The sequence below is a fragment of the Salvelinus fontinalis genome, chromosome 23 (genome assembly GCF_029448725.1).
Source record: "Salvelinus fontinalis isolate EN_2023a chromosome 23, ASM2944872v1, whole genome shotgun sequence".
NCBI lineage: Eukaryota > Metazoa > Chordata > Actinopteri > Salmoniformes > Salmonidae > Salvelinus > Salvelinus fontinalis.
Genome location: NC_074687.1, coordinates 32,870,938 through 32,941,665, shown reverse-complemented (window position 1 = coordinate 32,941,665; position 70,728 = coordinate 32,870,938). Strand labels below are relative to the sequence as shown.

At 43.8% G+C, this 70,728-nt stretch overlaps 5 protein-coding genes and 1 pseudogene across 5 annotated transcripts; 1 reads left to right on the top strand and 5 right to left on the bottom strand.

Moving 5' to 3' along the window:
• Nucleotides 1–11,158: 11,158 nt before the first annotated feature.
• LOC129821162 (putative methyltransferase DDB_G0268948) lies at nucleotides 11,159–21,505 on the bottom strand. Its single transcript, XM_055878507.1, has 7 exons — nucleotides 19,388–21,505; nucleotides 16,769–16,972; nucleotides 15,685–15,845; nucleotides 15,053–15,266; nucleotides 14,650–14,750; nucleotides 14,144–14,281; nucleotides 11,159–12,708 (listed from the first exon to the last, which is right to left on the bottom strand). The coding sequence occupies exons 2-7, from the start codon at nucleotides 16,877–16,879 to the stop codon at nucleotides 12,618–12,620; spliced, it is 816 nt and encodes a 271-aa protein (XP_055734482.1). The 5' UTR covers nucleotides 16,880–16,972; nucleotides 19,388–21,505; the 3' UTR covers nucleotides 11,159–12,617.
• A 5,048-nt stretch (nucleotides 21,506–26,553) lies between these two features.
• On the bottom strand, nucleotides 26,554–32,541 carry LOC129821161 (putative methyltransferase DDB_G0268948). The gene is made up of 6 exons (XM_055878506.1): nucleotides 30,858–32,541; nucleotides 28,605–28,765; nucleotides 27,952–28,165; nucleotides 27,593–27,693; nucleotides 27,135–27,272; nucleotides 26,554–26,915 (listed from the first exon to the last, which is right to left on the bottom strand). The coding sequence occupies exons 1-6, from the start codon at nucleotides 30,966–30,968 to the stop codon at nucleotides 26,825–26,827; spliced, it is 816 nt and encodes a 271-aa protein (XP_055734481.1). The 5' UTR covers nucleotides 30,969–32,541; the 3' UTR covers nucleotides 26,554–26,824.
• A 101-nt stretch (nucleotides 32,542–32,642) lies between these two features.
• Nucleotides 32,643–41,852, bottom strand: LOC129821159 (putative methyltransferase DDB_G0268948). The gene is made up of 7 exons (XM_055878504.1): nucleotides 39,861–41,852; nucleotides 37,242–37,445; nucleotides 36,158–36,318; nucleotides 35,526–35,739; nucleotides 35,124–35,224; nucleotides 34,671–34,808; nucleotides 32,643–32,992 (listed from the first exon to the last, which is right to left on the bottom strand). The coding sequence occupies exons 2-7, from the start codon at nucleotides 37,350–37,352 to the stop codon at nucleotides 32,902–32,904; spliced, it is 816 nt and encodes a 271-aa protein (XP_055734479.1). The 5' UTR covers nucleotides 37,353–37,445; nucleotides 39,861–41,852; the 3' UTR covers nucleotides 32,643–32,901.
• Nucleotides 41,853–45,233: 3,381 nt separating this feature from the next.
• Nucleotides 45,234–49,150, bottom strand: LOC129821483 (ubiquinone/menaquinone biosynthesis C-methyltransferase UbiE-like; annotated as a pseudogene).
• An 88-nt stretch (nucleotides 49,151–49,238) lies between these two features.
• Nucleotides 49,239–55,398, bottom strand: LOC129821160 (putative methyltransferase DDB_G0268948). The gene is made up of 7 exons (XM_055878505.1): nucleotides 55,291–55,398; nucleotides 54,594–54,797; nucleotides 52,367–52,527; nucleotides 51,717–51,930; nucleotides 51,358–51,458; nucleotides 50,900–51,037; nucleotides 49,239–49,588 (listed from the first exon to the last, which is right to left on the bottom strand). Exons 2-7 carry the CDS (start codon nucleotides 54,702–54,704, stop codon nucleotides 49,498–49,500), a joined length of 816 nt encoding a protein of 271 aa, XP_055734480.1. The 5' UTR covers nucleotides 54,705–54,797; nucleotides 55,291–55,398; the 3' UTR covers nucleotides 49,239–49,497.
• A 9,480-nt stretch (nucleotides 55,399–64,878) lies between these two features.
• Nucleotides 64,879–70,561, top strand: LOC129821158 (uncharacterized). The gene is made up of 7 exons (XM_055878503.1): nucleotides 64,879–64,977; nucleotides 65,345–65,677; nucleotides 65,879–66,139; nucleotides 66,378–66,695; nucleotides 66,808–67,113; nucleotides 67,306–67,401; nucleotides 69,916–70,561. Exons 1-7 carry the CDS (start codon nucleotides 64,899–64,901, stop codon nucleotides 69,972–69,974), a joined length of 1,452 nt encoding a protein of 483 aa, XP_055734478.1. The 5' UTR covers nucleotides 64,879–64,898; the 3' UTR covers nucleotides 69,975–70,561.
• Nucleotides 70,562–70,728: the final 167 nt, after the last annotated feature.

Sequence of the window (70,728 nt, the reverse complement as noted above, 5' to 3'; positions counted from 1 at the left end):
GGCTCTGATCTGTAGAATATGTTAGGGGGGTGGCTCTGACCTGTAGAATATGTTAGGGGGGTGGCTCTGACCTGTAGAATATGTTAGGGGTGTGGCTCTGACCTGTAGAATATGTTAGGGGGGTGGCTCTGACCTGTAGGAGATGTTAGGGGGTGGCTCTGACCTGTAGAATATGTTAGGGGGGTGGCTCTGACCTGTAGAATATGTTAGGGGTGTGGCTCTGACCTGTAGAATTTGTTAGGGGGGTGACTCTGACCTGTAGAATATGTTAGGGGGGTGGCTCTGACCTGTAGAATATGTTAGGGGGGTGACTCTGACCTGTAGAATATGTTAAGGGGGCGGGGGCTCTGACCTGTAGAATATGTTAGGGGGGGTGACTCTGACCTGTAGAATATGTTAGGGGGGTGGCTCTGACCTGTAGAATATGTTAGGGGGGTGGCTCTGACCTGTAGAATATGTTAGGGGGGTGACTCTGACCTGTAGAATATGTTAGGGGGGGTGGCTCTGATCTGTAGAATATGTTAGGGGGGTGGCTCTGACCTGTAGAATATGTTAGGGGGGTGGCTCTGACCTGTAGAATATGTTAGGGGGGTGGCTCTGACCTGTAGAATATGTTAGGGGGGTGGCTCTGACGTGTAGAATATGTTAGGGGGGTGGCTCTGACCTGTAGAATATGTTAGGGGGGTGGGTCTGACCTGTAGAATATGTTAGGGGGGTGGCTCTGACCTGTAGAATATGTTAGGGGGTGGCTCTGACCTGTAGAATTAGTTAGGGGGGTGGCTCTGACCTGTAGAATATGTTAGGGGGGGTGGCTCTGACCTGTAGAATATGTTAGGGGGTGGCTCTGACCTGTAGAACATGTTAGGGGGGGTGGCGCTGACCTGTAGAATATGTTAGGGGGGTGGCTCTGACCTGTAGAATATGTTAGGGGGGGTGGCTCTGACCTGTAGAATGTTAGGGGGGTGGCTCTGACCTGTAGAATATGTTAGGGGGGTGGCTCTGACCTGTAGAATATGTTAGGGGGGTGGCTCTGACCTGTAGAATATGTTAGGGGGGTGGCTCTGACCTGTAGAATATGTTAGGGGGGTGGCTCTGACCTGTAGAATATGTTAGGGGGTGGCTCTGACCTGTAGAATATGTTAGGGGGTGGCTCTGACCTGTAGAATATGTTAGGGGGGTGGCTGTGACCTGTAGAATATGTTAGGGGGGTGGCTCTGACCTGTAGAATATGTTAGGGGGGTGGCTCTGACCTGTAGAATATGTTAGGGGGGTGGCTCTGACCTGTAGAATATGTTAGGGGGGTGGCTCTGACCTGTAGAATATGTTAGGGGGGTGGCTGTGACCTGTAGAATATGTTAGGGGGGTGGCTCTGACCTGTAGAATATGTTAGGGGGGTGGCTCTGACCTGTAGAATATGTTAGGGGGGTGGCTCTGACCTGTAGAATATGTTAGGGGGGTGGCTCTGACCTGTAGAATATGTTAGGGGGGTGGCTCTGACCTGTAGAATATGTTAGGGGGGTGGCTCTGACCTGTAGAATATGTTAGGGGGTGGCTCTGACCTGTAGAATATGTTAGGGGGGTGGCTCTGACCTGTATAATATGTTAGGGGGTGGCTATGACCTGTAGAATATGTTAGGGGATGGCTCTGACCTGTAGAATATGTTAGGGGGGTGGCTCTGACCTGTAGAATATGTTAGGGGGTGGCTCTGACCTGTAGAATATGTTAGGGGGGTGGCTCTGACCTGTAGAATATGTTAGGGGGGTGGCTCTGACCTGTAGAATATGTTAGGGGGGGTGGCTCTGACCTGTAGAATGTTAGGGGGGTGGCTCTGACCTGTAGAATATGTTAGGGGGGTGGCTCTGACCTGTAGAATATGTTAGGGGGGTGGCTCTGACCTGTAGAATATGTTAGGGGGGTGACTCTGACCTGTAGAATATGTTAGGGGGGGTGGCTCTGATCTGTAGAATATGTTAGGGGGGTGGCTCTGACCTGTAGAATATGTTAGGGGGGTGGCTCTGACCTGTAGAATATGTTAGGGGGTGGCTCTGACCTGTAGAATATGTTAGGGGGGTGGCTCTGACCTGTAGAATATGTTAGGGGGGTGGCTCTGACCTGTAGAATATGTTAGGGGGGTGGGTCTGACCTGTAGAATATGTTAGGGGGGTGGCTCTGACCTGTAGAATATGTTAGGGGGTGGCTCTGACCTGTAGAATTAGTTAGGGGGGTGGCTCTGACCTGTAGAATATGTTAGGGGGGGTGGCTCTGACCTGTAGAATATGTTAGGGGGTGGCTCTGACCTGTAGAACATGTTAGGGGGGGTGGCGCTGACCTGTAGAATATGTTAGGGGGGTGGCTCTGACCTGTAGAATATGTTAGGGGGGGTGGCTCTGACCTGTAGAATATGTTAGGGGGGTGGCTCTGACCTGTAGAATATGTTAGGGGGGTGGCTCTGACCTGTAGAATATGTTAGGGGGGTGGCTCTGACCTGTATAATATGTTAGGGGGTGGCTATGACCTGTAGAATATGTTAGGGGATGGCTCTGACCTGTAGAATATGTTAGGGGGGTGGCTCTGACCTGTAGAATATGTTAGGGGGGTGGCTCTGACCTGTAGAATATGTTAGGGGGGGTGGCTCTGACCTGTAGAATGTTAGGGGGGTGGCTCTGACCTGTAGAATATGTTAGGGGGGTGGCTCTGACCTGTAGAATATGTTAGGGGGGTGGCTCTGACCTGTAGAATATGTTAGGGGGGTGGCTCTGACCTGTAGAATATGTTAGGGGGGTGGCTCTGACCTGTAGAATATGTTAGGGGGTGGCTCTGACCTGTAGAATATGTTAGGGGGGTGGCTCTGACCTGTAGAATATGTTAGGGGGGTGGCTCTGACCTGTAGAATATGTTAGGGGGGTGGCTCTGACCTGTAGAATATGTTAGGGGGGTGGCTCTGACCTGTAGAATATGTTAGGGGGGTGGCTCTGACCTGTAGAATATGTTAGGGGGGTGGCTCTGACCTGTAGAATATGTTAGGGGGGTGGCTCTGACCTGTAGAATATGTTAGGGGGGTGGCTCTGACCTGTAGAATATGTTAGGGGGTGGCTCTGACCTGTAGAATATGTTAGGGGGGTGGCTCTGACCTGTAGAATATGTTAGGGGGGTGGCTCTGACCTGTAGAATATGTTAGGGGGGTGGCTCTGACCTGTAGAATATGTTAGGGGGGTGGCTCTGACCTGTATAATATGTTAGGGGGTGGCTATGACCTGTAGAATATGTTAGGGGATGGCTCTGACCTGTAGAATATGTTAGGGGGGTGGCTCTGACCTGTAGAATATGTTAGGGGGTGGCTCTGACCTGTAGAATATGTTAGGGGGTGGCTCTGACCTGTAGAATATGTTAGGGAGGTGGCTCTGACCTGTAGAATATGTTAGGGGATGTGTCTCTGACCTGTAGAATATGTTAGGGGGGTGGTTCTGACCTGTAGAATATGTTAGGGGGGTGGCTCTGACCTGTAGAATATGTTAAGGGGGTGGCTCTGACCTGTAGAATATGTTAAGGGGGTGGCTCTGACCTGTAGGAGATGTTAGGGGGGTGGCTCTGACCTGTAGAATATGTTAGGGGGGTGGCTCTGACCTGTAGAATATGTTAGGGGGGGTGGCGATGACCTGTAGAATATGTTAGGGGGGTGGCTCTGACCTGTAGAATATGTTAGGGGGGTGGCTCTGACCTGTAGAATATGTTAGGGGGTGGCTCTGACCTGTAGAATATGTTAGGGGGTGGCTCTGACCTGTAGAATATGTTAGGGGGGTGGCTCTGACCTGTAGAATATGTTAGGGGATGTGTCTCTGACCTGTAGAATATGTTAGGGGGGTGGTTCTGACCTGTAGAATATGTTAGGGGGGTGGCTCTGACCTGTAGAATATGTTAAGGGGGTGGCTCTGACCTGTAGAATATGTTAAGGGGGTGGCTCTGACCTGTAGGAGATGTTAGGGGGGTGGCTCTGACCTGTAGAATATGTTAGGGGGTGGCTCTGACCTGTAGAATATGTTAGGGGGGGTGGCTATGACCTGTAGAATATGTTAGGGGGGTGGCTCTGACCTGTAGAATATGTTAGGGGGGTGGCTCTGACCTGTAGAATATGTTAGGGGGGTGGCTCTGACCTGTAGAATATGTTAGGGGGGTGACTCTGACCTGTAGAATATGTTAGGGGGTGGCTCTGACCTGTAGAATATGTTAAGGGGGTGGCTCTGACCTGTAGGAGATGTTAGGGGGGTGGCTCTGACCTGTAGAATATGTTAGGGGGGTGGCTCTGACCTGTAGAATATGTTAGGGGGTGGCTCTGACCTGTAGAATATGTTAGGGGGGTGGCTCTGACCTGTAGAATATGTTAGGAGGGTGGCTCTGACCTGTAGAACATGTTAGGGGGGTGGCTCTGACCTGTAGAATATGTTAGGGGGGTGGCTCTGACCTGTAGAATATGTTAGGGGGGTGGCTCTGACCTGTAGAATATGTTAGGGGGGTGGCTCTGACCTGTAGAATATGTTAGGGGGTTGGCTCTGACCTGTAGTATATGTTAGGGTGGTGACTCTGACCTGTAGAATATGTTAGGGGGGTGGCTCTGACCTGTAGAATATGTTAGGGGGGTGGCTCTGACCTGTAGGATATGTTAGGGGGGTGGCTCTGACCTGTAGAATATGTTATGGGGGTGGCTCTGACCTGTAGAACATGTTAGGGGGTGGCTCTGACCTGTAGAATATGTTAGGGGGTGGCTCTGACCTGTAGAATATGTTATGGGGGTGGCTCTGACCTGTAGGAGATGTTAGGGGGGTGGCTTGTTAGGGGGGTGGCTCTGACCTGTAGAATATGTTAGGGGGGTGGCTCTGACCTGTAGAATATGTTAGGGGGGTGGCTCTGACCTGTAGAATATGTTAGGGGGGGTGGCTCTGACCTGTAGAATGTTAGGGGGGTGGCTCTGACCTGTAGAATATGTTAGGGGGGTGGCTCTGACCTGTAGAATATGTTAGGGGGGTGGCTCTGACCTGTAGAATATGTTAGGGGGGTGGCTCTGACCTGTAGAATATGTTAGGGGGGTGGCTCTGACCTGTAGAATATGTTAGGGGGGTGGCTCTGACCTGTAGAATATGTTAGGGGGTGGCTCTGACCTGTAGAATATGTTAGGGGGTGGCTCTGACCTGTAGAATATGTTAGGGGGGTGGCTCTGACCTGTAGAATATGTTAGGGGGGTGGCTCTGACCTGTAGAATATGTTAGGGGGGTGGCTCTGACCTGTAGAATATGTTAGGGGGGTGGCTCTGACCTGTAGAATATGTTAGGGGGGTGGCTCTGACCTGTAGAATATGTTAGGGGGGTGGCTCTGACCTGTAGAATATGTTAGGGGGGTGGCTCTGACCTGTAGAATATGTTAGGGGGTGGCTCTGACATGTAGAATATGTTAGGGGGGTGGCTCTGACCTGTAGAATATGTTAGGGGGGTGGCTCTGACCTGTAGAATATGTTAGGGGGGTGGCTCTGACCTGTAGAATATGTTAGGGGGGTGGCTCTGACCTGTATAATATGTTAGGGGGTGGCTATGACCTGTAGAATATGTTAGGGGATGGCTCTGACCTGTAGAATATGTTAGGGGGGTGGCTCTGACCTGTAGAATATGTTAGGGGGTGGCTCTGACCTGTAGAATATGTTAGGGGGTGGCTCTGACCTGTAGAATATGTTAGGGGGGTGGCTCTGACCTGTAGAATATGTTAGGGGATGTGTCTCTGACCTGTAGAATATGTTAGGGGGGTGGTTCTGACCTGTAGAATATGTTAGGGGGGTGGCTCTGACCTGTAGAATATGTTAAGGGGGTGGCTCTGACCTGTAGAATATGTTAAGGGGGTGGCTCTGACCTGTAGGAGATGTTAGGGGGGTGGCTCTGACCTGTAGAATATGTTAGGGGGGTGGCTCTGACCTGTAGAATATGTTAGGGGGGGTGGCTATGACCTGTAGAATATGTTAGGGGGGTGGCTCTGACCTGTAGAATATGTTAGGGGGGTGGCTCTGACCTGTAGAATATGTTAGGGGGGTGGCTCTGACCTGTAGAATATGTTAGGGGGGTGACTCTGACCTGTAGAATATGTTAGGGGGTGGCTCTGACCTGTAGAATATGTTAAGGGGGTGGCTCTGACCTGTAGGAGATGTTAGGGGGGTGGCTCTGACCTGTAGAATATGTTAGGGGGGTGGCTCTGACCTGTAGAATATGTTAGGGGGTGGCTCTGACCTGTAGAATATGTTAGGGGGGTGGCTCTGACCTGTAGAATATGTTAGGAGGGTGGCTCTGACCTGTAGAATATGTTAGGGGGGTGGCTCTGACCTGTAGAATATGTTAGGGGGGTGGCTCTGACCTGTAGAATATGTTAGGGGGGTGGCTCTGACCTGTAGAATATGTTAGGGGGGTGGCTCTGACCTGTAGAATATGTTAGGGGGGTGGCTCTGACCTGTAGAATATGTTAGGGGGGTGACTCTGACCTGTAGAATATGTTAGGGGGGTGGCTCTGACCTGTAGGATATGTTAGGGGGGTGGCTCTGACCTGTAGAATATGTTATGGGGGTGGCTCTGACCTGTAGAACATGTTAGGGGGTGGCTCTGACCTGTAGAATATGTTAGGGGGTGGCTCTGACCTGTAGAATATGTTATGGGGGTGGCTCTGACCTGTAGGAGATGTTAGGGGGGTGGCTTGTTAGGGGGGTGGCTCTGACCTGTAGAATATGTTAGGGGGGTGGCTCTGACCTGTAGAATATGTTACGGGGGTGGCTCTGACCTGTAGAATATGTTAGGGGGGTGGCTCTGACCTGTAGAATATGTTAGGGGGGTGACTCTGACCTGTAGAATATGTTAGGGGGGTGGCTCTGACCTGTAGGATATGTTAGGGGGGTGGCTCTGACCTGTAGAATATGTTAGGGGGGTGGCTCTGACCTGTAGAATATGTTAGGGGGGTGGCTCTGACCTGTAGAATATGTTAGGGGGTGGCTCTGACCTGTAGAATATGTTAGGGGGTGGCTCTGACCTGTAGAATATGTTAGGGGGGTGGCTCTGACCTGTAGAATATGTTAGGGGGGTGGCTCTGACCTGTAGAATATGTTAGGGGGGTGGCTCTGACCTGTAGAATATGTTAGGGGGTGGCTCTGACCTGTAGAATATGTTAGGGGGTGGCTCTGACCTGTAGAATATGTTAAGGGGGTGGCTCTGACCTGTAGGAGATGTTAGGGGGGTGGCTCTGACCTGTAGAATATGTAAGGGGGTGGCTCTGACCTGTAGGAGATGTTAGGGGGGTGGCTCTGACCTGTAGGAGATGTTAGGGGGTGGCTCTGACCTGTAGAATATGTTAGGGGGTGGCTCTGACCTGTAGAATATGTTAGGGGGGTGGCTCTGACCTGTAGAATATGTTAGGAGGGTGGCTCTGACCTGTAGAACATGTTAGGGGGGTGGCTCTGACCTGTAGAATATGTTAGGGGGGTGGCTCTGACCTGTAGAATATGTTAGGGGGGTGGCTCTGACCTGTAGAACATGTTAGGGGGGTGGCTCTGACCTGTAGAATATGTTATGGGGTGGCTCTGACCTGTAGAATATGTAAGGGGGTGGCTCTGACCTGTAGGAGATGTTAGGGGGGTGGCTCTGACCTGTAGAATATGTTAGGGGGGTGGCTCTGACCTGTAGAATATGTTAGGGGGGTGACTCTGACCTGTAGAATATGTTAGGGGGGTGGCTCTGACCTGTAGAATATGTTAGGGGGGTGGCTCTGACCTGTAGAATATGTTAGGGGATGTGGCATGCTCCAGGGCAGTTGGGCAGGGATTACGTCGGTCCCCACCCCCGAGAAGAAATGAGGGGCCAGGAGCACGGTGCCCTGACCCGACCCACAGTCTACATCTACTGCCAGGTCAAAGGGCTGCATGCCCCTCTGTCAAACAGGACACATCAACATCACACACGTATGTGACATTGTTAGTACATGCAAAAAAATGAAAGGCATGAGAATGTCAATAGCCCCTCTTTTTCTGCAGCTAAAAAATGTAAAAGCAGGAATGAAACATGCATTGATATACAGTATCAGTCAAAAGTTTGGACACCTACTCATTCAACAGTTTTTCTTTATGTTTACAGGAAGGAAATCCAGAAATCAGTCAATTTAAATAAATTCAATGGGCCGTAATCTATGGATTTCACATGACTGGGCAGGTGTGCAGCCATGGGTGGTCTTGGGAGGGCAGAGACCCACCCACTTGGAAGCCAGGCCCAGACAATCAGAATGAGTTTTTCCTCGCAAAAGGGCTATATTACAGACGGAACTCCTCAGTTTCATCAGGCATGGTTACACGTGGTCTGCGGTAACAGCTCTTATGGAGATTCCTGCAGTCAGCATGCCAATTGCACGCTCCCTCAAAACTTGGAACATCTGTAGCATTGTGACAAAACTGCACATTTTAGTTTGGCCTTTTTATTGTCCCCAGCACAAGGTGCAACTCTGTAATGATCATGCTGTTTAATCAGCTTCAGGTGGCTGGAGTATCTTGGCAAAGGAGACATGCTCACTAACAGTGAACTAAATTTGTGCACAAAATTTGAGAGAAATGCGTATGGAACATTATTTGGATCTTTTATTTCTGTTCATAAAACATAGAATCAACACTTTACATGTTACGTTTATATTTTACGTCCACAGAAGACCATAACCAAATAATCGGAGCATGCATATTCCATAATATATATATTTTTTTAAAGAAAGTCTGCTACCCTGTAGCGGTGCGTTGGTAAAATCACTGGGGGGGCTGTATTACAATATGTGTTGTGATAACAGGTTATAGAGCAGTGTAATTAATTAATATGTCTTGCGACTGTGATATATAGGCCTAAAGTCGGAGACAATCAGACAGTGGCAGAATAAATTCAACCACACCTTTGTTTTATCACAAAACCGGATACCAACCTCTGTCCGGTGAAGTCCACAAAGAATATTGCATGTAACAGACTATTAAATGACCTACAGCATGGTCAAGCAAGTTAATGATTCCGCCGTTTTCGGACCACTAAACAACTATTGATTTAGAACCACAGTTACCGAAAGTCGCAAATAAAACAGGAGCTGCCTCCAATATGCCAGCACCATTTTAACATCAAATAATCTCTGCCAAGTCTAGTACAGTATTTATGCTGCAGTAGTTTATGTGTCGGGGGGCTAGGGTCAGTTGGTTATATCTGGAGTACTTCTCCTGTCTTATCCGGTGTCCTGTGTGAATTTAAGTATGCTCTCTCTAATTCTCTCCTTCTCTCTTTCTTTCTCTCTCTCGGAGGACCTGAGCCCTAGGACCATGCATCAGGACTACCGGGCATGATGACTCCTTGCTGTCCCCAGTCCACCTGGCCTTGCTGCTGTTTCCAGTTTCAACTGTTCTGCCTGCGGCTATGGAACCCTGACCTGTCCACCGGACGTGCTACCTGTCCCAGACCTGCTGTTTTCAACTCTCTAGAGACCGCAGGAGCGGTAGAGATACTCTGAATGTTCGGCTATGAAAAGCCAACTGACATTTACTCCTGATTATTTGTGAACATTTATGAACATTTGAACATCTTGGCCATGTTCTGTTATAATCTCCACCCGGCACAGCCAGAAGAGGACTGGCCACCCCTCATAGCCTGGTTCCTCTCTAGGTTTCTTCCTAGGTTTTGGACTTTCTAGGGAGTTTTTCCTAACCGCTGTGCTTCTACACCTGCATTGCTTGCTGTTTGGTGTTTTAGGCTGGGTTTCTGTACAGCACTTCGAGATATTAGCTGATGTACTGTGAACGCTGCGTGTAACAAATCCGGTGTCAGGATAAATAAAATGCATGGTCTGCTAACTTTCTTTAATTATGTTTAATTACCGCAAACAATGAATGGCAAATGCAATTTTCGTATATACGGGTTCGCTGTTTCACCGCGCAGGATGAACAGAGAACTGGCAAGAAGTACGTAAACAGCTGTTCTTATACCGTGATGACGTCGTTTCAACGCGTCTGTTGGCCTATCACAGTAGAGGCTGGGCCTGGTTTAGACTCTGCCCCCCTTTGCTGGCCCCTTGGCGCGTTCCTTTGTCCACCTCTGGTTGCTGGGTAGATTAGCTCCGTCTTGGGTCTGTCGATTCTACACTAAAACAGTTCCTAATATGGTATTGTCCAGTATTCTAACCTCTTGGTTGGTCTAGAGAGCTGCACCCTTCCCCTCTCCAGACTGTCCACAACTTTTATGGCCTGTGTTGGTCAGTCCTTACACCTACACACACTATACAGAGGGGGGTGTGCGTACATGTGTGTAACAAAACAATATTCCTCTTCAACCAATATGCTAACAGGCTATTATGCATAAACATTATTCCTAACAGTACGAAGGGCTATATAAAATAAACTTGATTTGATACAGTGACAACTAAAATATACCATAAACTATTTGGTCCAATCAACGTAAGCCAAATATGGTTAACTTACATGGTTCTGATTTCTATATGTGTGTGTGAGTGCAAGTAGAACATGTTCTCACCCTACTTGTAGAGACACGCCAATGCAATCCACCTCTCATGTTGACGAAACGGTCTATCACTATGTCATACAGTACAAGATTGAGGTTTTTTGTTGTCCTAGGCTACCTGGCTAAAATGCTTGCTCGCTAGCCTATCTTCCATCAATGTGCAACATGAGCTAGTTAACATTAGCCTTCTACATCGAGCTACATATTGCACTTCCATCCTCTCAGGTCAGTATTACAACAATGTATGAATTAATGTTTAGATCAGAATCGCCGTTATAAATCATTGGCCAGTACGGAGAATTAAGTAAAACCACAAGTCCAAATCCCTATCTACATCCATGGATAATTTAGGAAAGGCCCACATTTAGCTAGCTAGCGAGACACTGAAGAACAACACAACGATATGCAACAATTCAAGTTGTTTCTGTCAATGACGTATGCCCTCAATGCGATTTGAAAAATACAACAAATCAAAGCTCGCTTTCCTTTCCTTCAGCCAGGACCATTCACACGTAGAGACAGGGGGGGGCGCTGTTTCGCCCGCTCGGATTCTTTCTTTTGTGAGATTCATTCAGCCTCTAGCGAATTGAAGGGAAATTATGAAACAGAGGCGAAAGATACATTATTCTATATTTAGATTTTTTTTCTAGGTACATTTTGGGGGGAAGCTTGGCTTCCATTGGCATCCATGAATACACACAACTGCTCCTACCTTTTCTTCAGGAAAGACATGAACTCTTAATTGAGCTGAGGGAGACTCTTTACTTCCAGTAGGAGGCAGCATGCTCCTTACCTTCAAACATGATGGGCCATGCCACTGAGCTATACTACAGGAAAAAACAACAGGAATACAAAAGGTACTCTCCAACACAGAAATAGACCTGCTATTCATAAGGTTTTTACAAAAATTCAGGCAAGCTCTCTTTCTCACTGGGTTGTGGAGGCCACATTAAGGAATGTGATCACCAACACACTAATTGCAGGAGATTCCCTTACGTCACAGGGCCAGTTCCAGGGAAACCACTAGGTGCTTGGCCAGGCAAGTATGAGAGAGAAATGGGCGGTGCAGTGGCTTCTTAAGGAATGTGGGTTGTTTGCTAATGAGGATGTTTATGAAGGGGACCAGGGTTACATGGGTTCAAAGAGAGCTTTGTGTTGTGTCAGAACCAATAAGTAGTACCATAGGGATGGGATGGGAGAGGGAGGGATCAGAACCTTGTTTTCCTATGAGGTGTTTTCCCTGTTGTGATTGATGTGGGAAAATACAAACGCCTGATGAGTTCAGTATCCTTACTCAAATAAAAACCCTATTCCAACTGATCACTGAGCCATAGATCAACAACAACAGGCTTTGTACTGAGCTGCACTACTACTAGCTCACAAAAATTGTTAATTATAAACAGTCAATATCTGAAGTACTGGTCCAAGAACAGACCAAAGGTCTTCTTTCAGTTGGCATAATGTGATGAATTTTGTTGAACCCATGAATAATGCATATTAAAAAGAAACCAACAGAAAATCTGGGGAAATATGGCTGCGTTTAGACCGGCAGCCCAATTCTGATATTTTTAACAATCACAACCACATCTTTTTCAGACCTGATCAAAAGACCAATTAGTGAGAGAAAAAAATCAGAATTGGGCTGCCTAAGTATCAATTGTCTCAGATTAGGAGTGCTGATCTTGGATCAGATACCCCCTTGTCCATGTTATATTTTTCATTGTGATCTAAAAGGAAAAACATCCTAAAATCCACACTCCTAATATTACTCTGAGACACTTGATACGGCCCTGAAGTTTAATAATATTCAAAAGTTACAATTGTGTCTACAGACACATTTTATTGTCAATCTCAGGCAAGGAAGATACTAAATGTGGCAACCATTTTGATAATGATGTGACTAAAGCTAATAGTTTGCTCTACATTACAATGTATAAAAGAAAAGAGACAAAACCAAAGGGACATCTTATGTGAACAGAATACTACTTCTATTAACAACAGCTTAAACATGATTGACACAAGCTTAAGAAACATCTGTCTCCACACAAACATATTCACACTGTAAAGCGTGTTCACTCCGGTTTAGACGCCAGGACACAGAAATACTCCAGCGTCACTTCCATGAGTGTGTCTGGTGATGTGACTCCCATCTCCTTCAGAAACCTGCAATATGACATTAATATATTTTATAAAATAATTCCATGTGGGATAGACAAAAAAAGTGGCATACAAGTAAATAAAATAATTAATTTTTTTGATTATTTGTTAATTTAATCTTTAGTCTAAAACAAGGGGGGGGGGATAATTTGACAGATGGAATTGTTTTAAATTGGTCATACCTATGGATTTTAGCTATTTGATTGAGAATTTTAGGACCCCTTTAGGTATAAAAATATATATAAATATGAAAAGAAAAGACAACTAAAATGACTACTAAAACCGATAGAAACGCATTGAATAACACATTCATAAATGGCAAAAAGGACTGTCAAAAAATATATCAGAAGAAACAAGGTTTTGAAGTGTCTGTCCTAAATCTAGGATATATTTTTTTTAAACTCAGGTATGGGGCCTCCCGAGTAGCGCAGCGGTCTAAGGCTGGAGGCGGCATCCCGATCACGGCTGTATTGGCCCAGCGTTATCCGGGCTAGGGGAGGGTTTGGCCAGCGGGGGTCTTTACTTGGCTCATCACGCTCTAGAGACTCCTTGTAGCGGCCGAGCGCCTGCAGGCTGATCTCGGTCGTCAGTTGAACAGTGTTTCCACCAACACATTGGTGCTTCTGGGTTAAGCAGGCGGTTGTAAGGAAGTGCGGTTTGGCGGGTCATGTTTCAGAGAACGCGTGACCCGACCTTCGCCTTCCGAGCCCATTGGGGAGTTGCAGCGATGAGACGGGGAAAAGGGTGTAAAATACAAAAAAACGTAATAATAATAATACAATTTAAAAACAATTAAACTCTGGAAATATTTTTCTTTTTTACACGTATGTGCCTACCCCTTTTTTGGGGTAGGCACAAAACTACCTTCGCTCTTCCATCCGTCCATCCGTTTTTTAAATCTGTACTGGTTACCTTCAGACAAGTCCTGTGACACTTGTGGCCCCATTAGTTTGGTCCGGTTTGGTCCTAACGGTCCGGACGTTACCAAACAGAATTTAGCACATAGACGGTACTGACTTCAGATGAGACTCCAGGCACTTGTAGGGGTCGTAGAGCAAAGCGTAGAACACCATCGTGTTCGTGAGAGTCTATCCATACAGTGGTCAATAGTTTGTAGGTCAAACTGTTCGGACGCTACAGATGATTTTTTCGGGATGTCTCATGGTCTGACAAACACCACTCTAGCTCTGTCACCTTTCAATGCAGATGTTGAAGTGTGACACTGGCGGATGCGTTGGATTGAGACGCATCCAATGCAAAAAAACAGACACAGTATCTCTAGCTTAAACTGACGGGTTTTGATGGGGATTCTTTTGTTATGCAACTTAGACTGACACACCGGTTTGTCAATCGACCCCACCGGGTTAATTTGTTAATTAGCTAATTAATTCATCCATTCAGTAATTCGTTCATTCATCCATTGATTGATCAGGGTTGTTACCTGTCGAGTGTTCTCTGCAGCAGTGCGGTGGCAGCATCAAGCTCAGCCCTCTGGAAGGCCTGGTACATGGAGAAGGACTCCATGAAGCCCACTATGTTCCTCACTGAGATCTGCTGCTTCAGTGGGATACACTCAATCCTGAAAGAAGAACAGATACCCACACACTGTTGAATTGAGAGGAGAGTCAGTGGATGCCCTAAGCTCCCAAGGGGGCCAAGAGGGTTAAGTCAAGTAAGTCATAATATTGAATACTCCTGCAGTTTATTGAGTACAACATTTGATTTTGACCACGGTCGGAGTCACTAGGTGTGAGTACATTACTTCTGTATATATATATATATATATATATATATATATATATATATATATATATATATATATATATATATATATATTTCATTCTCAAATAGAAACTCAGAGATACAGGGTCAAAGTCACACCATGAGAAGTGTTTTAATGTGTAACAGGCTGTTCTACTGGGTTCCCACAGAGGCTGTATGAGTTACCTCTCTTTGTCAGGGAAGGGGATAGCAACGTAAAGCTCCCTTAGTTTGGTGTTGGACACTGCTACCTGTGTGCTGGTGTATGGTAACAGCACCTTCTTGAACTGGGGATAGCAAAGTCAAATCTCAGTCAGGAAACAGTCAGGAAAAGTGTTACTTATCAAACAAAGAATTATGAGGGTTTGTTGTATCATACAAGTGATCCCATGGAAATTAAACTATTTTTCACAAGAGAAATGTCTCAATATGGCAGCAAACAAACATTTTTTAAGCATACTGTAGATGAAAACAACAACAATTATACTTAGTACCCAATGAAAATAAACATATGACACACTAAACCGATTAAGTAGCATTGGTTTGTCACCATAAAAATAGAACGTCATTCTAGTTCTGTGTTTTTCACCTCATCAAAGATGTCAGTGAGTCTGTCCTCACATGAGCCGTAATGGAGTCTGAAGTTATCAGTAAAGCCAAGCAGAGCCATGCAGCCGCAAGGCTTCAGGACCCGGCCTGCCTCCAAGAGCAACCGCTTCTGGTCAAACCAATGGGCCGCTGAGGCTGCAGTCAGTAGGTCCACAGAACCATCCGGAAACGGCAGCTCCTCTGCTGTCCCTTTCCTGTAAGTATTAAGACACAGCACCAAACATTGAGGATTTCTACATAAACTAACATATTAACTAGGGGCCTATTGAAAGTGGGAAGCTACTGCTGACCTTTGTGCTGAGTGTAATTGACCGTCTCTGCAGATTGCCATCACTGTTTCTTTTTAAACAACATACACGTTGGTTTTACTAGCCAAGTGTGGACCAAAACATTTATTCCCATTCAAAATCCTATAATGTCTAAACCCTAACTCTAAATCTAACCCTAACCCCTAAATAAACCTAACCAAACTCTAAAATAGCAGTTTTTGTTAATGTATGGGGAATGGCAAAATGTCCCCACTTGTCACATTTTCCTTGTTTTACTATCCTTGTGAGGACTTTGACCTCAAAAGGATAGTAAGGTTAAACACACATAGACACATTCAAAAACCTGTAGGTGATGTTGTTGAACCCTGCTACTGCCCTGGCCTCCTCCAGTTGGCACTCGCTGATGTCGATGCCCACCACTTCCTGGAAGTGTGGGGCCAGCAGGCGTGAGTTCTGCCCCGTCCCACAGCCCAGGTCCACAGCTAGGGCATGAGGCTGGACTTTCTGAAGAGAGGGGACCAGTGAGACACTATATAACTTGCCTTCACTAAAGGAGAGTGATAGCTAGTGATAGTGTAAATGTGATGATCAATACAACTGTTCTAAAGTTTGGGGTCACTTAGAAATGTCCTTGTTTTTTAAAGAAAAGCTCATTTTTTGTCCATTAAAATAACATCAAATTGATCAGAAATACAGTGTAGACATTGTTAATGTTGTAAATGACTATTGTAGCTGGAAACGGCAGATTTTTAATGGAATATCTGCATAGGCGTACAGAGGCCCATTATCAGCAACCATCACTCCTGTGTTCCAATGGCACGCTGAGTTAGCTTATCCAAGTTCATCATTTTAAAAAGACTAATTGATCATTAGAAAACCTTTTGCAATTATGTTAGCACAGCTAAAGGGTTTTCTAGACATTCCCTAAAGAAATCTGCCGTTTCCAGCTACATTAGTCATTTACATCATTAACAATGTCTACTGTATTTCTGATCAATTTGAAGTTATTTTAAAATGGACAAAAAAATGCTTTTCTTTCTAAAACAAGGAAACTTCTAAGTGACCCCAAACTTGTGAACGGTAGTGTGTGTGTTATTATATATAACACTCTGGTTTTTGCTAAATAGGTATTTCAAGCTTACGGTAATAACGTAAGATAATGATGACAGTTTAGTGACCTATTGTCGCAATACTCAAAAGCATTTAGAAACAGGAAATGGTTGAGATAATGTTTATATCGGATTTAAAATATCATAGTCCTGAAATATTATGCAATAGAAATGAAAGTGAAAAATGCCCTCTCTCGGACACTGTGTGGAAGCATTACACCAAAGACTTATTAAGATTTGTCTTAGCTGCCAACTGTACAAGTCTAACATCATGTAAAAGACAGTCTATAACAGTACTATTATCTTTGCTTGGCTCACCTTCCTTTCCAGGTAATGCAGGATGATGTCTCTGATCTCCTCTGGGGGTACAAAGCGATACCTCTGGTAGATAGAGGCATGGTGTTTCTCCTCAAACAGCCGGTGGGTCATGGTGCTCTGCTGTCGTCTGCTCCGCTAGCCTAGTGCTCCTTCCAGCTTGCAGTGACTCAGCAGACAGAGACAGACCTGCTCCTTCACTAGGACCTTTTAATCATTACATAGGAGATACATATAAGGAGTAGGACAGAGGAGGCTACTGGTAGTAGTCACTCAGTCACAGAGAGGTTTAAAGAGACACCTGAGCTGCTAAGATCAAATAACTTGTCACCTCTTGACAAATTGCAAAACACTGATTTGTGTGTGATGTTCTTGTGTGGAACGGTACTGTCCGATAACGGCCACATTAATGACATGCCTATAGATAAACTAGTGGTTTAAAACATCTCATACATATTTCCATTTTATTTTTTATAAAAACAGTCAAACGCCTGGCAAAAGTTTGATATACATGTACTGCATGCATTTATACTGAACAAAAATCTAAAAACACAACGTGCAACAATTTCAAAGATTTGACGGAGTTACAGCTCATAAGGAAATCAGTCAATTGAAATACATTTATTACACCCTAATATATGGATTTCACATGATTGGGAATACAGATATGGATCTGTTGGTCACAGGTATCTTACAAAAGGTATGGGCGTGGATCAGAAAACCAGTCAGTATCTGGTGTGACGACCATGTCTCATGCAGGGTGACATCTTCGCATAGAGTTGATTAGGCTGTTGAGCGTGGGATGTTGTGTCACTCTTTATTGGCTGTGCGAAATTGCTTTATATTGGTGGGAACTGAAACTGGAACACGCAATCCAGAGCATCCAAAACATTCTCAATGGGGGACATATCTGGTGAGTATGCAGGCCATGGAAGAATTGGGACATTTTCAGTTTCTAGGAATTGTCTACAGATTCTTGCAACATGGGGCCGTACATTATAATGCTGAAACATGAGGTGATGGTGGCGGCTGAATGGTACGACAATGGGCCTCGATCTCATCATGGTATCTCTGTGCATTCAATTTGTCATCGATAAAATGCAAATGTGTTCGCTATCCGTAGCTTATGCTTGCCCATACCATAACCTCACCATGGGGAACTCTGTTCACAAGGTTGACATCAGTAAACCACTCCCCACACACATGGTCTGCGGTTGTACAACCAAATTCTCTAAAACAACATTGGAGGATTATGGAAGATAAACATTAAATTATCTGGCAACAGCCCTAGTGGAAATTCCTGTAGTCAGCATTCCAATTGTACACTCCCTCAAAACTTGAGACATCTGTGGCATTGTGTTGTGACAAAGCTTCACATTTTGTCCCCAGCACAAGGTGCACCTGTGTAATGATCATGCTATTGATTCAGCTTCTTGATATGTGGATGGATTATCTTGGCAAAGGAGAAATGATCACCAACAGGGATGCAATCAAGTTTGTGCATTTGGAAAATGTCTGGGATCTTTTATTTCAGCTCATTAAAACCAACACTTTACATATTGTGTTTACATTTTTGTTCATTGATTGTGAAACTAGACTGGGTCCTATCAAACATTTTCTAAACAATAGCAAAACAGAAGAACAAGTACAGACATTTAATTAGTCTTCTGAAAGTTTGCAATGAAGTTTTACACAATGTCAAATATAACAAAATCACCTTACACAATGTAATGCAGCTTGTGGAGCTGTGTGTTTCTCGCATCTGAAAATTGCACCACAAGCAACATTACCAGGACTGGTTGGTCTTTTCGCGGGTAGGAATGCGAGACAATATATCCACAGGAAAGTAGAATTACATAATATTTTCAAACCCCTGGTAGTGCCTGAAACACGCAAACAGGATGAAAACACATGTAAGCCATGTATGGCCATTTGCCGAGATGCTGCACGTGTTTCTGCACATCCTTCAGATGATGGTAGTGTATTCACATTCCTAACACCTTAAAGTTGATTTCATTATACTTTCCTGCGGATATAGTCTCACATTCATACTGGCATAACTGATACATTTACGAGAGCTAAACACCCCTTGAATATGGCCGGTGTCAGTAAACCTCGGTGAAAAGGCGTAATTAAATTGTTGCCAGCAGCACAGTAACCAATGCTCTGGATAACATGAAAACAGCCTAGCCAGTTCTGTTAGGGCAAGTAAAATGGTCAGAGTGAGGTGTTCTCTCGTGTGTCTGTATAACGTCAGCTAGAAAGCTAGCTTTGGTACTTGACTGCGTTGTTTGGGCAGAACGCTCAGATCAACACTACTCCTCGGCCAGAGCGTCCAGTGTGCGCTCTGAACACAGAGCGAAATGTTCGGAATTTACGAACTGACAATCTGATAACATTGTGAAAATTAGAACGTCAAGAACGCACTCCAGATTGAATTTACGAATACACCCTCAGTTAGGTGGACGTAGGTACAGCAGAGAGTGGCAAGGATAGGGAGACTTGCAACAGATAGCGAAAACAATTGCTAGTTAACGTTACATAACTAGAAAAGCCTTCACGTTGATGATGTTAGTTATGCGACATAAAAACCACAAACTAGTTGTCTGCACGGTTGTTTACCTGCTGTCTCACAGAAAGCGCTCCGTCCACACCCTAATCAACGACACTCGGAAGCAAGCCTCTGGAAGTAAACTTCAGTCGCCAAACAACCTCACGAATATATAAAGACAAATGTTAATATTGAAATGTAAAAAAGCTGCCAAGCAGCTGTAACAACTTCTTATTCGATTAGGCTTAACGGCGATTGGCATCCAACAAATGTTGCATTACCGCCACCTACTAGACTGGAGTATAACTCTCATACTTTCCTTTAAAAAATACAACAAATACCCTACCATCTAACGCTACACTCACAAAAAATAACAAATACCATACTCCACCATTTAAATCTATTCAGTCCTACTTCAGGCCAACAGCCTGAGAGGACACACCCTGTCAGGCAACTACAGTCCTGGAGGGCCTGATTGGTGTCACACTAGTTCTCCATCCCTAGCAAACACAGCTGATTAATCAAATTGCATTCTAAACTAAAGATCATGATTAGGTGAGTATTGGAGTCAGGTGTGTTAGCTTGGGCTGGGGCAAACCTGTGACACCAATCAGGCCCTCGAGGACTGGAATTGCCCACCCATGCGTAACTCTTCTGATGTCAAGTCTCGCACACCCAAATACTTCTCTCCAGCTGTTGCCACAACCTCTATTTTCTGTGACTTACGCTCCATCCCCGCAGTACAGTTGATAACCATTGCTATAAATGTCAAACGTATATCACTTGTTGGTTTATCCCTCAGTACTGGTAAAGGTTGCTGGATCAAATCCCTAAGCTGACATGGTAAAAATGTGTCTTTCTGCCCCTGAGCAAGGCAGTTAACCCACTGTTCCCCGGGCACTGAAGACGTGGATGTCGATTAAGGCAGCCCCTCACACCTTTCTGATTCAGAGGGGTTGGGTTAAATGAGGAAGACACATTTCAGTTGAAGGCATTCAGTTGTACAACTGACAACTGACTTGTACAACCGACTCCCTCCCCCATGACCCATCTTCCTCTACTTTCTTCACTGCCTCAGCATATGACAACTTCTGCACTACTATAACCCTGGAAACCTCAACCTGCCTCTCTCGCACAGGACATTTCTGATACCCAGCCCCATGGGCACCCCTACAATTAACAAATACCACTACTTTTCCCAATGCTACACACTCTTTTGTCTCATGCCCTTCTGCACAATTCTCACACCTAGGAAACTCCCTCCTACACACTGTTGTCACATGCCCATAAGCTTGACACCTGTAACAACGTAATGTATTCAGCACAAAAGCTTGTACACGATAATTGATATATGCTAACATCACCTTGTTGGTCAAAGACTCAACATCAAAACTCAAAAGAACAGACAATGACTATTCTGTTTCTCCACTCATGCCACCCTTTCTGCGTTGCACCAAACGATGAGCATCACAAACATCGGGAATCTTCCCCTTCAGTTGGTCAGCTTTCACATTTCCTTCTACCCAGTAATTACACCTTTCAATGGCACCCTTTTCTTGAGAGCAAAATAATTCACATCTCTTGCCCCCATTCGTTTAACACGGAGCGCCTACTCCCTCTGACCAGCAGAAACAAACAATTATCACAAGACCCCTTCTGGTTACCTTTACTGATTCCACAACACCCAACTCTGTTTTCACCCACCCTGAAACCACACATAGATCAGCCAAAAGGCAAGGGTACACTTTTTCCACAACTTCACCTACTGTCACAGACTCATCTTTATCCTGACCCTCAGTGCAAGCCTCGGGCTCTGAGAACTTCACCACACCTACCACCTTCGATACTTCACCCTCTCTCTCTCTGTTAGACCTCCTCTGCCACTATTGCCTCCATTCCTCTTCCATATTCCAAGTATAATTCTCCTTATGATAATACTGCACTTCTTCTGACCTACATCTTGTTCTTGCCTTGTCAAGAGATGCCATTTAACCAGCTGTCACAATCTCCGTACAATCAGCACGAACCCCTCGGGATGTAGCGCTCAACAGTGCATACCACTTGTAAAGCCAGCTGTAACAACTCTGCTGCCAGTGTCATTAAAGGAGGTGCAGGGATTGTTCCGTTCGTTACTGTTGTCTGGCCAAATATCAAATGGTCATTTGGTCTCTCGAGATTACTCCTCCGAGGGATCCTATGCTATCCTCACACACACACACACGCACGCACGCACGCACGCACTCACACACACACACACACACACACACACACACACACACACACACACACACACATCTCATATCACAGGCTGTGTTTGTCTGCTTGTGAAGTACATAAAACTGGAGCCAGAATGACAAACTATATTAGATAAGCTACCACTCATTGGCAAGCTTTAGTAATATAAATGTACACAGTAATAACAACTTCCTTAATTGTTCATCATTAACTAAATATTGAAGTTTCCACAGGGGTCACGTCATAGTCTCAGTCATCTGTAGCTAGTCCTCTGGCTTGCAGGCTAGCAGGTAGAAATAACTGACTCTGACCACAACCTCAGTCTCTGGGGAGGTCACCTCCATCACAGCCAACAGTCTGGAGAGGACAGAGAGAGATGTTAGATGTAATGTTAAATGATACCTTTACATTTCATATTATTCTGTACGTACATCTGGGGAAGCTCCATTTAGTAAGATATGTTACGTTTCATATGGTATGTATTCATTTGTGGATTTCCATCACCCATTTCGTATGATATGTTACAAATTACACTTCTTATTATATGTTACGAATTTGCAAAATGTATGATATGTTACGAATTCTAGCTAGGTTGCTAGGTTTCTAACATTAGCTAGCTGGCTAACGTTAGCTAGGCTAGGGTTAGGGAAGGGTTAGCTGAAAGGGTTAAGGTTAGGGTTAGGGGAAGGGTAGGCTTACTATGTTATGTCTAGTCTATGAGACCTGGCTGTTCATCCACACACACTCCTGCCTAGACACAACTGTTCAACACAGAATGAGCAATGAGTTAGTCTCGCAATGCAATCCTTCCAATTGTTGTTAATCACTCGGCTACTGGAGGAACCCTGGAAATTGAGGCTAGCATTAAATTGTGAATCAATTCAACAATTATTGTACATGGGAATACAATAGCAACAAGGGCAGATATAACAGTGGATGCAATGGTACTCAGGCCTCACCACTCTTTCTATGTGTAGGGGATGGAGTCGTAGGACTGTTTGTAGAGAGCCACAGAGTTGGGTCCCAGGCAGAAGTTACGATAGGGCAAGAGGGCAGCATAAAACTGATGAGATAAAAAAAGACAAATGCTGTTGAAAAAACACACAACAAATCTACTGTATGCATTGAGAATTTGTACACCGTCAATTTATCAAAAATGTGCATTGCATTTTGTTTTGTTTTCTACAGTGATTAGAATGGTACATTTCCACTGTTTATGGATAATATTATTTTATTCTATTCTCTAGAGTTGTCCAGACCTCCTTGTAGACTGTTGAGTGGTAGCAGTCTCCATAATGGATCTCCATGTCCATGGTATAGTTGAGCGGATAGAGACGGCCTTTAGGATGCAGGATCCTATGGGCTTCCTTGGAGAAACTGCGGCCGGTCAGGCAGTCATGGCCGTCACCAGGTCCACTGAGCTGTCTGCGAAGGGCAGCTCTTCAGCCGGACACTGTCTACAGGCAGAGGCAAGAGAGACACAATGATCAGCAGCCGGACGCTGTTTATAAAGAAACGAGAGACATAAAAATCAGGGCTAGTCTCAGGTCTGTAAAGTTATTTGCTAGCCTAGTCTCAGATCTGTAAAGATATTTGCTAGCTTGGTACCAGATCTGTTTCTACTCTCTTGCCAACTCCTAATGTCATTGCCACGATAGGACTTGGCAAAACATCAAAAACCGATGTGAACCGAGCTAGAATTTGCACACAACTTTGTGGTTTTGTTCCTGAGATATAGTTCAGATGGCACTGTTCCAGAATAGTATCAGTAGTTGTAGCTTTTATGTTTGCTCACTACAGGAAGACGTGCACGAGTTTGAGCAGACAAGGGTCCCATTGTCCGGTTTGGCCCTTGGCCTATTTTCACTGTGTCCACATCAACAAAGGACTTTAACCCTACAGTCCCCTCTCCCATCACATTGTGGTACTGTTACTAAAGGCAAGACTTTTCTGAGTCAGATGGACTTGGTAAATCCATGTCTATTCACCCTGAATTAAATGATTTTGTACCTACAAATCTTGTAAGACTCCTTATAAAAAACGTATTCTATGACTGTAATGTAAAGAGAGTTTGAGTCCATGTTAGTGTTACTCAAAACAAAACATGACCCTCCAGTCCAGTCCACCTTCCTCCTCTCCCCTCTGGGGTTGGCTCTGACTTGTAAGAGATGTTAGGGGCGGTGGCTCTGACCTATAAGAGTTGTTAGGGGCGGTGGCTCTGACCTGTAGGAGATGTTAGGGGCGGTGGCTCTGACCTGTAGGAGATGTTAGGGGCGGTGGCTCTGACCTGTAGGAGATGTTAGGGGCGGTGACTCTGACCTGTAAGAGATGTTAGGGGCGGTGGCTCTGACCTTTAGGAAATGTTAGGGGCGGTTGCATGCTCCAGGGCCACCTCCAGCTGGGCAGGGCTCACGTCGGTCCCCACCACCGAGTTGAAGTGAGGGGTCAGGAGCACGGTGCCCTGACCCGACTCACAGCTTACATCTACTGCCAGGTCAAAGGTCTGCATGCCCATCTGTCAAACAGGACACATCACCATCACACACAGGTATGAGACTTAATTAGTACATGTGCACATTTTAAGACAGGAGAAAGTATATTTACAATCTTTTTATACTGCAAAAACATTAAAAAGCTGGAACGAAACACACATTGATATAATTCTGTAATGTATTGCAATAATATTTGCCATTGTAACTATACTGAACAAAAATATGAATGCAACATGCAACAATTTTACTAAGTTACAGTTCAAATAAGGAAATCAGTCAATTTAAATAAATTAATTAGGTCCTAATCTATAGATTTCACATCCCAAATCTATGGATTTCACATGACTGTGTGTAACGAATGTGAAATGGCTAGCTAGTTAGCGGGTACGCGCTAATAGCGTTTCAATCAGTTACGTCACTTGCTCTGAAACCTAGAAGTAGTGTTTCCCCTGGCTCTGCAAGGGCAGCGGCTTTTGTGGAGCGATGGGTAACGATGCTTCGTGGGCGACCGTTGATGTGTGCAGAGGGTCCCTGGTTCGTGCCCGCGTCGGGGCGAGGGGATGGTCTAAAGTTATACTGTTACATGGGCAGGGGCACAGCCATGGGTGGTCTTGGGAGGGCAGAGGCCCACCCACATGGGAGCCAGGCCCAGCCAATTAGAATTTCCCCACAAAAGAGCTTTATTACACACGGAAAAACTCCACAGTTTCATCAGCTGTCCGGTTGGCTGGTCTCAGACGATCCCGCAGGTGAAGAAGCCAGATGTGGAGGCCCTGTGCTGGCGTGGTTACACATGATCTGCGATTGTGAGGCCGGTTGGACGTACTGCCAAATTCTCTAAAAAGACGTTGGAGGCAGCTTAGAAATGAACATTAAATTCTCTGGCAAAAGCTCTGGTGGAGATTACTGCAGTCAGCATGCCAATTGCACACTCCCTCAAAACTTGAGACATCTGTGGAATTGGGTTGTGTGACAAAACTGCACATTTTAGAGAGTATTTATATTGTCCCCAGCACAAGGTGCACCTGTGTAATGATCATGCTGTTTAATCAGCTTCTTGTTATGCCACACCGGTCATGTGGATGGATTATTTTGGAAAAGGAGAAATGCTCACTAACAGGGATGTAAACTAATTTGTGCACAAAACTTGAGAGAAATAAGCGTTTTGTGGGTATCGAAGATTTCTGGGATCTTTTATTTCAGTTCATGAAACATAGGACCAACACTTTACTTGATGCATTTATATTTTATGTCCACAGAAGACTGTAACCATATCATCTGAGCATGCATATTCCATGATATTTGATTTAAGAAAAAAAACAGTCTGTATCCTGTGTAACAGGTATATGTCACGACTACCTTCTCTTCAGGAAGGACAATGCCTCTTCAATGAGCTGAGACTCTGTATTTCCAGTGGGAGGCAGCATGCTCCTTACCTTCAAACAGATGGGCCATGCCACTGAGCTATACTACAGGAAAAACCAACACAGGAATACAATGGTATTCTCCAACACAGAAAGAGACCTGCTTTTCATAAAGTTTTTACTAAAACTAATGCAAGCTCTCTTTCTCACTGGGTTGTGGAGGGTTGTGGTACGTTAAGGAATGTGATCACACACACACTACCTCACGCATCGCAGGAGATTCCCTTTCTTCACAGGGCCAGTTCCAGGGAAACCACTAGGTGCTTGGCCAGGCTAGTATGAGACAGGCCCCAGATAGAGAGAGGAAGGGGCGGAGCAGTGGCTCATGGGAATGTGGGTTGTTTGCTAATGAGGCTGGGCCAGGGTTACATGGGTTCAAAGAGAGCTTTGTGTTGTGTCAGAACCAATAAGTAGTACCATAGGGATGGGATGGGAGAGGGAGGGATCAGAACCTTGTTTTCCTATGAGGTGTTTTCCCTGTTGTGATTGATGTGGGAAAATACAAACGCCTGATGAGTTCAGTTTCCTTACTCAGATAAAAACCCTATTCCAACTGATCACTGAGCCATAGATCAACAACAACAGGCTTTGTACTGAGCTGCACTACCACTAGCTCACTGAAAGAGTTAATCATAAACAGTCAATGTCTGAAGGACTGGTCCAAGAACCGATTAAAGGTCTTCTCTCAGTTTGCAAAACGTTATGAATTCGGTTGAACCCATGCATACAGCATATTAAAAATTAAAAATACAATTTAAAAAAAGAACATCTGGGGCAGTGTGGCTACATTTAGACTGGCAGCCCAATTCTGATGTTTTTACATCAGATCTTTTCACATCAGATCTTTTTCAGACCTGATCCGGTTGCGCAAAAGACAAATTAGTGAAAAAAAACATCAGAATTGGTGTCCCTGTCTAAACGCAGACTAAGTATCAAGTGTCTCAGACTAGGATTAGATCCCCGCTGTCCATATTATATTTTTCATTGTGATCTAAAAGGCAAAACCGATCCTAAAATCCACACTCCTAATATTACTCTGAGACACTTGATACAGCCCTGAAGTTAAATAATATTCAACATTTACAATTGTGTCTGCAGACATTTTATTGTAAATCTCAGGCAAGGAAGATAATAAAGGTGGCAACCATTTTGGTAATGATGTGACTAAGGTGAATAGTTTGCTCTTCATTACAATGTATAAAAGAAAAGAGCAGACAAAACCAAAGGGACTTCAATGAAATCTTATGTGAACAGAGTAATATTTCTAATAACAGCTTGAACATGATTCACACAAGCCTAAACACAAGCTTAAGACACATCTGTCTACACACAAACACATTCACACTTTAAAGAGTGTTCACTCCTGTTTAGATGCCAGGAGACAGAAATATTCCCTTGTCACGTCCATGAGTGTGTCTGGTGATGTGACTCCCATCTCCTTCAGAAACCTGCAATAATAGGACATCAATATATTTTATAAAATAATTCCATGTGGGATGAACCATAAAAGTGGCATGGATGACATTTTGTATTTATTCGTTCATTTCTTTCTTAATTTTTTTGTTCAATAATTTTTTTATTATCTCATTAGTTCATTCATTGGCCTATAATCCATTCATCCATCTATTTAGTCATTCATTCATCCGTTGATTGACCAGGGTTGTTACCTGTCGAGTGTTCTCTGCAGCAGTGCGGAGGCAGCATCAGGCTCGGCCCTCTGGAAGGCCTGGTACATGGAGAAGGACTCCATGAAGCCCACTATGTTCCTCACTGAGATCTGCTGCTTCAGTGGGATACACTCAATCCTGAAAGAAGAACAGATACCCACACACTGTTGAATTGAGAGGAGAGTCAGTGGATGCCCTAGGCTCCCAAGGGGGCCAAGAGGGTTAAGTCAAGTAAGTCATAATATTGAATAAAACTGCAGTTTATTGAGTACAACATTTGATTTAGACCACGGTCGGAGTCACTAGGTGTGAGTACATTACTTCTGTATATATATATTTATATATATTTAATTCTCAAATAGAAACTCAGAGACACAGGGTCAAAGTCACACCATGAGAAGTGTTTTAATGTGTAACAGGCTGTTCTACTGGGTTCCCACAGAGTCTGTATGAGTTACCTCTCTTTGTCAGGGAAGGGGATAGCAGCGTAAAGCTCCCTTAGTTTGGTGTTGGCCACTGCTAACTGTGTGCTGGTGTATGGTAACAGCACCTTCTTGAACTGGGGATAGCAAAGTCAAATCTCAGTCAGGAAACGTGGTACTTATATCAAACACAGAATTGTGAGGGTTTGTTGATTCATACAGGTGATCCCATGGAGATAATGTCTCCATAAACAAACATATTATAAGCATTCTTTAGATGAAAACATCAACTGTACTTATAACCCAATGAAAATAAACATATGACACACTGAGCCGATTAAGTGGCATTGGTTTGTCACCATAAAAACGAATGTCATTCTAGTTCTGTTTGTCACCTCCTCATAGATGTCAGTGAGTCTATTCCCACATGAGCCGTAATGGAGTCTGAAGTTATCAGCAAAGCCAAGCAGAGCCATGCAGCCGCAAGGCTTCAGGACCCGGCCTGCCTCCAAGAGGAACCGCTCCTGGTCAAACCAATGGGCCGCTGAGGCTGCAGTCAGTAGGTCCACAGAACCATCTGGAAATGGCAGCTCCTCTGCTGTCCCTTTCCTGTAAGTATTAAGACGCAGCCACAAAAATTGAGGATTTCTACATAAACTAACATATTAACTAGGGGCCTATTGAAAGTGGGAAGCTACTGCTGACCTTTGTGCTGAGTGTAATTGACCGTCTCTGCAGATTGTCATCACTGTTATTTTTGAACAACATACACATTGGTTTTACTATCCAGTTGGGGACAACATTTCTTATTCCCATTCAAAATCCTATTATGCCCAAACCCTTAACCCTAACCTTAACCCTAACCCCATAACCCTAACTAAACCTTAATCTAACTCCTAACCTTTAACCAAAACCTAACCCCTAAGCCTAAAATAGGATCAGCGAAATGTCCCCACTTGTCAAATTTTTCTTATTTTACTATCCTTGTGAAGACTTTTGGACCTCAAAGGATAGTAAAGTTAGACCACACACACACACGTTCAAAAACCTGTAGGTGATGTTGTTGAACCCTGCTACTGCCCTGGCTTCCTCCAGTTGGCACTCGCTGATGTCGATGCCCACCACTTCCTGGAAGTGTGGGGCCAGCATGCGTGAGTTCTGCCCCGTCCCACAGCCCAGGTCCACAGCTAGGGCATGAGGCTGAACTTTCTGAAGAGAGGGGACCAGTGAGAAACTATATAACCTGCCTTCACTAAAGGAGAGTGATAGCTAGTGATAGTGTAAATGTGATGTTCAATACCAATATTATATATACAGAGGGGCAAAAAAGTATTTAGTCATCCACCAATTGTGCAAGTTCTCCCACTTAAAAAGATGAGAGAGTCCTGTAATTTTCATCATAAGTACACTTCAACTATGACAGACAAAATGAGAAAAAAAATCCAGAAAATCACATTGTAGGATTTTTAATACATTTGTTTGCAAATTATGGTGGAAAATAAGTAATTGGTCACCTACAAACAAGCAAGATTTTTGGCTCTCACAGACCTGTAACTTCTTCTTTAAGAGGCTCCTCTGTGCTCCACTCGTTACCTGTATTAATGGCACCTGTTTGAACTTGTTATCAGTATAAAAGACACCTGTCCACAACCTCAAACAGTCACACTCCAAACTCCACTATGGCCAAGACCATAGAGCTGTCAAAGGACACCAGAAACAAAATTGTAGACCTGCACCAGGCTGGGAAGACTGAATCTGCAATAGGTAAGCAGCTTGGTTTGAAGAAATCAACTGTGGAAGCAATTATTAGGAAATGGAAGACATACAAGACCACTGATAATCTCCCTCGATCTGGGGCTACACGCAAGATCTCACCCCGTGGGGTCAAAATGATCACAAGAACGGTGAGCAAAAGTCCCGGAACCACACGGGGGGACCTAGTGAATGACCTGCAGAGAGCTGGGACCAAAGTAACAAAGCCTACCATCAGTAACACACTACGCCGCCAGGGACTCAAATCCTGCAGTGCCAGACGTGTCCCCCTGCTTAAGCCAGTACATGTCCAGGCCCGTCTGAAGTTTGCTAGAGAGCATTTGGATGATCCAGAAGAAGATTGGGAGAATGTCATATAATCAGATGAAACCAAAATATAACTTTTTGGTAAAAACTTAACTCGTCGTGTTTGGAGGACAAAGAATGCTGAGTTGCATCCAAAGAACACCATACCTACTGTGAAGCATGGGGATGGAAACATCCTACTTTGGGGCTGTTTTTCTGCAAAGGGACCAGGACGACTGATCCGTGTAAAGGAAAGAATGAATGGGGCCATGTATTGTGAGGTTTTGAGTGAAAACCTTCTTCCATCAGCAAGGGCATTGAAGATGAAAAATGGCTGCGTCTTTCAGCATGACAATGATCCCAAACACACCGCCCGGGCAACGAAGGAGTGGCTTCGTAAGAAGCATTTCAAGATCCTGGAGTGGCCTAGCCAGTCTCCAGATCTCAACCCCATAGAAAATCTTTGGAGGGAGTTGAAAGTCCGTGTTGCCCAGCAACAGCCCCAAAACATCACTGCTCTAGAGGAGATCTGCATGGAGGAAAGTACCAGCAACAGTGTGTGAAAACCTTGTGAAGACTTATAGAAAACATTTGACCTCTGTCATTGCCAACAAAGGGTATATAACAAATTATTGAGAAACTTTTGTTATTGACCAATTACTTATTTTCCACCATAATTTGCAAATAAATTCATTAAAAATCCTACAATGTGATTTTCTGGATTTTTTTTTCTCATTTTGTCTGTCACAGTATAAGTGTACCTATGATGAAAATTACAGGCCTCTCTCATCTTTTTAAGTGGGAGAACTTGCACAATTGGTGGCTGACTAAATACTTTTTTGCCCCACTGTGTATATATATATATATATCGGTATTGAACATCACACTCTGGTCCTTGCTCTATAGGTATGACACATTGCATGCTGAATTTCAAGCTTACGGTAATAACGTAACATAATGGATGACAGTTTAGTAACCTATTGTCACAAGACTTAAAAGAATTTAGAAACAGGAAATTGTTGGGATATTTGGTTTCTATATCTGATTTAAAATGTCAAAATCCTGAAATGTTATGCAATAGAGGGCATTTTTTGCTTTCATTTCTATCTCGGACACTGTGTGGAAGCATTACACCAAAGACTTATCTTAGACAACCCAAGATTTGTCTTAGCTGCCAAATGTGCAAGACTAACGTCATGTAAAAGACAGTCTATAACAGTACTATTATCTTTGCTTGGCTCACCTTCCTTTCCAGGTAATGCAGGATAATGTCTCTGATCTCCTCTGGGGGTACAAAGCGGTACCTCTGGTAGATAGAGGCATGGTGTTTCTCCTCAAACAGCCGGTGGGTCATGGTGCTCTGCTGTCGTCTGCTCCGCTAGCCTAGTGCTCCTTCCAGCTTGCAGTGACTCAGCAGACAGAGACAGACCTGCTCCTTCACTAGGACCTTTTAATCATTACATGGAAAGAAGAGAGATACTGTATATAAAGAGGGGGATAGAGGAGGCTACTGCTAGTAATCACTTCGTCATATAAAGGAGAGGTTAAAAGATCTACTATGATGGGCTGCTAATTTCAAATAACTTATCACCTCCACTATAGGAGATGGCAAAACATCAAAAACCGATGGGAACCAGGCTAGAATTTGCACACGACTTTGTGGTTTCGTTCCTGAGATATAGTTCAGATGGCACTGTTCCAGAATAGTATCAGTAGTTGTAGCTTTTATGTTTGCTCACTACAGGAAGATGTGCACGAGTTTGAGCAGACAAGGCTCCCATTGTCCGGTTTGGCCATTGGCCTATTTTCACTGTGTCCACATCAACAAAGGACTTTAACCCTACAGTCCCCTCTCCCATCACATTGTGGTACTGTTACATAAGGCAAGACTGTTCTGAGTGAGACGGTATTGGTAAATCCATGTCAATTTCACCCTGAATAAAACGATTTTGTACCAACAAGTCTAGTCGGCCTACTTATAAAAAACAAATTTTGACTTTAATGTGAAAAGAGTTTGAGTCCACGTTAGTGTTAGAAATAGGCCTGTTTCTCTTACGGATTTTACTAAAACTAAACCAAGCTCTCTTTCTCACTGGGTTGTGGAGGCTACGTTAAGGAATGTGATCACACACACACTACCACACTCATCGCAGGAGATTCAGTTCTTCACAGGGCCAGTTCCAGGGAAACCACTAAGTGCTTGGCCAGGCTAGTATGAGACAGGCCCCAGATAGAGAGAGGAAGGGGCAAAGCAGTGGCTTCATGGGAATGTGTGTTGTTTGCTAATGAGGCTGTTTATGAAGGGGGCCAGGGTTACATGGGGTCAAAGAGAGCTGTGTGGTGTGTCAGAACCAATAAGAAGTCCCATGGAGATGGGATGGGAGAGGGAGGGATCAGAAACTTGTTTTCCTATGAGGTGTTTTCCCTGTTGTGATTGATGTGGGAAAATACAAACGCCTGATGAGTTCAGTTTCCTTACTCAGATAAAAACCCTATTCCAACTGATTACTGAGCCATAGATCAACAACAACAGGCTTTGTACTGAGCTGCACTACTACTAGCTCACTAAAATAGTTCATTATAAACAGTCAATATCTGAAGTACTGGTCCAAGAACCGATTAAAGGTCTCCTCTTAGTTTGCATACCGTGATGAATTTGGTTGAACCAATGCATGCATCATATTAAAAAGAAACCAAGAGAAAATCTGGGTCAGTCTGGCTGTGTTTCGACAGGCATCCCAATTCTGATGTTTTTACCAATCACATCAGATCTTTTCACATCAGATCTTTTTCAGACCTGATCTGAATGATCAAAAGACCAATTAGTAAAGAATATATCATAATTGGGCTGCGTAAGTATCAATTGTTTCAGATTAGGAGTGCTGATCTTGGATCAGATACCCCCTTGTCCATGTTATATTTTTCATTGTGATCTAAAAGGAAAAACCGATCCTAAAATCCACACTCCTAATATTACTCTGAGACACCTGATACGGCCCTGAAGTTAAATAATATTCAAAAGTTACAATTGTGTCTACAGACATTTTATTGTAAATCTCAGGCAAGGAAGATACTAAATGTGGCAACCATTTTGATAATGATGTGACTAAGGCTAATAGTTTGCTCTACATTACAATGTATAAAAGAAAAGAGACAAAACCAAAGGGACTTCAATGACATCTTGTGTGAACAGAATACTACTTCTATTAACAACAGCTTAAACATGATTGACACAAGCTTAAGAAACATCTGTCTCCACACAAACATATTCACACTGTAAAGAGTGTTCACTCCGGTTTAGACGCCAGGACACAGAAATACTCCAGCGTCACCTCCATGAGTGTGTCTGGTGATGTGACTCCCATCTCCTTCAGAAACCTGCAATATGACGTCAATATATTTTATAAAATAATTCCATGTGGGATAGACAAAAAAGTGGCATACAAGTAAATAAAATAATTAATTATTTTGATTATTTGTTAATTTAATCTTTAGTCTAAAACAGGGGGGGGGGGGGGGGGGGGGCTAATCTGACAGATGGAATTGTTTTAAATTGGTCATACCTATGGATTTTAGCTATTTGATTGAGAATTTTAGGACCCCTTAGGTATAAAAATATATATAAATATGAAAAGAAAAGACAACTAAAATGACTACTAAAACCGATAGAAACGCATTGAATAACACATTCATAAATGGCAAAAAGGACTGTCAAAAAATATATCAGAAGAAACAAGGTTTTGAAGTGTCTGTCCTAAATCTAGGATTTTTTTTTTTTTTAACTCAGGTATGGGGCCTCCCGAGTGGCGCAGCGGTCTAAGGCTGGAGGCGGACTCCCGATCACGGCTGTATTGGCCCAGCGTTATCCGGGCTAGGGGAGGGTTTGGCCAGCAGGGGGTCTTTACTTGGCTCATCGCGCTCTAGAGACTCCTTGTAGCGGCCGGGCGCCTACAGGCTGATCTCGGTCGTCAGTTGAACAGTGTTTCCACCAACACATTGGTGCTTCTGGGTTAAGCGGGCGGTTGTAAGGAAGTGCGGTTTGGCGGGTCATGTTTCAGAGAACGCGTGACCCGACCTTCGCCTCCCGAGCCCATTGGGGAGTTGCAGCGATGAGACGGGAAAAGGTGTAAAATACAAAAAAACGTAATAATAATAATAATTCAATTTAAAAACAATTAAACTCTGGAAATATTTATCTTTTTTACACATATGTGCCTACCCCTTTTTTTGGGGTAGGCACAAAACTACCTTCGCTCTTCCATCCGTCCATCCGTTTTTTAAATCTGTACTGGTTACCTTCAGACAAGTCCTGTGACACTTGTGGGCATCCATTAGTTTGTAGCCCTAACGGTCCGGACTTTACCAAACAGAATTTAGCACATAGACGGTACTGACTTCAGATGAGACTCCAGGCACTTGTAGGGGTCGTAGAGCAAAGCGTAGAACACCATCGTGTTCGTGAGAGTATCCATACAGTGGTCAATAGTTTGTAGGTCAAACTGTTCGGACGCTACAGATGATTTTCGGGATGTCTCATGGTCTGACAAACCCCACTCTAGCTCTGTCACCTTTCAATGCAGATGTTGAAGTGTGACACTGGCGGATGCGTTGGATTGAGACGCATCCAATGTGTAACGGATGTGAAATGGCTAGCTAGTTAGCGGGTACGCGCTAGTAGCATTTCAATCAGTTACGTCACTTGCTCTGAGACTTTAAGTAGGGTTTCCCCTTGCTCTGCAAGAGCCGTGGCCTTTGTGGAGCGATGGGTAACGATGCTTCGTGGGCGACCGTTGTTGATGTGTGCAGAAGGTCCCTGGTTCGCGCCCTTTGTCGGGGCGAGGGGACGGTTTAAAGTTATACTGTTACAAATGCAAAAAAACAGACACAGTATCTCTAGCTTGAACTGACGGGTTTTGATGGGGATTTTTTTGTTATGCAACTTAGACTGACACATCGGTTTGTCAATCGACCCCACCGGGTTAATTTGTTAATAAGCTAATTAATTCATCCATTCAGTCATTCGTTCATTCATCCATTGATTGATCAGGGTTGTTACCTGTCGAGTGTTCTCTGCAGCAGTGCAGTGGCAGCATCAGGCTCGGCCCTCTGGAAGGCCTGGTACATGGAGAAGGACTCCATGAAGCCCACTATGTTCCTCACTGAGATCTGCTGCTTCAGTGGGATACACTCAATCCTGAAAGAAGAACAGATACACACACACTGTTGAATTGAGAGGAGAGTCAGTGGATGCCCTAAGCTCACAAGGGGGCCAAGAGATTTAAGTCAAGTAAGTCATAATATTGAATAAAACTGCAGTTTATTGAGTACATTTGATTTTGACCACGGTCGGTGTCACTAGGTGTGAGTACATTACTTCTGTATGTATATATAAATATATTTCATTCTCAAATAGAAACTCAGAGATACAGGGTCAAAGTCACACCATGAGAAGTGTTTTAATGTGTAACAGGCTGTTCTGCTGGGTTCCCACAGAGGCTGTATGAGTTACCTCTCTTTGTCAGGGAAGGGGATAGCAGCGTAAAGCTCCCTTAGTTTGGTGTTGGACACTGCTACCTGTGTGCTGGTGTATGGTAACAGCACCTTCTTGACCTGGGGATAGCAAAGTCAAATCTCAGTCAGAAAACAGTCAGGAAAAGTGTTACTTATATCAAACAAAGAATTATGAGGGTTTGTTGTATCATACAAGTGATCCCATGGAAATTAAACTATTTTTCACAAGAGAAATGTCTCAATATGGCAGCAAACAAACATTTTATAAGCATACTGTAGATGAAAACAACAATTATACTTAGTACCCAATGAAAATAAACATATGACACACTAAACCGATTAAGTAGCATTGGTTTGTCAACATAAAAATAGAACGTCATTCTAGTTCTGTGTTTTTCACCTCATTAAAGATGTCAGTGAGTCTGTTCCCACATGAGCCGTAATGGAGTCTGAAGTTATCAGTAAAGTCAAGCAGAGCCATGCAGCCGCAAGGCTTCAGGACCCGGCCTGCCTCCAAGAGGAACCGCTCCTGGTCAAACCAATGGGCCGCTGAGGCTGCAGTCAGTAGGTCCACAGAACCATCCGGAAACGGCAGCTCCTCTGCTGTCCCTTTCCTGTAAGTATTAAGACACAGCACCAAACATTGAGGATTTCTACATAAACTAACATATTAACTAGGGGCCTATTGAAAGTGGGAAGCTACTGCTGACCTTTGTGCTGAGTGTAATTGACCGTCTCTGCAGATTGCCATCACTGTTTCTTTTTAAACAACATACACGTTGGTTTTACTAGCCAAGTGTGGACCAAAACATTTATTCCCATTCAAAATCCTATTATGCCTAAACCCTAACTCTAAATCTAACCCTAACCCCTAAATAAACCTAACCAAACTCTAAAATAGCAGTTTTTGTTCATGTATGGGGAATGGCAAAATGTCCCCACTTGTCACATTTTCCTTGTTTTACTATCCTTGTGAGGACTTTGACCTCAAAAGGATAGTAAGGTTAAACACACATAGACACATTCAAATACCTGTAGGTGATGTTGTTGAACCCTGCTACTGCCCTGGCCTCCTCCAGTTGGCACTCGCTGATGTCGATGCCCACCACTTCCTGGAAGTGTGGGGCCAGCAGGCGTGAGTTCTGCCCCGTCCCACAGCCCAGGTCCACAGCTAGGGCATGAGGCTGGACTTTCTGAAGAGAGGGGACCAGTGAGACACTATATAACTTGCCTTCACTAAAGGAGAGTGATAGCTAGTGATAGTGTAAATGTGATGATCAATACAACTGTTCTAAAGTTTGGGGTCACTTAGAAATGTCCTTGTTTTTTAAAGAAAAGCTCATTTTTTGTCCATTAAAATAACATCAAATTGATCAGAAATACAGTGTAGACATTGTTAATGTTGTAAATGACTATTGTAGCTGGAAACGGCAGATTTTTAATGGAATATCTGCATAGGCGTACAGAGGCCCATTATCAGCAACCATCACTCCTGTGTTCCAATGGCACGCTGAGTTAGCTTATCCAAGTTCATCATTTTAAAAAGACTAATTGATCATTAGAAAACCTTTTGCAATTATGTTAGCACAGCTAAAGGGTTTTCTAGACATTCCCTAAAGAAATCTGCCGTTTCCAGCTACATTAGTCATTTACATCATTAACAATGTCTACTGTATTTCTGATCAATTTGAAGTTATTTTAAAATGGACAAAAAAATGCTTTTCTTTCTAAAACAAGGAAACTTCTAAGTGACCCCAAACTTGTGAACGGTAGTGTGTGTGTTATTATATATAACACTCTGGTTTTTGCTAAATAGGTATTTCAAGCTTACGGTAATAACGTAAGATAATGATGACAGTTTAGTGACCTATTGTCGCAATACTCAAAAGCATTTAGAAACAGGAAATGGTTGAGATAATGTTTATATCGGATTTAAAATATCATAGTCCTGAAATATTATGCAATAGAAATGAAAGTGAAAAATGCCCTCTCTCGGACACTGTGTGGAAGCATTACACCAAAGACTTATTAAGATTTGTCTTAGCTGCCAACTGTACAAGTCTAACATCATGTAAAAGACAGTCTATAACAGTACTATTATCTTTGCTTGGCTCACCTTCCTTTCCAGGTAATGCAGGATGATGTCTCTGATCTCCTCTGGGGGTACAAAGCGGTACCTCTGGTAGATAGAGGCATGGTGTTTCTCCTCAAACAGCCGGTGGGTCATGGTGCTCTGCTGTCGTCTGCTCCGCTAGCCTAGTGCTCCTTCCAGCTTGCAGTGACTCAGCAGACAGAGACAGACCTGCTCCTTCACTAGGACCTTTTAATCATTACATAGGAGATACATATAAGGAGTAGGACAGAGGAGGCTACTGGTAGTAGTCACTCAGTCACAGAGAGGTTTAAAGAGACACCTGAGCTGCTAAGATCAAATAACTTGTCACCTCTTGACAAATTGCAAAACACTGATTTGTGTGTGATGTTCTTGTGTGGAACGGTACTGTCCGATAACGGCCACATTAATGACATGCCTATAGATAAACTAGTGGTTTAAAACATCTCATACATATTTCCATTTTATTTTTTATAAAAACAGTCAAACGCCTGGCAAAAGTTTGATATACATGTACTGCATGCATTTATACTGAACAAAAATCTAAAAACACAACGTGCAACAATTTCAAAGATTTGACGGAGTTACAGCTCATAAGGAAATCAGTCAATTGAAATACATTTATTACACCCTAATATATGGATTTCACATGATTGGGAATACAGATATGGATCTGTTGGTCACAGGTATCTTACAAAAGGTATGGGCGTGGATCAGAAAACCAGTCAGTATCTGGTGTGACGACCATGTCTCATGCAGGGTGACATCTTCGCATAGAGTTGATTAGGCTGTTGAGCGTGGGATGTTGTGTCACTCTTTATTGGCTGTGCGAAATTGCTTTATATTGGTGGGAACTGAAACTGGAACACGCAATCCAGAGCATCCAAAACATTCTCAATGGGGGACATATCTGGTGAGTATGCAGGCCATGGAAGAATTGGGACATTTTCAGTTTCTAGGAATTGTCTACAGATTCTTGCAACATGGGGCCGTACATTATAATGCTGAAACATGAGGTGATGGTGGCGGCTGAATGGTACGACAATGGGCCTCGATCTCATCATGGTATCTCTGTGCATTCAATTTGTCATCGATAAAATGCAAATGTGTTCGCTATCCGTAGCTTATGCTTGCCCATACCATAACCTCACCATGGGGAACTCTGTTCACAAGGTTGACATCAGTAAACCACTCCCCACACACATGGTCTGCGGTTGTACAACCAAATTCTCTAAAACAACATTGGAGGATTATGGAAGATAAACATTAAATTATCTGGCAACAGCCCTAGTGGAAATTCCTGTAGTCAGCATTCCAATTGTACACTCCCTCAAAACTTGAGACATCTGTGGCATTGTGTTGTGACAAAGCTTCACATTTTGTCCCCAGCACAAGGTGCACCTGTGTAATGATCATGCTATTGATTCAGCTTCTTGATATGTGGATGGATTATCTTGGCAAAGGAGAAATGATCACCAACAGGGATGCAATCAAGTTTGTGCATTTGGAAAATGTCTGGGATCTTTTATTTCAGCTCATTAAAACCAACACTTTACATATTGTGTTTACATTTTTGTTCATTGATTGTGAAACTAGACTGGGTCCTATCAAACATTTTCTAAACAATAGCAAAACAGAAGAACAAGTACAGACATTTAATTAGTCTTCTGAAAGTTTGCAATGAAGTTTTACACAATGTCAAATATAACAAAATCACCTTACACAATGTAATGCAGCTTGTGGAGCTGTGTGTTTCTCGCATCTGAAAATTGCACCACAAGCAACATTACCAGGACTGGTTGGTCTTTTCGCGGGTAGGAATGCGAGACAATATATCCACAGGAAAGTAGAATTACATAATATTTTCAAACCCCTGGTAGTGCCTGAAACACGCAAACAGGATGAAAACACATGTAAGCCATGTATGGCCATTTGCCGAGATGCTGCACGTGTTTCTGCACATCCTTCAGATGATGGTAGTGTATTCACATTCCTAACACCTTAAAGTTGATTTCATTATACTTTCCTGCGGATATAGTCTCACATTCATACTGGCATAACTGATACATTTACGAGAGCTAAACACCCCTTGAATATGGCCGGTGTCAGTAAACCTCGGTGAAAAGGCGTAATTAAATTGTTGCCAGCAGCACAGTAACCAATGCTCTGGATAACATGAAAACAGCCTAGCCAGTTCTGTTAGGGCAAGTAAAATGGTCAGAGTGAGGTGTTCTCTCGTGTGTCTGTATAACGTCAGCTAGAAAGCTAGCTTTGGTACTTGACTGCGTTGTTTGGGCAGAACGCTCAGATCAACACTACTCCTCGGCCAGAGCGTCCAGTGTGCGCTCTGAACACAGAGCGAAATGTTCGGAATTTACGAACTGACAATCTGATAACATTGTGAAAATTAGAACGTCAAGAACGCACTCCAGATTGAATTTACGAATACACCCTCAGTTAGGTGGACGTAGGTACAGCAGAGAGTGGCAAGGATAGGGAGACTTGCAACAGATAGCGAAAACAATTGCTAGTTAACGTTACATAACTAGAAAAGCCTTCACGTTGATGATGTTAGTTATGCGACATAAAAACCACAAACTAGTTGTCTGCACGGTTGTTTACCTGCTGTCTCACAGAAAGCGCTCCGTCCACACCCTAATCAACGACACTCGGAAGCAAGCCTCTGGAAGTAAACTTCAGTCGCCAAACAACCTCACGAATATATAAAGACAAATGTTAATATTGAAATGTAAAAAAGCTGCCAAGCAGCTGTAACAACTTCTTATTCGATTAGGCTTAACGGCGATTGGCATCCAACAAATGTTGCATTACCGCCACCTACTAGACTGGAGTATAACTCTCATACTTTCCTTTAAAAAATACAACAAATACCCTACCATCTAACGCTACACTCACAAAAAATAACAAATACCATACTCCACCATTTAAATCTATTCAGTCCTACTTCAGGCCAACAGCCTGAGAGGACACACCCTGTCAGGCAACTACAGTCCTGGAGGGCCTGATTGGTGTCACACTAGTTCTCCATCCCTAGCAAACACAGCTGATTAATCAAATTGCATTCTAAACTAAAGATCATGATTAGGTGAGTATTGGAGTCAGGTGTGTTAGCTTGGGCTGGGGCAAACCTGTGACACCAATCAGGCCCTCGAGGACTGGAATTGCCCACCCATGCGTAACTCTTCTGATGTCAAGTCTCGCACACCCAAATACTTCTCTCCAGCTGTTGCCACAACCTCTATTTTCTGTGACTTACGCTCCATCCCCGCAGTACAGTTGATAACCATTGCTATAAATGTCAAACGTATATCACTTGTTGGTTTATCCCTCAGTACTGGTAAAGGTTGCTGGATCAAATCCCTAAGCTGACATGGTAAAAATGTGTCTTTCTGCCCCTGAGCAAGGCAGTTAACCCACTGTTCCCCGGGCACTGAAGACGTGGATGTCGATTAAGGCAGCCCCTCACACCTTTCTGATTCAGAGGGGTTGGGTTAAATGAGGAAGACACATTTCAGTTGAAGGCATTCAGTTGTACAACTGACAACTGACTTGTACAACCGACTCCCTCCCCCATGACCCATCTTCCTCTACTTTCTTCACTGCCTCAGCATATGACAACTTCTGCACTACTATAACCCTGGAAACCTCAACCTGCCTCTCTCGCACAGGACATTTCTGATACCCAGCCCCATGGGCACCCCTACAATTAACAAATACCACTACTTTTCCCAATGCTACACACTCTTTTGTCTCATGCCCTTCTGCACAATTCTCACACCTAGGAAACTCCCTCCTACACACTGTTGTCACATGCCCATAAGCTTGACACCTGTAACAACGTAATGTATTCAGCACAAAAGCTTGTACACGATAATTGATATATGCTAACATCACCTTGTTGGTCAAAGACTCAACATCAAAACTCAAAAGAACAGACAATGACTATTCTGTTTCTCCACTCATGCCACCCTTTCTGCGTTGCACCAAACGATGAGCATCACAAACATCGGGAATCTTCCCCTTCAGTTGGTCAGCTTTCACATTTCCTTCTACCCAGTAATTACACCTTTCAATGGCACCCTTTTCTTGAGAGCAAAATAATTCACATCTCTTGCCCCCATTCGTTTAACACGGAGCGCCTACTCCCTCTGACCAGCAGAAACAAACAATTATCACAAGACCCCTTCTGGTTACCTTTACTGATTCCACAACACCCAACTCTGTTTTCACCCACCCTGAAACCACACATAGATCAGCCAAAAGGCAAGGGTACACTTTTTCCACAACTTCACCTACTGTCACAGACTCATCTTTATCCTGACCCTCAGTGCAAGCCTCGGGCTCTGAGAACTTCACCACACCTACCACCTTCGATACTTCACCCTCTCTCTCTCTGTTAGACCTCCTCTGCCACTATTGCCTCCATTCCTCTTCCATATTCCAAGTATAATTCTCCTTATGATAATACTGCACTTCTTCTGACCTACATCTTGTTCTTGCCTTGTCAAGAGATGCCATTTAACCAGCTGTCACAATCTCCGTACAATCAGCACGAACCCCTCGGGATGTAGCGCTCAACAGTGCATACCACTTGTAAAGCCAGCTGTAACAACTCTGCTGCCAGTGTCATTAAAGGAGGTGCAGGGATTGTTCCGTTCGTTACTGTTGTTTGGCCAAATATCAAATGAAAACATTAGTTCTGCTAGACAATGCAAAGAAAATAGGCAACACAGTTGGTCAAAATAAGTAACACGTTATTATGTTAAATTACGTGAAATCGCCCTAAGAATTGTTTTGAAAATTATGTTTTCTAGTTACATACCATGTAAAAGTTCCTATTAGACTAAATCAAAAGCCAAACCAAAGAGACAACATATTACTTTTTGTTATTAGAAAAAAAAACTTGCTTCTCCCCACCCATTCACAAAAACTTACAGCCTCAGCTAACTTTCACACACTAGAAATTACCCAAACCTCACAATGCTACATAAGCCTACTATATTCACACACACTGACACAAGACTTGCAGTATTCGGGTTTCTGTACCAATTAGCCTATGTCAGTTAAGATTCCCAAGCAACAGTGCCCTCTTGCTCTGACTGTCAAGGCCCCCATTAGGTGTCTCATGAATGGTGCTTCACTGTCTGTTAGTGCCAAGTGATACCTTTTTTGTTTTACCCAAGTGTTACAGGCAGCAGAGCTAAATAAAAACTCAGAGATTATGAGCATGAGAGAATAGGAGCAATACACGATCCAAATAAACCTAAAATAAAAAGTTCTGCACCCCAGCACTGCTTTTCTATGTTGTTTTTGCCACTTGTTGGAATCAGATGAAGATGTTGGAGAGCAGTGTTGTTATAATTGGAAAGATGTCATCAGGAGGCTGGCCAGCCAGTTCCTCTTTGCATTTCATATCATAGTGCATCTGCAGCAGAGAATCCCTCAATCCTGAACCGCTCATTCTAACAATGACACAATGGTCTTCGGCTACCCACCCTTTCCAAAGGGATTATTTCTTCAGCAAGGCAGCCATCCTTAGTATTCGTTTTGGGAATGCTGAATAGAAGTGCCTTGGGGCAGAAGCTGAAATAACTTATTACTTCTTATCACTAAAATCCCTATTTTTCCATATCTGGCATATGAACATTTAAGCATCTATAGGGTTTTCAGCAGTAATCAGGCATTTCAGTCATTGCTGAAGTGAGGAACTAATACTTTTTGTTTGTTGAAATCTGCTGCTGTGCACAACACATAAGGATGCATTTCAATCTATTTTCTTAAATGCGTCATATTTTCACCAACATTGAATGAGATGTCAATTCTTTCCCCTCTATGTCATCATCAGTTCCATGATAGAGCTACTAGCCAATTGGCCCTCTCACAAAGCAAATATGACCTGGTGCAATGAGTGTCTGCTCTCTCTCTCAAGCAACATGTGTTCACGACAAGTCAGTGTCTGATTAATGGCCATCCACTTCCACGATATACAGAGCAGGCTAGGGGTCAGATTTATTATACATCTTTTGTTTATATGTGGCAGCATTATTCTGTAGACTCTAAGGCCCCAATGACAGTAAATAGAGTGTATCTATACATAGGATGTAAATAGAGTGTATCTATACATGATTTACTCCTGTGGTCTGGTCCTGGTCTGTACTCATTCTGATCCCCTGGTGTGACTGTGGCTCCAGAAGTGATGTGGGACTGAGGGATAGGAGTTCATCCCTCTTTTGCCCCAGCTTGGCCCCCTTATTCAGAGAAAGTATGGATGTGAAACAACCCGCTGTTCCCTGCCCTATATCACACACAAACACACGCACACACATGCACACACACACACAGACACACACACTTTCCATGCGTTGTGGGGGTGGACATCTGGCACAGCAAGCTGCTTATTTTGTTCCAGGAGTGGAACACACTTTCCTTTGAATGTTCTGGTTGGCTATATTTTACCAAACATTGTGATGGACTCAAGGGGTATGGAAAGGCATATTTTCCTAAGGCAATGCTATTTACTGTTTCTTCTGTGATTGTTTTACAGATGTCCCCTGCTATGCCCATGCAGTTAGGACATGCTCCTGTGACATCCACTCTCTCTACATCTTACCACACACACAGATACACACATGCAGGCTTACACACACACTCACACAGACACACAAAATGAAAAACCATGCTGGAAAGTCATCTAAACAAGCTTGTATCCATGAAGCAAAATCTCTAGAGACTGAAAGTGCTATGCTAGGTACTTTTCCCTGTATATACTATTCCCTCTGCTTTGAGTCAATGTCCTCCTGTCTCAGTGACAAACTGGGTCATTTGGTCTCTCGAGATTACTCCTCCGAGGGATCCTATGCTATCCTCACGCACGCACGCACGCACTCACGCACGCACGCACGCACACACACACACACACACACACACACACACACACACACACACACACACACACACACACACACACACACACACACACACACACACACACACACACACACACACACACACACACACACACACACACACACACACACACACACACACACACATCTCATATCACAGGCTGTGTTTGTCTGCTTGTGAAGTACATAAAACTGGAGCCAGAATGACAAACTATATTAGATAAGCTACCACTCATTGGCAAGCTTTAGTAATATAAATGTACACAGTAATAACAACTTCCTTAATTGTTCATCATTAACTAAATATTGAAGTTTCCACAGGGGTCACATCATAGTCTCAGTCATCTGTAGCTAGTCCTCTGGCTTGCAGGCTAGCAGGTAGAAATAACTGACTCTGACCACAACCTCAGTCTCTGGGGAGGTCACCTCCATCACAGCCAACAGTCTGGAGAGGACAGAGAGAGATGTTAGATGTAATGTTAAATGATACCTTTACATTTCATATTATTCTGTACGTACATCTGGGGAAGCTCCATTTAGTAAGATATGTTACGTTTCATATGGTATGTATTCATTTGTGGATTTCCATCACCCATTTCGTATGATATGTTACAAATTACACTTCTTATTATATGTTACGAATTTGCAAAACTTACAATAGTTACGAATTTGCAAAATGTATGATATGTTACGAATTCTAGCTAGGTTGCTAGGTTTCTAACATTAGCTAGCTGGCTAACGTTAGCTAGGCTAGGGTTAGGGAAGGGTTAGCTGAAAGGGTTAAGGTTAGGGTTAGGGGAAGGGTAGGCTTACTATGTTATGTCTAGTCTATGAGACCTGGCTGTTCATCCACACACACTCCTGCCTAGACACAACTGTTCAACACAGAATGAGCAATGAGTTAGTCTCGCAATGCAATCCTTCCAATTGTTGTTAATCACTCGGCTACTGGAGGAACCCTGGAAATCGAGGCTAGCATTAAATTGTGAATCAATTCAACAATTATTGTACATGGGAATACAATAGCAACAAGGGCAGATATAACAGTGGATGCAATGGTACTCAGGCCTCACCACTCTTTCTATGTGTAGGGGATGGAGTCGTAGGACTGTTTGTAGAGAGCCACAGAGTTGGGTCCCAGGCAGAAGTTACGATAGGGCAAGAGGGCAGCATAAAACTGATGAGATAAAAAAAGACAAATGCTGTTGAAAAAACACACAACAAATCTACTGTATGCATTGAGAATTTGTACACCGTCAATTTATCAAAAATGTGCATTGCATTTTGTTTTGTTTTCTACAGTGATTAGAATGGTACATTTCCACTGTTTATGGATAATATTATTTTATTCTATTCTCTAGAGTTGTCCAGACCTCCTTGTAGACTGTTGAGTGGTAGCAGTCTCCATAATGGATCTCCATGTCCATGGTATAGTTGAGCGGATAGAGACGGCCTTTAGGATGCAGGATCCTATGGGCTTCCTTGGAGAAACTGCGGCCGGTCAGGCAGTCATGGCCGTCACCAGGTCCACTGAGCTGTCTGCGAAGGGCAGCTCTTCAGCCGGACACTGTCTACAGGCAGAGACAAGAGAGACACAATGATCAGCAGCCGGACGCTGTTTATAAAGAAACGAGAGACATAAAAATCAGGGCTAGTCTCAGGTCTGTAAAGTTATTTGCTAGCCTAGTCTCAGATCTGTAAAGATATTTGCTAGCTTGGTACCAGATCTGTTTCTGCTCTCTTGCCAACTCCTAATGTCATTGCCACGATAGGACTTGGCAAAACATCAAAAACCGATGGGAACCGAGCTAGAATTTGCACACAACTTTGTGGTTTCGTTCCTGAGATATAGTTCAGATGGCACTGTTCCAGAATAGTATCAGTAGTTGTAGCTTTTATGTTTGCTCACTACAGGAAGACGTGCACGAGTTTGAGCAGACAAGGGTCCCATTGTCCGGTTTGGCCCTTGGCCTATTTTCACTGTGTCCACATCAACAAAGGACTTTAACCCTACAGTCCCCTCTCCCATCACATTGTGGTACTGTTACTAAAGGCAAGACTTTTCTGAGTCAGATGGACTTGGTAAATCCATGTCTATTCACCCTGAATTAAATGATTTTGTACCTACAAATCTTGTAAGACTCCTTATAAAAAACGTATTCTATGACTGTAATGTAAAGAGAGTTTGAGTCCATGTTAGTGTTACTCAAAACAAAACATGACCCTCCAGTCCAGTCCACCTTCCTCCTCTCCCCTCTGGGGTTGGCTCTGACTTGTAAGAGATGTTAGGGGCGGTGGCTCTGACCTATAAGAGTTGTTAGGGGCGGTGGCTCTGACCTGTAGGAGATGTTAGGGGCGGTGGCTCTGACCTGTAGGAGATGTTAGGGGCGGTGACTCTGACCTGTAAGAGATGTTAGGGGCGGTGACTCTGACCTTTAGGAAATGTTAGGGGCGGTTGCATGCTCCAGGGCCACCTCCAGCTGGGCAGGGCTCACGTCGGTCCCCACCACCGAGTTGAAGTGAGGGGCCAGGAGCACGGTGCCCTGACCCGACTCACAGCTTACATCTACTGCCAGGTCAAAGGTCTGCATGCCCATCTGTCAAACAGGACACATCACCATCACACACAGGTATGAGACATAATTAGTACATGTGCACATTTTAAGACAGGAGAAAGTATATTTACAATCTTTTTATACTGCAAAAACATTAAAAAGCTGGAACGAAACACACATTGATATAATTCTGTAATGTATTGCAATAATATTTGCCATTGTAACTATACTGAACAAAAATATGAATGCAACATGCAACAATTTTACTAAGTTACAGTTCAAATAAGGAAATCAGTCAATTTAAATAAATTCATTAGGTCCTAATCTATAGATTTCACATCCCAAATCTATGGATTTCACATGACTGTGTGTAACGAATGTGAAATGGCTAGCTAGTTAGCGGGTACGCGCTAATAGCGTTTCAATCAGTTACGTCACTTGCTCTGAAACCTAGAAGTAGTGTTTCCCCTGGCTCTGCAAGGGCAGCGGCTTTTGTGGAGCGATGGGTAACGATGCTTCGTGGGCGACCGTTGATGTGTGCAGAGGGTCCCTGGTTCGCGCCCGCGTCGGGGCGAGGGGATGGTCTAAAGTTATACTGTTACATGGGCAGGGGCACAGCCATGGGTGGTCTTGGGAGGGCAGAGGCCCACCCACATGGGAGCCAGGCCCAGCCAATTAGAATTTCCCCACAAAAGAGCTTTATTACACACGGAAAAACTCCACAGTTTCATCAGCTGTCCGGTTGGCTGGTCTCAGACGATCCCGCAGGTGAAGAAGCCAGATGTGGAGGCCCTGTGCTGGCGTGGTTACACATGATCTGCGATTGTGAGGCCGGTTGGACGTACTGCCAAATTCTCTAAAAAGACGTTGGAGGCAGCTTAGAAATGAACATTAAATTCTCTGGCAAAAGCTCTGGTGGAGATTACTGCAGTCAGCATGCCAATTGCACACTCCCTCAAAACTTGAGACATCTGTGGAATTGGGTTGTGTGACAAAACTGCACATTTTAGAGAGTATTTATATTGTCCCCAGCACAAGGTGCACCTGTGTAATGATCATGCTGTTTAATCAGCTTCTTGTTATGCCACACCGGTCATGTGGATGGATTATTTTGGAAAAGGAGAAATGCTCACTAACAGGGATGTAAACTAATTTGTGCACAAAACTTGAGAGAAATAAGCATTTTGTGGGTATCGAAGATTTCTGGGATCTTTTATTTCAGTTCATGAAACATAGGACCAACACTTTACTTGATGCATTTATATTTTATGTCCACAGAAGACTGTAACCATATCATCTGAGCATGCATATTCCATGATATTTGATTTAAGAAAAAAAACAGTCTGTATCCTGTGTAACAGGTATATGTCACGACTACCTTCTCTTCAGGAAGGACAATGCCTCTTCAATGAGCTGAGACTCTGTATTTCCAGTGGGAGGCAGCATGCTCCTTACCTTCAAACAGATGGGCCATGCCACTGAGCTATACTACAGGAAAAACCAACACAGGAATACAATGGTATTCTCCAACACAGAAAGAGACCTGCTTTTCATAAAGTTTTTACTAAAACTAATGCAAGCTCTCTTTCTCACTGGGTTGTGGAGGGTTGTGGTACGTTAAGGAATGTGATCACACACACACTACCTCACGCATCGCAGGAGATTCCCTTTCTTCACAGGGCCAGTTCCAGGGAAACCACTAGGTGCTTGGCCAGGCTAGTATGAGACAGGCCCCAGATAGAGAGAGGAAGGGGCGGAGCAGTGGCTCATGGGAATGTGGGTTGTTTGCTAATGAGGCTGGGCCAGGGTTACATGGGGTCAAAGAGAGCTGTGTGCTGTGTCAGAACCAATAAGAAGTCCCATGGAGATGGGATGGGGGAAGGATCAGAAACTTGTTTTCCTATAAGGTGCTTTCCTTGTTGTGATTGATGTGGGAAAATACAAACGCCTGATGAGTTCAGTTTCCTTACTCAGATAAAAACCCTATTCCCACTGATCACTGAACCATAGATCAACAACAACAGGCTTTGTACTGAGCTGCACTACTACTAACTCACTAAAATAGTTCATTATAAACAGTCAATATCTGAAGTACTGGTCCAAGAACCGATTAAAGGTCTCCTCTTAGTTTGCATACCGTGATGAATTTGGTTGAACCAATGCATGCATCATTTTAAAAAGAAACCAAGAGAAAATCTGGGGCAGTCTGGCTGTGTTTCGACAGGCATCCCAATTCTGATGTTTTTACCAATCACATCAGATCTTTTCACATCAGATCTTTTTCAGACCTGATCTGAATGATCAAAAGACCAATTAGTAAAGAATATATCATAATTGGGCTGCTTAAGTATCAATTGTTTCAGATTAGGAGTGCTGATCTTGGATCAGATACCCCCTTGTCCATGTTATATTTTTCATTGTGATCTAAAAGGAAAAACCGATCCTAAAATCCACACTCCTAATATTACTCTGAGACACCTGATACGGCCCGGAAGTTAAATAATATTCAAAAGTTACAATTGTGTCTACAGACATTTTATTGTAAATCTCAGGCAAGGAAGATACTAAATGTGGCAACCATTTTGATAATGATGTGACTAAGGCTAATAGTTTGCTCTACATTACAATGTATAAAAGAAAAGAGACAAAACCAAAGGGACTTCAATGACATCTTGTGTGAACAGAATACTACTTCTATTAACAACAGCTTAAACATGATTGACACAAGCTTAAGAAACATCTGTCTCCACACTAACATATTCACACTGTAAAGAGTGTTCACTCCGGTTTAGACGCCAGGACACAGAAATACTCCAGCGTCACCTCCATGAGTGTGTCTGGTGATGTGACTCCCATCTCCTTCAGAAACCTGCAATATGACGTCAATATATTTTATAAAATAATTCCATGTGGGATGGACCATAATAGTTGCATACAAGTAAATAAAATAATTAATTATTTTGATTATTTGTTCATTTCTTCACACATTTGTTTTGTTCATTTCATCTTTAGAGTCTAAGACGGGTGGGCTAATCTGACAGATGGAATTGTTTTAAGTTGGTCATACCTATGGATAATTTAGCTATTCGATTGCGAATTTTAGGACCCCTTTAGGTATACAAATATATAAATATGATTTGATAAAATATTTATTTTGGAAAATGACTACAAAAACCGATAGAAACGCACTGAATAACATATTCATAAATGGCAAAAAGGACTGTCAAAAAATGTATCAGAAGAAACAAATTTTGAAGTGTCTGTCCTAAATCTAGGAGATATAAAAAAACTCAGGTATGGGGCCTCCCGAGTGGCGCAGCAGTTTAAGGCTGGAGGCCTTAGACTGCTGGAACAGTGTTTCCACCAGCACATTGGTGCTTCTGGCTTCCGGGTTAAGCAGGCAGTTGTAAGGAAGTGCGGTTTGGCAGGTAATGGTTCTGAGAACGCGTGACCCGACCTTCGCCTCCCGAGCCCATTGGGGAGTTGCAGCGATGAGACGGGAAAAGGTTGTAAAATACAAAAAACATAATAATAATACAAATAAAAAAATAAAAACCTCTGGAAATATTTATATTTTTTACACATATTTAACCTCTTTTTTGGGGTAGGCACAAAACTACCTGCACACTTCCATCCATTTTTTAAAATCTGTACTGGTTACCTTCAGACGGGTCCCGTGACACTTGTGGGCATCCATTAGTTTGTAGCCCTAACGGTCCGGACGTTTCCAAACAGAATTTAGCACATAGACGGTACTGACTTCAGATGAGACTCCAGGCACTTGTAGGGGTCGTAGAGCAAAGCGTAGAACACCATCGTGTTCGTGAGAGTATCCATACAGTGGTCAATAGTTTGTAGGTCAAACTGTTCAGACGCTACAGATGATTTTCGGGATGTCTCATGGTCTGACAAACACCACTCTAGCTCTGTCACCTTTCACTGCAGATGTTAAAGTGTGACACTGGCGGATGCGTTGGATTGAGACGCATCCAATGCAAAAAAACAGACACAGTATCTCTAGCTTAAACTGACGGGTTTTGATGGGGATTCTTTTGTTATGCAACTTAGACTGACACACCGGTTTGTCAATCGACCCCACCGGGTTAATTTGTTAATTAGCTAATTAATTCATCCATTCAGTCATTCGTTCATTCATCCATTGATTGATCAGGGTTGTTACCTGTCGAGTGTTCTCTGCAGCAGTGTGGTGGCAGCATCAGGCTCGGCCCTCTGGAAGGCCTGGTACATGGAGAAGGACTCCATGAAGCCCACTATGTTCCTCACTGAGATCTGCTGCTTCAGTGGGATACACTCAATCCTGAAAGAAGAACAGATACCCACACACTGTTGAATTGAGAGGAGAGTCAGTGGATGCCCTAAGCTCCCAAGGGGGCCAAGAGGGTTAAGTCAAGTATGTCGTAATATTGAATAAAACTGCAGTTTATTGAGTACAACATTTGATTTAGACCACGGTCGGAGTCACTAGGTGTGAGTACATTACTTCTGTATATATATATTTATATATATTTTATTCTCAAATAGAAACTCAGAGACACAGGGTCAAAGGCACACCATGAGAAATGTTTTAATGTATAACAGGCTGTTCTACTGGGTTCCCACAGAGTCTGTATGAGTTACCTCTCTTTGTCAGGGAAGGGGATAGCAGCGTAAAGCTCCCTTAGTTTGGTGTTGGACACTGCTACCTGTGTGCTGGTGTATGGTAACAGCACCTTCTTGAACTGGGGATAGCAAAGTCAAATCTCAGTCAGGAAACGTGGTACTTATATCAAACACAGAATTGTGAGGGTTTGTTGATTCATACAGGTGATCCCATGGAGATTATGTCTCAATAAACAAACATATTATAAGCATTCTTTAGATGAAAACAACAACTGTACTTATAACCCAATGAAAATAAACATATGACACACTGAGACGATTAAGTGGCATTGGTTTGTCATCATAAAAACGAATGTCATTCTAGTTCTGTTTGTCACCTCCTCATAGATGTCAGTGAGTCTGTTCCCACATGAGCCGTAATGGAGTCTGAAGTTATCAGTAAAGCCAAGCAGAGCCATGCAGCCGCAAGGCTTCAGGACCCGGCCTGCCTCCAAGAGGAACCGCTCCTGGTCAAACCAATGGGCCGCTGAGGCTGCAGTCAGTAGGTCCACAGAACCATCCGGAAACGGCAGCTCCTCTGCTGTCCCTTTCCTGTAAGTATTAAGACGCAGCCACAAAAATTGAGGATTTCTACATAAACTAACATATTAACTAGGGGCCTATTGAAAGTGGGAAGCTACTGCTGACCTTTGTGCTGAGTGTAATTGACCGTCTCTGCAGATTGTCATCACTGTTATTTTTGAACAACATACACATTGGTTTTACTATCCAGTTGGGGACAACATTTCTTATTCCCATTCAAAATCCTATTATGTCCAAACCCTTAACCCTAACCTTAACCCTAACCCCAAACCCCTAACTAAACCTTAATCTAACTCCTAACCCTAACCAAAACCTAACCCCTAAGCCTAAAATAGGATCAGCGAAATGTCCCCACTTGTTACATTTTTCTTCTTTTACTATCTTTGTGAGGACTTTTGGACCTCAAAGGATAGTAAAGTTAGACCACACACACACGTTCAAAAACCTGTAGGTGATGTTGTTGAACCCTGCTACTGCCCTGGCCTCCTCCAGTTGGCACTCGCTGATGTCGATGCCCACCACTTTCTGGAAGTGTGGGGCCAGCAGGCGTGAGTTCTGCCCCGTCCCACAGCCCAGGTCCACAGCTAGGGCATGAGGCTGGACTTTCTGAAGAGAGGGGACCAGTGAGACACTATATAACTTGCCTTCACTAAAAGAGAGTGATAGCTAGTGATAGTGTAAATGTGATGTTCAATACAGATATTGTATACACTGCTCAAAAAAATAAAGGGAACACTAAAATAACACATCCTAGATCTGAATGAATGAAATATTCTTATTAAATACTTTTTTCTTTACATAGTTGAATGTGCTGACAACAAAATCACACAAAAATGTTCAATGGAAATCAAATTTATCAACCCATGGAGGTCTGGATTTTGAGTCACACTCAAAATTAAAGTCCAAAACCCCATTACAGGCTGATCCAACTTTGATGTAATGTCCTTAAAACAAGTCAAAATGAGGCTCAGTAGTGTGTGTGGCCTCCACGTGCCTGTATGACCTCCCTACAACGCCTGGGCATGCTCCTGATGAGGTGGCGGATGGTCTCCTGAGGGATCTCCTCCCAGACGTTGACTAAAGCATCCGCCAACTCCTGGACAGTCTGTGGTGCAACGTGGCTTTGGTGGATGGAGCGAGACATGATGTCCCAGATGTGCTCAATTGGATTCAGGTCTGGGGAACGGGCGGGCCAGTCCATAGCATCAATGCCTTCCTCTTGCAGGAACTGCTTACACACTCCAGCCACATGAGGTTTCGCATTGTCTTGCATTAGGAGGAACCCAGGGCCAACCGCACCAGCATATGGTCCCACAAGGGCTCTGAGGATCTCATCTCGGTACCTAATGGCAGTCAGGCTACCTCTGGCGAGCACATGGAGGGCTGTGCGGCCCCCCAAAGAAATGCCACCCCACACCATGACTGACCCACCGCCAAACCGGTCATGCTGGAGGATGTTGCAGGCAGCAGAACGTTCTCCACGGCGTCTCCAGACTCTGTCACGTCTGTCACGTGCTCAGTGTGAACCTGCTTTCATCTGTGAAGAGCACAGGTCGCCAGTGGCGAATTTGTCAATCTTGGTGTTCTCTGGCAAATGCCAAACGTCCTGCACGGTGTTGGGCTGTAAGCACAACCCCCACTTGTGGACATCGGGCCCTCATACCACCCTCATGGAGTCTGTTTCTGACTGTTTGAGCAGACACATGCACATTTGTGGCCTGCTGGAGGTCATTTTGCAGGGCTCTGGCAGTGCTCCTCCTGATCCTCCTTGCACAAAGCCGGAGGTAGCGGTCCTGCTGCTGGGTTGTTGCCCTCCTACGGCCTCCTCCACGTCTCCTGATGTACTGGCCTGTCTCCTGGTAGTGCCTCCATGCTCTGGACACTACGCTGACAGACACAGCAAACCTTCTTGCCACAGCTCGCATTAATGTGCCATCCTGGATGAGCTGCACTACCTGATCCACTTGTGTGGGTTGTAGACTCAGTCTCATGCTACCACTAGAGTGAAAGCACCGCCAGCATTCAAAAGTGACCAAAACATCAGCCAGGAAGCATAGGAAGTGAAAAGTGGTCTGTGGTCACCACCTGCAGAACCACTCCTTTATTGGGGGTGTCTTGCTAATTGCCTATAATTTCCACCTGTTGTCTATTCCATTTGCACAACAGCATGTGAAATTTATTGTCAATCAGTGTTGCTTCCTAAGTGTACAGTTTGATTTCACAGAAGTTTGATTGACTTGGAGTTACATTGTGTTGTTTAAGTGTTCCCTTTATTTTTTTGAGCAGTGTATATATATATATATATATTTTACACTCTGGTCCTTGCTCTATAGGTATGACACATTGCATGCTGAATTTCAAGCTTACGGTAATAACGTAGCATAATGGATGACAGTTTAGTAACCTATTGTCACAAGACTTAAAAGCATTTAGAAACAGGAAATGGTTGGGATATTTGGTTTCTATATCCGATTTAAAATGTCAAAATCCTGAAATGTTATGCAATAGAGAGCATTTTCTGCTTTCATTTCTCTCTCGGACACTGTGTGGAAGCATTACACCAAAGACCTATCGTCGACAACCTAAGATTTGTCTTAGCTGCCAACTGTACAAGTCTAACGTCATGTAGAAGACACAGTCTATAACAGTAATATTATCTTTGCTTGGCTCACCTTCCTTTCCAGGTAATGCAGGATGAGGTCTCTGATCTCCTCTGGGGGTACAAAGCGGTACCTCTGGTAGATAGAGGCATGGTGTTTCTCCTCAAACAGCCGGTGGGTCATGGTGCTCTGCTGTCGTCTGCTCCGCTAGCCTAGTGCTCCTTCCAGCTTGCAGTGACTCAGCAGACAGAGACAGACCTGCTCCTTCACTAGGACCTTTTAATCATTACATAGAAGGAGGAGATACATATAAGGAGTAGGACAGAGGAGGCTACTAGTAGTAGTCACTCAGACACATAGAGGATAGGTTTAAAGAGATTCTATGACACCTGGACTGCTAAGATAAAATAACTTGCCGACTCTTACAAATTGCAAAACGTTGATTTGTCTGTGATGTGTGGAACGATAACGTACGATAAGGGCCACAATAATGACATGCCCATAGATAGACTAGTGGTTTAAAACATACCATAGATATTTCCTTTTAAAAGTGTGTCTTATGCAGGTACTGCATTCATTTAGATTGTGCATTTAATACAAACGTTGTGAAACTAGACTGGATCCCATGATGCAGGGATTAGGTTATTGAACAGAACAGTTTCCTGAACAAGAGCAAAAAACATGAACAAGTACAGAAACGTTTAAATAGTCTTCTGAAAGTTTGCAATGAAGTCATACTCAATTGTAATGTCAAATATAACAAAATCACCTTCCAAAATGCAATGGAGCTTGTAAAGCTATCTGTGTTTCTCTCTCAGCTGAAAATTACACGTAAGCAAAGTTGCCATGTCCCTCTCACAGTATTACCGGAAGTGTGCCTAGATTGTCCAAATAGCCATATGCATGCTGGGGCCTCAGTGTTAACCCTTGACTGTCCAGAATATTGAACCTATTGTAATTACATGATGATAAGCAAGTGATTTAACCCCCTTTAGAAGCATGACTACATGTCCAAATCATTTCTAGAGGGAGTGAATGGTGGAACATAGTGATGACAAACCTGCAATATAAGACAACATATAGGGCCATAGAAATAGGAAGGAACTGCACTGAATTATTTGCAGCCTTTATGTTTATGTTTTGTTTTTATGTTTATTCTTTGTTAGATTATTTTTCATTACATACACTTGTACAGAAAGATAAAGAGAATAATTATAAATGCTGACAATAAACATGAAGTTACAGTAACTTTCAGTTTTATGTGTCAATGCCTTGATAGTTCAGATTTTAGTGGAATGTAAAATCTGTGTTCCATCATGCTGCTCATTGTCACGATCGTTTTCGGGTGAAAGAGAGGACCAAGGCGCAGCGTGATATAGATACATCTTCTTTTATTTGAGAAGATGAAAATGAACACGAACACTAATACACACTAAACAAAAAAAACAAATGACCGTGAAGCTACAAACGAAAGTGCAGACACACGCTACTAACGTCAAACATAGACAATTACCCACCACCTACCTAATGCCTAATGACTCCGGCCACAAAACCTGACACAGAAGGGGAGGGTCCGGGTGGGCCTTCCTACGGCGGCAGCTCGGGTGCGGGACGTGGACCCCACTCCACCATAGTCAATACCCGCTTTGGTGGCGCCTCTGGAACGGCGACCCTTGCAGCGAGTCCCGGACTGAAGACCATCCCAGAGGGCGCCACTAGACGGAGGGGCAGCTCCGGACTGAGGGGCAGCTCCGGACTGAGGGGCAGCTCTGGACTGAGGGGCAGCTCTGGACTGAGGGGCAGCTCCGGACTGAGGGGCAGCTCCTGACTGAGGGGCAGCTCCAGACTGAGGGGCGGCTCAGGGCAGCTCATGACTGGCGGGCGGCTCAGACAGTTCCTGACTGTGGGGCGGCTCAGGCGGCTCCTGACTGGCGGGCGGCTCAGGCGGCTCCTGACTGGCGGGCGGCTCAGGCGGCTCCTGACTGGTGGGCGGCTCAGGCGGCTCCTGACTGGCGGGCGGCTCTGGCGGCTCCTGACTGGCGGGCGCCTCTGGCGGCTCGTGACTGGCGTGCAGCTCTGGCAGCTCCTGACTGGCGGGCGGCTCTGGCGGCTCCTGACTGGCGGGCGGCTCTGGCGGCTCCTGACTGGCGGGCGGCTCTGGCGGCTCCTGAGTCGCAGGCGGCTCTGGCGGCTCCTAACTGGCTGGCGGCTCCTGACTGGCGGGCGGCTCTGACGGCTCCTGACTGGCGGGCGGCTCTGACGGCTCCTGACTGGCGAGCGGCTCTGACGGCTCCTGACTGGCGGCTCTGGCGGCTCCTGACTGGCGGGCGGCTCTGGCGGCTCCTGACTGGCGGGCGGCTCTGGCGGCTCCTGAGTCGCAGGCGGCTCTGGCGGCTCCTGACTGGCTGGCGGCTCCTGACTGGCGGGCGGCTCTGACGGCTCCTGACTGGCGGGCGGCTCTGACGGCTCCTGACTGGCGGCTCTGGCGGCTCCTGACTGGCGGGCGGCTCTGGCGGCTCCTGAGTGGCGGGCGGCTCTGGAGGCTCCTGACTGGCGGGCGGCTCTGGCGGCTCCTGACTGGCGGGCGGCTCTGGCGGCTCCTGAGTCGCAGGCGGCTCTGGCGGCTCCTGACTGGCTGGCGGCTCCTGACTGGCGGGCGGCTCTGACGGCTCTTGACTGGCGGGCGGCTCTGGCGGCTCCTGAGTCGCAGGCGGCTCTGGCGGCTCCTGACTGGCGGGCGGCTCTGGCGGCTCCTGACTGGCGGGCGGCTCTGGCGGCTCCTGAGTCGCAGGCGGCTCTGGCGGCTCCTGACTGGCTGGCGGCTCCTGACTGGCGGGCGGCTCTGACGGCTCCTGACTGGCGGGTGGCTCTGACGGCTCCTGACTGGTGGCTCTGACGGCTCCTGACTGGCGGCTCTGGCGGCTCCTGACTGGCGGGCGGCTCTGGCGGCTCCTGAGTGGCGGGCGGCTCTGACGGCTCCTGACTGGCGGGCGGCTCTGACGGCTCCTGACTGGCGGGCGGCTCTGGCTGCTCCTGACTGGCGGGCGGCTCTGGCGGCTCCTGACTGATGGACGGCTCTTGCGGCTCCTGACTGACGGACGGCTCTGGCGGCTCCTGACTGACGGACGGCTCTTGCGACTCCTGACTGACGGACGGCTCTGACGGCTCGGGACAGACGGGCGGCTCTGACGACCGTGAAGCTACAAACGAAAGTGCAGACACACGCTACTAACGTCAAACATAGACAATTACCCACCACCTACCTAATGCCTATGGCTGCCTTAAATATGGCTCCCAATCAGAGACAACGATAGACAGCTGTCTCTGATTGAGAACCAATCCAAGAAACCATAGACTTACATAAACACCTACACTGAACACAACCCCATGAACTATACCAAAACCCCCTAGACAATACACACACCCTAGACTAGACAAAAACACAAACATCCCCCATGTCACACCCTGACCTAACTAAAATAATAAAGAAAACAAAGATAACTAAGACCAGGGCGTGACACTCATAATAGCGTCGTTCCACCAATTTGCTGCATTTTGAGAAGTGTAAGTTGGTTTGATTTCACCTCATTTTAACATTCTTTCATAATTAGCACATGTTCAACTTCATTAAAACACTTTTACCCATCTCAGGAGGTTAAATAAAAAAATGACTATAGTAAGTAACTGTTAAAGGGGCAATCAGCAGTTGCTACATCCATTTTTGGACTTATAAATGAATTATATGTACCTATTGATTCTTGAAGAATATAACTTGTAAATGCCTCATGAACTTAGTTAAACTGTCATACACCATCAGAACCCAAAATATAAGCTTGCTCTATTCAAATGTTTGCAAACAAAGTACATTTTAACAAACACTATATAGCCTCAAAACATTTGTTTTTTTTAACAACACGGTTAAACGATCATTTTGATATTTCAGAGTGGTTACAGTTCTCCATCCCCATCCCTCAGCTTTTTACTGAAACAGGTGCGGGGAACAGCTTTGTATATGTTTCTACTGCTGATTGCCACTCAAAGTGGCAAATAAAGTTGCAGGGTTGACCGTAACAGGGTTGACGATGTAATTATTTATGTTAAAGTTTCACAAAAAGTGTTAAATTGTAAAAACATTTCTAGCCTTTCTATCTATGGCTAACAGAGTTGACATGTTAGGCTCGACCTGCTCAGTTTTCCACCACAAAACACCAGAAAATTGCCAAAAATAGTACAACCAGCTCACCTGCTTTCACACTATGATTTGACTGTGTTGAATGTTTAAAAAAAATATATATTATAGTTTCACCATTTTAGAATGACAGTTCAGTTCACGTAAAAGGGTTGACTTTAAAATGAAGGACAGACGTAAATGAACCACTAATCACATGAAATTAATAATAAACTTTGTCAAAGCAACAAATGACTAGGGTTTTACAATTATGGTGAAAAAAGAGATGACTATGATGACTATGAGACACAGCTCAATAAGAATACTCTGGTGTATCCTGCTGGCATGTGTATTGGGTATAATCATGGAATTTCTGCAGAAGTGAAGTCTCAGTTCATTGAATAAAACCTTCTAGCCAATACAATTTCATTATTTGCTGAGGGGAGTCTTAAAATAAGTGTACAGGGAAAATCTCACTGTTAAAAATTCATATTCTGTTAATACCCAAATAATGTTATTGACTCATCCTTTACTCGTATTTGTGGCCAAAGCATAAATTGGAGAAAAAACACTAATGGACAGTTACTTTAAGAGTAATTCTTCCAAAGCAAAGTTTCAATAATTTTGTCATTCGAGTGGCCGGTTAAGTGATAGCATATGTCACTGAGGATTACTGTATAAGAAGTACATAAAAGGGCTAGTTGAAGTGTCAACCATGCATTTTTTGTTGCTGTAAAGTGTTTACTACCAACATTATCACCAAACGTCTTGTCAGAAACCACCCTAGCAATGATCCTTTCAGACAGAGTGGACAGATCCAGCTCTTGTGGGTATCGGGATATAATCATGGACTTTCTGCAGAAGGTAAGTCTATGTCCATTTGAAACTTTGCCGATGGGAGTTCTTAAGAGTAATTATTCACTTAAAAAGTCACGTTTCAATAATGTTGCAATTTTTATGTTTGCAACTGTCTTGATAGCTCTTGTTATGTCCGTCACTGATAGTCAGTCAATTAGGCCATGACAGCTAACATTTTTTTGATTGCTAAGTTAGTTTAGCGGCCAGCTATTTAAACTTGTTATTATGGTTGAATTACCGGCTGGGGGGACCCTATTGATTTTTGTTAGTCAGTCTCACTCAGATATTAACTGAAAACATTTCTCTCCACCCTATCCCAAAATGTGTAGAATTGCAGGAAATTAGCTGCAAAACATCTAATTTTCCTCTCCGCCCCATGGTAAAATGAGTAGAATTGCATGAAATTAGTTCTAAAATAGCTAAATCTTCTATCCGCTGGATGTGGGTGCGCAGACCCGGCCGCGAGCAACTGCGGGCCCTCATGATGAGTGCAGATTTTTTGTGGCCCCCACCCCTTCAAACTTGCCCATCCATGTCTTAGGGCAACATACTGTATGTCCACTGATTTTGTTCAAATTGCTCAAGCTCAGTATATTTGCTTGGGAATCATTGATGGACAGCAATGTTGAAACCTTGATTCTTATTTTCAAGCAAATTTAAGTCAGGACTGAAACTAGACCACTCAAGAACACTCAACACCTGTTAGAAAACCATTCTGGTGTGTCTTTGGCATAAAAATAAGTGTAATTGTCTCACTGAAAATAAACCTCTATCCCAGGGTTAGGTTTTCATAAGACTGAGGTGGGTTTTCCTTTAACTTTTTACCTGGATTTGCTCCTTTCATATTTTTTTTATCCTGATAAACTGTGGAAGCAGTATCATGTTATGGGTATGCTTGTCACGGAAGGGACTGGGGAGTTTGTTAGGATCAAAAGAAATGTGAATGGAGCAAAGCCCAGGTAAAACCTTAGAGGATAAGGTTGGTAGAATCTTATTCAAAATGATTCATAGCTGTAATGGGTACGATAGGTGCTTCGATCCACCAAGTATTAACTCTGGGGTGTGACTGAAGACATATACAATCAATACAGCCTCATTTTATATTTCTGAGTCATTTGGAAAATGTTCTATAATTTTTCTTTCACTTTCGAAATGTGGAGTAGGTTGTGTAGATCAATAAAAAACAATTATCCTTTTTAGATGTAATTTTACGGCAGCAAAATGTGTGCAAGGGGTGTGTAGACTTTCACTAACAACTGTAGAAATTACACCTTGTCTATTCTACTATTCTAACTTGCAACAGTAAGTTGAGACCCCGACTGAATTCAGAATTTCTTTTGTGGAAATTGATCCGAGTGCCCATCCCTGCACTAAAAGTTGTGCAAAGTTGTTAGAATATTATTCAAAATGATTCACAGTTGTAATGGCTGCCTAAGGTGCTTCCACCAACTGTTAACTAGGGTGTGAAGAAGTACGCAATTAGACATCTTTGTTTTGTTATTTTTTATTGATTAGGAACATTTTCTATAACTTTGAGGAGTAGGTTGTGTAGATCTGTAGAAAGACAACTGTTTTGTTCTTAACAAAACAAACAAACAAAAAACATTTTTAACATGGAGTTTTTTCTTTCTCTCAGAGCAAACCAAACCATTTTCTCTTGGCTCAGTATGAACTTTGCTGTCTATGTATATTTTCAATGTTTCCATTTGTTGACTGTCAATATTAAACCTTTTCAAATGTAATATGCCTACATCTATATATTATAGGATATGAGCGAAGGGACTCAAGTACATATGGGTCATCAAATCAAATCAAATTTTATTGGTCACATACACATGGTTAGCAGATGTTATTGTGAGTGTAGCGAAATGCTTGTGCTTCTAGTTCCGTCCGTGCAGTAACATCTAACTTCTCTGAAGTCCACGATCATCTCCGTCATAGATTAATTGCAACATTTATTATGTAATTCAATTCAAATGACTTTGTTTTGTCTGTTAATTCCAAACTGACAGCTGGTTCAGATCCGAGAGTGAGTTGTGAGTTTTCTCCTCTGCCAGATTCAACTGCACTGCAGCGGGTTAGAGATGGAAATGCTACTTCTAACACCACATCTACAACCATCCCACTTACATGAACATGCACAATGTTGATCAGCACAGCCAGGGGAGATATTGTTGCAGAATCCTACGGAATGGAGTGGATATATTCTATGTCTATAACACACTGAATATCATAAATGGTGAATAATACATTTTCCTATCTCTTTGAATAATTTGTTGTTTGTATCTTGTGAAATTGTATAAAAGTTACAATTATCCCTATTTTGCTTTGTAGATGATACAGATTTTTGGTCAGTATTGTTTTCCTTGTTTTTAGAGTAACATTTTCAGCAAATGTCTTATAGTTTTATTCATTTTCAGTATTTCTTATATTTTCTCCTCTTGTTGAACGGAATAAATCAGGACATGCTTTTAATAGCAATATGTATATTTTATTATGTCTTCTCAGATACAAAGAATCCTCCCTACGCTCTGTATAGAGAGAGTTATAACATTAGTGAGATGACGTTGAACTGCAACTCTGGAGATGAACCTAACAGAACCGCTTGGTACTGACAGGTTGAGAGCTTCAAGTTCCTTGGTGTCCACATCACCAACAAACTAACATGGTCCAAGCACACCAAGACAGTCGTGAAGCGGGCACAACAAAACCTATTCCCCCCCTGACCCCCAGTCTATGACGGTCAGGGAGGCTATAGCTCTGAGAATGCCCTCTGTGAACACCACACTGCCCGTGCAGCTGGTCGCTACGGAGGCTGGGCAGGGTCACACTGAGCGTCCTGTTGGCATAACTCTCTGTCAGGACGTCTTGTTTGACCAGCAGCCCCCTGCTCCCCTCCATCCTCATCCAGGCCAGGGTCACAGGCTCACAGCTCACCTCCGATAAACTCACACGTCAGGACCACAGGCTGGGTTCAGTGGTCTAGCTTGAAACACCGGAATGAGAATCTCTGAGGATTCCCCTGCATTGATACCCCGTTTGGATGTTCTCTCTCTGCTGAAGCCACCTTCACCGATGTTGCATGTTGAGTGGTTTTGGGTGCTCCACTGCAGACACGTCAATGAGAAGGGGGGCGTGCTCGGTACTCTTTTTCCTGTAGTCCACAATCATCTCCTTTGTGTTGATCACGTCGAGGGAGAGGTTGTTGTCCTGGTACCACACGCCCAGGTCTCTGACCTCGTCCCTATAGGCTGTCTCGTTGTTGTCGGTGATCAGGCCTACCACTGTTGTGTCGTCGGCAAATTGAATGATGGTGTTGGAGTCGTGCCTGGCCATGCAGTCATGAGTGAACAGGGAGTACCGGAGGGGGCTGAGCACGCACCCCTGAGGGGCCCCCGTGTTGAGGACCAGCGTGGCGGATGTGTTATTACATAACCTTACCACCTGGGGGAGGCCCGTCAGGAAGTCCAGGATCCAGTTGCAGAGGGAGGTGTTTAGTCCCAGGGTCCTTAGCTTAGTGATGAGCTTTGAGGGCACTATGGTGTTGAACGCTGAGCTGTAGTCAATGAACAGCATTCTCACATAGGTGTTTCTTTTGTCCAGGTGTTAAAATGCAGTGTGGAATGCAATAGAGATGGCATCATCTGTGGATCTGTTGGTGCGGTATGCAAATTGGAGTGGGTCTAGGGTTTCTGGGATGACGGTGTTGATGTGAGCAATGACCAGCCTTTCAATGCACTTCATGGCTACAGACGTGAGTGCACGGGTTGGTAGTCATTTAGGCAGGTTACCTTAGTGTTCTTGGGCACAGGCACTATGGTGGTCTGTTTAAAACATAAAAGTTGTAAAATAATGATGCTGTCTACGTTCAGTGACTGTGATGAATACGCTACTGAGTGGATGATCTTATACACTCTTGTCATGCTTATGCTTTGTACCATACCAATAAGGAACCAAGTAGGGGAGATATTTCTCTGCTGAGAAAGTACATAGACCTATACTATCAAAGGCTTTCAGCGTTGGATTGTCTATCAAATACATTTAAGCTATATACTGTATGTATTGTGTTTATCATGCTAATCCTGCTTCATATAACAATTTTTCATACTAAACTTTCAGGAATCAAACTGTATCAAAACCCATGCAATTTGAGCCATGGCTCTAACTTCTATTTTTTATTTTACCTTTATTTAACTAGGCAAGTCAGTTAAGAACAAATTCTTATTTTCAATGACGGCCTAGGAACAGTGGGTTAACTGCCTTGTTCATTTGTACCTTGTCAGCTCGGGGATTCAACCTTGCATCCTTTCAGTTACTAGTCCAAAGCTCTAACCATTAGGCTACGCTGCCGCCATTTAAAGGCCCATTTAAAACAGCTGATGAAACTAACACTGTAGAAGTTAGAAAAAATAATTGCTACGTTTTAATTCCTGAAAGTTTCTGGTTGAAAATACAATCTGCAAAGCACCTTTTAATCAGCGGGTTTGAATGGGCGTAAGTTTCGGTTTTCCTTCATGACATCAGCATGTGGTAAATTGGTTAATAGACCAATAACAAAGAGTTCCAAAACGATCTGCCAATAACAGCTATGTTTCAGTTTTTCCCTTCACACTCAGACCACTCCCCAAAAGTATTTTTGACCCTTTTAATGGAAATCTATTACAGTAAAGTTCTAAATTGTAATCCAGAAACGATTTAATATAAATGTTTAAAAAGCTGCGTTGTGCCTTTAAAGCTAATGAACCTTAATGGACGTAACCCCATTATAACATTGCTATGCACTTCACTTTACCATACTGTACCATATGTTTTTAATGAATCACTGTATAGGTCTGGTGATATGACGAACAAACTGCTTCCTGTAACACCAGTTTAGATCATGTTAAGTAAAATTGTTCCTAGTTTGAGTTGATTCTATTTAAATTCCAGTTCAATTCCAGTTTAAATTTGACCTTTTACCCATGGTTTGTTTTTGTTAAAGTATTATTAACGTAATTGAGAATAAAACCACATACAATTTTCTGGGTCCATTCCATTACTGTAACTATACCTAAATTAGATTAGACTATAATTAGATATCAGACAGCGCCTGGCTCGGCCATCCAACCATGGCATTCAATGGTCAAAATGGGCAACACAAATGCTAACGGTTCAAATCAACTGAGAAAACCTTCACATTATCAGTTTAAGAGAACAAGTTGCTACAATGATGAATGCAATAGTGTGATGATGAGATGTAACTGAACAAGACAGCGGAAATTGTGCAAGCTGCTGTTTCAATGTAAGAATGTGCTATGCTCCTTCACTTTGTCTCGAGTTGTTTCTCAGATATTGGTGGAACCCGGAGTTAAATGTCAGGTCAGGGTATGGACCACATTATGGCTATTCAGTGGTGGATCCTGTTATGCATATCAGGGAATTCTGCTGAGGGTGAGTTCAGTTTTTACTGTATGCATTTCATCATCATTATGTTGTTGCTCTGAACATCTTGTTTACAACTCTACAAGCAGAATATTTCATTCAAAACCCAAATATCTGGGACAAGCAATTTCAATGTATATTAAAGGATTACATGATGTACAGTATGGACAGTTTCTATGACTATCAGAGGGAAACTGGTATACCGATTAGACTTTGAAAACCTATTCTCTAATTTGAATCGGTTGTCCTTGATTTTTAAAACAAATAAGGCGCTTTAAACCAGATTCACAATAAATAATCTGTGCATTTTGAAACTGTTATGGGGTGAATTAAAACTGTTATTTAACCAGATCTGTGTCTCATTGTCCACACACAGTGATGAAGAGGAGCATCTTCTTGATCTCAGGTCAGACAGAGAGTGTGCATCTGTCTGTGTCAGACCAGGCTCAACAGTCTGTGTCAGACCTGGCTCAATCTCACTGGTCAGAGTTCAGCTGGGAGTGGACCTCACATGATGGGAGATACTCAGAGATTCAAATAGCCAGAGCAATATCCTCTAGGCTAGTGGTTAGTCCACCTTTCACAGAGTACTTTTCTTGCAGCAAAGACTATGACGTAACAGTGAAGCCGAAGTTTGAATGTGCAGGGGTGTTTTTGTTGGTAAGAGCAAATGTCCCATTGGTTAAGATTGAGATCTTCGCCACAAAAAGTAAGTCAATTTTGTGTATGTTTTGTATAGACAAGCTATCGTGAATCTTCCATAATGACAAAATACCTTCCAATGATTAAATCGTTTCGAAAGCCAGCTTCCAGAAAAAAATTCATCACCGTAATTGTTCATTCACATTATTGTTTTAGGTTGGACAGTAAGTTTACATTGTAACCATTTTTGAATTCCATGTTTTTTCAGTTACACCTTCCTTTTGGCCTTCATTTCGTCTGGGTTCTGATGTGAGTGTTAGTTGCGAGGTGTCCAGCCTACCAGATGGGGCCACACTGCAGTGGGAAAGAGATGGAGATTCCACTTCTAACACCACGCTGTTCTACAATAACACTCTTCACATGATCATACGCAGTGTTCATCCGGACAGTCAGGGGGCATTCTACTGCACTTTTAGACAGAATGGAACACTGTTATATAACGTCTCTAATGCTGTCAGAATTGAGGAAGGTACAAAATGTGTTCTTATCCAACTGAAATATCAAAACCTTTATGTGAATTGTGAATGTTGTCCCCTTGATCAGTAGTCATTAACAATCGATCATTTTGGTCTCATTTTAAATGGATAAATGGTGATCACATTAGTTACATTTACAATAAAATGGACCCATAATGCCATTTAGACTTTGGATTTAAATTAAATTAAACTTTCCCCTCTGACTGAACACCGCTATGGTTTTCTCCACAGTTTCGTCTGATGCCACTCTCACAATGTACAGAGAGAGCTCCAACAGCTCTCTGGTGACACTGCTTTGTATGACATCAGATGGGTACACCCATGCATCATGGTCCTGGACCCCACTATCTACAGCTAAAGAGGTTCACGTTGTGACAACTGCAATGTATGGATCCAATGACACGTTTAATGAGAGATTTTCATACGGGGACTTCAATGGATACTACTTCCCTCTCTACTTTTCACCGGTGAAGTTTGAAGATTGTGGGAGGTTCAACTGCTATTTTGAAAAACTCCTAGTTGCCTCTATTAATGTGGTAACCCTAAAGGGTGAGCATTATCATTTTAAATATCCAAGGTGAATTTTTCAGAATAATCTATTTTACTTATATTTGAGAAAACAGATGACAGATCCCCAATGATCTCCAGATTTCCATTTCAGTCTCTGCAGTGCCGCCTAGTGGATTCCCCAGGAATCATCCGCTGGTCCTGAGGTGTGAGGTGTCGGAGGTGAGCGGTGACCCTGTGACCCTAACCTGGCTGAGGATGGAAGGAAGCAGGGGGCTGCTGGTCAAACAGGACATTCTGACAGAGAATCGCCCCACCAGGACACTCAGTGTGACCCTGCCCAGCCTCCGTAGGGACCAGCTGCACTGGCAGTGTGCTGTGTTCACAGAGGGCATGCTCAGAGCGACAGCCTCCCTGACCCTCACACTCCCCACACAGACAACAATGTCTTCAATGACAGGTAACAACATGTTATGATAGACTCTTTTCAATTTGACCTAATCTGTTCCAACATATCTCAATGCAAACACATTTTTCCCTACTGGACCTCAGCTTTCCCCTGGCATAGGTCTAGCGTAACAAAATAAATAGGTTACCATGCTGGAGAGGTCCCCATGTTTAATATAATCTAACAGAAGTCTCTGTTTCTTAGGGATGGGCACCGAGACAGTGGTCAGAGGGGTGATTACAATGGCTGCCACCCTAGGAATTCTGGGACTTCTCGGGTTCTACTGTCGAAGACCAAACGGTAAGGAGACACTCCGTCTTGGATAGACTCTCCATAAAAAAGACATCCAACCCAATCCCAAAGGAATGGGACATCGAGGCACCATCTAAAATGACTGCGTTAGACAGTACCTATCTTTCTCTTTCATTTTGGACCGAGGCAGAGCTAGCCTTCACATGGCACGTGGATCCTTCTCTGCATTAGAGCGCTTTTAAAGTCTCCAAACATGTGACCAACTTTGATTTTGTAGTGAACTACAACTTAAATTAACACTATGTAGTAACATATGTAACAGTATAACTTTAGTCCGTCCCCTCGCGAACCAGGGACCCTCTGCACACATCAACAACAGTCACCCACGAAGCATCGTTACCCATCTCTCCACAAAAGCTGCGGCTCTTGCAGAGCAAGGGGAACCACTTCTTCAAGTCTCAGAGCAAGTGACGTCAAATCAAATCAAATCAAATCAAATTTATTAGTCACATACACATGGTTAGCAGATGTTAATGCGAGTGTAGCGAAATGCTTGTGCTACTAGTTCCGACAATGCAGTAATAACAACAAGTAATCTAACCTAACAATTCCGCAACTACTACCTTATACACGCAAGTGTAAAGGGATAAAGAATATGTACATAAAGATATATGAATGAGTGATGGTACAGACGGCATAGGCAAGGTGCAGTAGATGGTATAGAGTACGGTATATACCTATGAGATGAGTACTGTAGGGTATGTAAACATAAAGTGGCATAGTTTAAAGTGGCTAGTGGTACATGTATTACATAAAGATGGCAAGATGCAGTAGATGATATAGAGTACAGTATATACATATACATAAGAGATGTGTAATGTAGGGTATGTAAACATTATATTAGGTGGCATTGTTTAAAGTGGCTGGTGGTACATTTTTACATAATTTCCATCAATTCCCATTTTTAAGGTGGCTGGAGCTGAGTCAGTTTGTTGGCAGCGGCCGCTAAATGTTAGTGGTGGCTGTTTAACAGTCTGATGGCCTTGAGATAGAAGCTGTTTTTCAGTCTCTCGGTCCCTGCTTGGATGCACCTGTACTGACCTCGCCTTCTGGATGATAGCGGGGTGAACAGGTAGTGGCTTGGGTGGTTGTTGTCCTTGATGATCTTTATGGCCTTCCTGTGACATCGGGTGGTGTAGGTGTCCTGGAGGGCAGGTAGTTTGCCCCGGGTGATGCGTTCTGCCGACCTCACTACCCTCTGGAGAGCCTTACGGTTGTGTGCGGAGCAGTTGCCGTACCAGACGGTGATACAGCTCGACAGGATGCTCTCGATTGTGCATCTGTAGAAGTTTGTGAGTGCTTTTGGTGACAAGCCGAATTTCTTCAGCCTCCTGAGGTTGAAGAGGCGCTGCTGCGCCTTCTTCACAACGCTGTCTGTGTGGGTGGACCAATTCAGTTTGTCCGTGATGTGTACACCGAGGAACTTAAAACTTTCCACCTTCTCCACTACTGACCCGTCGATGTGGATAGGGGGGAGCTCCCTCTGCTGTTTCCTGAAGTCCACAATCATCTCCTTTGTTTTGTTGACGTTGAGTGTGAGGTTATTTTCCTGACACCACACTCCGAGGGCCCTCACCTCCTCCCTGTAGGCCGTCTCGTCGTTGTTGGTAATCAAGCCTACCACTGTAGTGTCGTCCGCAAACTTGATGATTGAGTTGGAGGCGTGCATGGCCACGCAGTCGTGGGTGAACAGGGAGTACAAGAGAGGGCTCAGAACGCACCCTTGTGGGGCCCCAGTGTTGAGGATCAGCGGGGTGGAGATGTTGTTACCTACCCTCACCACCTGGGGGCGGCCCGTCAGGAAGTCCAGGACCCAGTTGCACAGGGCGGGGTCGAGGCCCAGGGTCTCGAGCTTGATGACGAGTTTGGAGGGTACTATGGTGTTAAATGCTGAGCTGTAGTCGATGAACAGCATTCTCACATAGGTATTCCTCTTGTCCAGATGGGTTAGGGCAGTGTGCAGTGTGGTTGCGATTGCGTCGTCTGTGGACCTATTGGGTCGGTAAGCAAATTGGAGTGGGTCTAGGGTGTCCGGTAGGGTGGAGGTGATATGGTCCTTGACTAGTCTCTCAAAGCACTTCATGATGACGGAAGTGAGTGCTACGGGGCGGTAGTCGTTTAGCTCAGTTACCTTAGCTTTCTTGGGAACAGGAACAATGGTGGCCCTCTTGAAGCATGTGGGAACAGCAGACTGGGCTAAGGATTGATTGAATATGTCTGTAAACACACCAGCCAGCTGGTCTGCGCATGCTCTGAGGACGCGGCTGGGAATGCCGTCTGGGCCTGCAGCCTTGCGAGGGTTAACACGTGTAAATGTTTTAAATGTTCACTGACTGAATTGCTGCTAGTGCGCACCACCACTACCTAGCTAGCTATTTCACATCGGTTACACATACATGATCACCTTTCATAAGTACTGAGTGGAAAACTAGTGAATTAGTGTGTGTAAATATCATCATTGCAAACTCTTCTGGTTGATGTGTTGTTGTGTCTTCCATCCAGGCACCCAGACACAGAGACAAAAGGAGGAACCTGCTCAACTGGAGGAGACTAGTGTATAGCCTTGTTGCTAGCCTATGGCCTGTGGCTGTGTTGAAATATAGCTTTCCCACCCATGTCTGTACCAACCAGTGACGTCTTTCACACGGAATTACCACATGACACACTGTGTTCTGTCAAAAGGTCTGGCAATAGAAACTTCATTGGTGTTAAAATAATGTGTTAATCACCAGCAATCTTCCCCTCAAAGACTAATATTGAAAACATGACCATGTTATGATACTGTAAGCATCTTTCCAAAAGACCTAAATCATTTACACTGTGTGTACAAAATATTAGGAACATCTGCTCTTTCCATGACATAGTTTGACCAGGTGAATCCAGGTGAAAGCTATGATCCCTTATTGATGTCACTTGTTAAATCCACTTCGATCAGTGTAGATAAAGGGGGGAGACAGGTTAAAGAAGGATTTTTGAGACAATTGAGCCATGGATTGTGTACGTGTGGCATTCAGAGGGTGAATGGGCAAGAATAAATAGTCATGTTTTTACACTCAGTGTATATTATTTAGTTCATCCTAGAAATTTACATTTCCATTCATCCTCAGTCTGTAATGGTTGTACACAATAAATGGTGATGTTAATACTAGTTTGTCAACAGTGTCTCAGATTATTTTACCATCTGATTGTCCTGTATTAGGAAAGCTTTGAACTTTGAATGGACTGTTGTAAGAGACTGGCTATAATGTAGCAAGTTCAGCTTTTTGGTTTTGAAAGCCTTTGGTTGCATTTGGACATCATGATCTTTGGAATTTC

Excerpts from the sequence above, each read along its gene's own strand:
- LOC129821160 (XM_055878505.1), bottom strand. The coding sequence starts at position 54,704 with ATGACCCACCGGCTGTTTGAGGAGAAACACCATGCCTCTATCTACCAG. Across the intron at positions 52,528-54,593 it reads TGCATTACCTGGAAAGGAAG|AAAGTCCAGCCTCATGCCCT; the intron begins GTGAGCCAAGCA and ends CCCTCTCTTCAG. Across the intron at positions 51,038-51,357 it reads CCCTTCCCTGACAAAGAGAG|GATTGAGTGTATCCCACTGA; the intron begins GTAACTCATACA and ends TTCTTCTTTCAG.
- LOC129821161 (XM_055878506.1), bottom strand. The coding sequence starts at position 30,968 with ATGACCCACCGGCTGTTTGAGGAGAAACACCATGCCTCTATCTACCAG. Across the intron at positions 27,273-27,592 it reads CCCTTCCCTGACAAAGAGAG|GATTGAGTGTATCCCACTGA; the intron begins GTAACTCATACA and ends TTCTTCTTTCAG. Across the intron at positions 26,916-27,134 it reads CTGCAGAGAACACTCGACAG|GTTTCTGAAGGAGATGGGAG; the intron begins GTAACAACCCTG and ends CTATTATTGCAG.
- LOC129821159 (XM_055878504.1), bottom strand. The coding sequence starts at position 37,352 with ATGACCCACCGGCTGTTTGAGGAGAAACACCATGCCTCTATCTACCAG. Across the intron at positions 35,740-36,157 it reads TTCAACAACATCACCTACAG|GAAAGGGACAGCAGAGGAGC; the intron begins GTATTTGAATGT and ends TAATACTTACAG. Across the intron at positions 35,225-35,525 it reads TCACTGACATCTTTAATGAG|GTCAAGAAGGTGCTGTTACC; the intron begins GTGAAAAACACA and ends TGCTATCCCCAG.
- LOC129821158 (XM_055878503.1), top strand. The coding sequence starts at position 64,899 with ATGTCAGGTCAGGGTATGGACCACATTATGGCTATTCAGTGGTGGATC. Across the intron at positions 65,678-65,878 it reads TGAGATCTTCGCCACAAAAA|TTACACCTTCCTTTTGGCCT; the intron begins GTAAGTCAATTT and ends ATGTTTTTTCAG. Across the intron at positions 67,114-67,305 it reads AACAATGTCTTCAATGACAG|GGATGGGCACCGAGACAGTG; the intron begins GTAACAACATGT and ends TCTGTTTCTTAG.
- LOC129821162 (XM_055878507.1), bottom strand. The coding sequence starts at position 16,879 with ATGACCCACCGGCTGTTTGAGGAGAAACACCATGCCTCTATCTACCAG. Across the intron at positions 15,267-15,684 it reads TTCAACAACATCACCTACAG|GAAAGGGACAGCAGAGGAGC; the intron begins GTTTTTGAATGT and ends TAATACTTACAG. Across the intron at positions 14,751-15,052 it reads TCACTGACATCTTTGATGAG|TTCAAGAAGGTGCTGTTACC; the intron begins GTGAAAAACACA and ends TGCTATCCCCAG.